Genomic DNA, 70,846 nt, shown 5'->3' with positions numbered 1-70,846 from the left:
TCCAGGCAACACTTCTGTGCACATCCAGTTGACTGCATCAATGAAAAGTGCCTGTTTTGGAGCAGCGAGGGCAAGAGAGCTTGGCTGCTGGAGGGTATGAGGTACACTATGCTTTCCAGAACCCATCTGTGGTTTGTTTACTTGGGTAGGTGTCACCAGGAGGCTGTCGCCACGCTCTCCCAAGGCTACACGGAGTTTACCTGCATCTTACACAGTGTAGATTTCTGTAGTAAGACCTGTGCTGCCTCACCAGTATTGATACTAATGTCATTACTTAAAGATGTAGATGTAACTCAGACTTGAAGCAATACATTCAACTCTGTCATTGAATGCATTTTCTCAAGACAATTCTCAGAACAACTATTGGTGTTGGCTACTGCGTGGGAAAAGTAAGTGCCTAGACCTTCATTGAAGCATTAAATTTATTAAAATGTGGGGTTTTTGAATATTCTTCTGTCCAAGTTGTGTTTCCTTATTCCTTAAGACTTGTGTCTTCCGGGCATTGGTTCAGCCCACGTCAGAATAGTTCTGCCAGGTGTGGAAGTGGGTACGTGACTACTGCAGCAACATGCAAACACTTTCCAGCAGTCTTTGCTCAAGAACAGAGCCTCAAGCAGATATTAATAACTGAATCACTCTGCTAAATAAATTGTGAGCACCTGAGTCATGCTTCATTTTAATGTTCTTAAGAAAGAATTATCTTCAAGAAAACCGATAAAAATTACTGAGCCAAAACAATTTTTCAGCTATACAACATAGGTTAAACACTTCTTTCCTGAAATGCCTAGTGGTAGGACTTGAGATATATTGGCATATTCTGCTTAATTCCACAACTGGAGTATGGTAGTAATGATTGCACTGGAGATTTTTCTCTAGAAAACTCTCCAAATAAATCAACTAAATATGTTTCTTTCATTGCCATTGGACAAAATACTACAGGATCTTGGAAATCCTGCTGTGCTTTCCACATTATTCTTTGTTTAACTGCAAATATGATGGGTTTGCCTTTTCTTGACATCCTTTTTCTACCAATAGCAGACACTGTTATCATTAATTAACAAGATGGAGTCTCCTATGAGTTGCTTAAGAGCAGAACACACTCCTGTCTATGTTTGCCATTCACTGTGCTAATCATTCAGTAGCTAACATGAGACTGGTCTTGGCACTATCTTTTTCACTAAAAGCAAAAATACAGAATTATTTGTACAGCTGCACCAAACTGTGGAATGCCTCTTGTGGAAGGATTTATCTCACTGTTATAAAAGTCTTTTTATGGTCAATGGAGAAATAGAGGAAGCTCTTTAAGAGTAGATTCAGACCATCCTAAAGGAGCTATTTTGGGCAGTTAGATAACCTTGAGGGTAATGGGAGCGACGCTACTCTCAAATTGGATCCCTGACTTTGCACAGACAGAAGTAGTTTAAGTGAACCCCATCCTCAATATGCTGTCGGTTTAGTACTAACAGAGGGCATGACTGCCATGATTTTTTTGAGTTCTCTAAATGCAGTTTGTCTGTGTTTACAAAGACCTTCCTTCATGTCTTTCCTCCTTCATGTTCTACTAGTGGTGGAGGGATCTTCTAATCCCTTTGCCTATAAATTATCTCCTCTCCAAGGTCAACTGTGCATCCATATAATCTTACTAATATATTTTTAAGAAAGATTTAGGGCAGACAGCACGAGTCAAGTTATATAAGAAGTTACCATTGTTGTGCAACTCCTCTTGCTCTCCATCTGTCTTTGGGTGCACAGATTGTGTTTAAGTTTTCCCTATTAGTTGTTACCAATGAAATCACAAGTACTGGTTTGAGTGTTCTGCTCTGATGGATGTGAATACTTCAGTCTGAAAGTTATAAGGTAGTTTTTCTCAAAGATGACTACTTTAATTTTCTTTTAGTTAGAGCTGTGTTTCTGTCTTTGTATGTGTGTGTGATTATTCATCTATGCTATGATTCTTTCATAGTAAGATGAAATGGAATATATCACATAATATGCCAGAGACTTTATCTGAATGAATCTGAAGTTCAAATGAGTACTTGAAAGGAAAGCAGATTTAATCTCACAAAACAGAGACTGGTAATAAGTAAAGTGGGGAGAAAATGTAAGAGTTAATGAATAAAGAGGAAGGAAGCGAGATTTTGATCTCAGCCCAGGATAGAGTTGTCTTTCTGCGCTGTGAGCACATATTGTCAGGTCATGTCTAATTTTTCACCCACCAATACCCATAAGCCCTCCTTGGCAAGGTTACACTCAACCCCTTAATTTCCCACCCAATATTAATACCAGAGGTTGCCCTGACCCAAGTGCAGCTAAGAGGCTGTGAGACAGAAGCATCTGATTTTCTTATTTTCTTCTTTCATCACAGTTACCCATCTCTATGCCTGTGTTTACATTCACTGAATTGCTCTATGGATGAAGTAGGTTCTTGCGTTATCAGCACGGATGTGTAACATCTACAGACATCACACCATAAGTTTAACATCTAGGTCGCTTGATTTCTGTGCACTCAGCTGAGCGTTAGCTACTCTTTTATATACTGTGTTTTAAGAAAAGATATTAGAATCATAGGATCATAGAGTAGTTTGTGTTGGAAGGGACCTTAAAGATCATCCAGTTCCAACCCCACTGGCATGGACAGGGACACCTCCCACTAGATCAGGCTGCCCAAGGCCACATCCAACCTGGCCTTCAACACCTCCAAGGATGGGGCAGCCACAACTTCCCTGGGAAACCTGTTCTAGTGCCTCACCGCTTTCACAGTGAAGAAATTCTTCTTTATATCTAGTCTAAATCTGCCCCTCTCCAGTTTATACCCATTGCCCCTAGTCCTATCACTACAAGCCTTAGTAAACAGTCCCTCCCGAGCTTTCTTAGAGGCCCAGGGAGGGACTGCAATATTAAAAACATTTAAAAATAAAAATATGAAAGATATCTTTTCCCGTAAAATATGAAATGTGCTTTACAGGCAGTACATAGTTGGTAGGACTTCATGTCTTAATTCTAGTAGTATTAAAAAAAAATAAAGTGTGTAAAACCAGAATTCAAAACTTGCCAAGTTCAGAAGAAAAAGTAACTTCAAATATTTTCAGTGCTCCTGGCACTCAAAAATCTCTGAATTTAATGTGGCTTAAAAAAATGTGGCAAATAAGCTCTTTCCCTTTATTTGTCAGCTTTGCGCAGGAAACAGTTTTCGAAATAGATGAAGTAATATGCGGTGTAGAAGTTTGAAAGAGCTAAAATATAATCCAGGAAATTTTGAGCATATTTGACTAGTACATTTTCTAAAGGAAAGAGAATCTTTCTTGATGGAGGAAAGAAAAACACAAAGTTTCTAAACATTTTATGTTTGAGAAGTAATGAAAAATTCTCTCTTAACAACTTAATTATCTTGTATGTTTACTTTCAACTCATATTCAGTGACTAGTTCGTATGTTCATATTACATGGAGTTCCTCAAATGTGTAGCAATTTATTTCATTATCTGCCCAACTATGATTTTTATTATAATTATGTTTGAGCAATTATTGGAATACTAAAATGTAGAGATTTTTCACTTTTCCAGCTGTGAAATTCCTGTTAACACCAAACAGAATTCAGACTAGATTCTCACTCACTTTAAACAAAATTATCAACCTTTAATGTCAATTCAGCTTTCCTTAATTTTAAAAACACAGTAACATGTGAATATATTGTTCAGCCGGGAGAAAAGAGGGTTCCAAGGAGACCTTATAGAGACCTTCCAGTACCTAAAAGGGCTAAAATAAAGCTGGTGAGGGACTATTTACAAACAGTTATAGTGATAGGATGAAGGGGAATGGGTATAAACTGGAGAGGGGCAGATTTAGACAAGACATAAGGAAGAATTTCTTCACAATGAGAGTAGTGAGACACTGGAACAGGTTGCCCAGGGAAGCTGTGGCTGCCCCATCCCTGAAGGTGTTCAAGGCCAGGTTGGATGGCACCTTGGGCAGCCTGATTGATGTGTCCCTGTCCATGGCAGTGGGGTTGGAACTGGATGATCTTTAAGGTGCCTTCCAACCCAAATTATTCTATGATTCTAGAATTGTCAATTTTTCCTCAAAGCAGAAAAGAAGTCCTCTCTTTGCAGGACTCAGGAACAAACAATACACAATATCCATTTTCAGGAGAAATAAACCATTAAAAGAATTTCTAGATATTTTATTAGAAGTTGGGTTTGGATGCTTTGGCATGAATGTCTGAAGTAAACGGTTTCTTCCTCAACTTTACATTTTTCCAGAATATAAAGGAAGACACATCTGTTTCTGGCAAGACTTTGGCCAAAGAAAGAATTTTCTCAGATTAAAAGTAGAAGAAAATCAAACTTTTAAAAGATTCTGCTCTCCTTCCACTGTTCACAGTAAGGACAGAAGAGATGCATTGACTACATTTATCTGTCTTGTAAATTCATGATCTATGGAAAAATCAGTCATTATGGATTACACAGCTGCCTATCACTTCATTCCTCAAACTCCATGGCAACCCACAGCACTGTCTACTGTTTGCATTCACCTAAACTACTCATGGCTCTGGGAACACTTTACTGGGTCTTTAGCATGTGAAGAACTAACCTGAGGGATCTTGGACAGAAAAGACTGTGATGAAGTCTTACAAAACTACAGTGAAGCAATATCCCGATGAGCCTGCCTTGTGCTTTCTTAATTACTTAGAGGCCATTAGATAATCATTTCCAACCAGGTCATGTGAGTCCAATTCCTTGGGAACATTGTGAGTGTGAAAAAATAATCTAATTTAGCATCTGGAACCTCACTCCTGTCCTTGCTTATGACTGTACATCCACGTTGGGTCTTACGCCATCCTCAGCACTGCCAGATGGAGAAACTGCTTTCACCAGTCCTTCCCTCTACTCTACAACAGAGCTAATGTTTCTCTGGCATGCCTCACTCAAATCATTTGAATTTGATTAAACAATTAAAGTTATACAGGTTTAGTAGTCCACCTAATCTTGGGTGAAGTAATGTGAACTCATTCTACTATCTCAGCTAGATGTACTGAGAGGACAGTAACCTCTGGGCAGACAGCTGGTGGTGAGCTGGAGGAAGTTACTGCCGGAAAGTGACGTATTCACAAGGTATTTTCATTTTCTTGTTTTGGTCTGAGCCTACATTCTTGAGATCACAGGTGGTGCACAGTTAAGTACAAGAATCATATACTCAAAGCAATTTTTACATCAATTAAATAGATTATGAATTCAATATTTGCATCGTAATATTTTGTAATATTTGTATTGAGTAAGCTGTCTTTTGCTTACTCAAGAAACATTGGAATTATGTTCCAAGGCAGTTTAATGTGTTAACTGTAGTATTTGATTATTTGACCTGGTATTCAAAGTAAGCATTTTCTTGCATATTCAGATGTAAAAGAGATGTGAAAAGCTCAGCATTGCCACAAATGCACAATAACAGTATCTACATGTAGTGAGCACCTTTAAAGAAGTGGTTTGAATGTACCCTTGGCAAGTTTGCAGATGACACTAAGCTAGGAGGAAGTGTCAATCTGCTGGAGGATAGGGAGGCTCTTCAAAGGGATCTGAACAGGCTGGACCGATGGGCTAATACCAACAGGATGAGGTTCTACAAGGCCAAATGCTGGGTCCTGCACTTGCACAACAACTCCACGCAGCGCTACAGGCTTAGGGAAGAGTGGCAGGAAAGCTACCTGGAGGAAAAGGACCTGGGGCTGTTGGTTGACAACCAGTTGACTATAAGTCAGTAGTGGCCCAGGTGGCCAAGAAAGCCAATGGCATCTTGGCTTGTATCAGAAACAGCATGGCCAGCAGGTCCAGGGAGGTGATTCTGCCCCTGTACTCAGCTCTGGTGAGGCTGTACCTTAAATACTGTGTTCAGTTTTGGGCCCCTCGCTACAAGAAGGATATTCAGATCCTGAAGCGCATCCACAGAAGGGCAACAAAGGTAATGAAGGGGCTAGGGAACAAGTCTTACGAGGAGCAGCTGAGGGAACTAGGGAGATTTAGCCTGGAGAAAAGGAGGCTGAGAGCAGGCCTTATTGCTCTCTACAACTACCTGAAAGGAGGTTGTAGAGATGAGAATGTTGGTCTCTTCTCCCAAGTGGCAGGTGATAGGACAAGGGGAATGGCCTCACGCTGCACCAGGGGAGATTCAGACTGGATATTAGGAAAAAAATTTCACTGAAAGAGTCATCGGGCACTGGCGGAGGCTGCCTAGGGAGGTGGTTGAGTCCCCATCCCTGGAGGTATTTAAAAGATGGGTAGATGACATACTTAAGGATATGGTTTAGTGACAGACAGATATGGTTGGACTCTATGAGCTCAGAGGTCTTTTCCAACCTGGTGATTCTATGATTCTATGAAAAATTGGGTTTAAATAAAATCAATATTTTCCTTCTGTTAGACCTACAACAAACCTTCAATTCTTTTGTCTGCCCTGCTTATGTCTGGCAATTGTGCTATAGTCTGTGGCTTAAAGTCCACAAAGCATCTCTAAGACCATGTAATTGCTAATATAACCAAAAAGCTGATAAATTATACCCTTAACTGCCTGCAGTAGCATCTAAAGATTTCTCATCAATTTGTTCAAAGACCTCTTCCCTCTATGTGAAAACTTTGTGGGTGCAGGGTTGCTTGAAGCAGACAGGGCTCTAAGATAGCTATTGGCATTTCTGAGCAGGGGAATGGCCCTGTAGAAGATATAACCTGCTCATGATTTTTGTAACACCTGAAAGACAAGAAGCCACTTGATTCAGAAGTATGGACCATTTGAAAAATAGGTATTTTTGTCAGTCGTGGAGGCACCAGAAATGTTGAACCAAATCATGGTGTCTTCCACTGTCTTTTGTGTTTCTCTATCACCTTCAGCTCTCTTTGGTGAAGAGCTGTCTCTGAAGGTGGGCCAGTGTATGACGCAGGTACGATGAGGACCACATAAAAAACTGAGTGTCCATCACATGCATATGAATAACTCCCAAATGTCTCTAATGCTTCCAATGGCCACATCTATTTGTTTTTACAGGGTGAGAGTTGAAATGCTGTACATTTTCTGACAGAAATTCTTCAAAGTAAATAAATAATTGATTGCACAAATGATGTCAATCTACAGCTAAAGATGACAATTAATGAAGGTGAAAATCGTGTTTGGTATTTGTGGTCTACTGAAAGCTATGTAAGGATCATTGTAGACCACTATAAAAAATAGTGATCGTATCCAGATCAAAAAAAAAAGGAGGAAAGATATGAAGATCATAGAACATTGAATAATCTGGCCTGGAAGGGACCTTAAAGGTTGCCCAGTTCCAACGCCGCTTCCACGGGCAGGGACACCTCCCACTAGATCAGGCTGCCCAGGGCCCTGTCCAGCCTGGCCTTGAACACCTCCAGGGGTGGGGATCTCAAAGAATTCCAACGTTATTGGCATATGAGTCTCCTTCAAAAAAACGGATCCCTACCAGCACAGTCACACAGAGCTAACAACTGTGCCAATCACTGTTTAAGTTCATGGTCAATATTTAAAATGATTTTTCTAGTCTCTATACCTGACTAAATAAATATGTTGCATCTATCATAAACAATTAGTATTCAGAAGACTTTTTGCTTAAGCAGAAAGCACAAATGTAAGCACAAATATAAGATAGTAGATATTGTGTGAGATTCCAACATGAACCAAAAACCAAGACTGCCAGTAGCTGATTGCCTATGTTTTCCAATTACAGTAATTGCATATGACAGCAGGATGACAGGCAATTTCCTAGAGTACTTCCTTGTTCTCCCTGCTCATGTCCAAAATAATCAGAGAGCTCAGGCTTCTTAAGGAGATACCTTGAGTTTCAGGTAATTATAGCATCTTGGCTAAATATATTAGCTGGGGCTTCAATGTTGAAACAGGTCCAGAGGAGGGCTACAAAGATGATCAGAGGGCTGGAGCACCTCCCATATGAGGACAGGCTGAGAGAGTTGGGGTTGTTCAGACTGGACAAGAGAAGGCTCTGAGGAGACTTGAGAGTGACTTTCCAGTACCTGAAGGGGGCTACGAGAAAGCTGTGGAGGGACTGTATACAAAGGCATGTAGTGCTAGGACTAGGGGCAATGGGTATAAACTGGAGAGGGGCAGATTTAGGCTAGACATAGGGAGGGATTCCTTCAGTATGAGTGTAGTGAGGCACTGGCACAGGTTTCCCATGGAAGTTGTGGCCGCCCCATCCCTGGAGGTGTTGAAGGCCAGGTTGGATGTGGCCTTGGGCAGCCTGATCCAGTGGGAGATGTCCCTGCCCATGGCAGGGGTGTTGAAACTGGGTGAACTTTAAGGTCCCTTCCAACCCAAGCTATTCTATGATTCTATATCAAATCACCAAAACCATAAGCTTTTTCCAGTCCACACCAAAGGATAGTTTTGAGACTTTTTGAATGACAAAGCTCTGTATCTCTTCCTAATACTGAGTCCAAAGCATTGCAAGTTCACATGACACTAACATATAACATGTTAATAGTATGGCTTATGGCAAGTCACTACAAGAAACTGCAGTAAATGACCATGAACTTAACTACCAACCCAGAGATCTGGAAGATTGTTGATATAATTTATAACAGAATACAAATCAATCACAGGGGTTTAGATCCTTTGCCGTTAAAATCTGTACATGGGAAGAAAGAGGGAGACAGCATTTCACCTACAATTTTCTTTCAGAAAGAAAGGTAGGATCATGCCCACATTTCAGTTTCCTCGACAGTTTGGTGTGTTGGGATAGTGACATGGTGTGGATCTAGTCAGGGCCAGGATGATAAATAGGAATCAGTGAATTCATTTTGTCTCATAACCACAGTGCTTCCTGCTTCATTCATTGCTCAGGGCTATGCCTAAATTCAGAGTGTGGCCCCAATAAACTGCCACTTGTGAAATTAGGAGTCATCTATAAGGTGCCAAAATTTAAAAATTTTGAATTCCAGTTTAATTCCTGAAATTTCTCAGAATTATCTGGCATCTTTTTCAATGACAGATGACCACTGGACTGCAATTGTTTTATGACCATGAAAGAAGCTATGAATTCAGAACATTGCAGAGAGGAAATGACACTGAAGTTATGAAACTTGTTTATATACTAAATACAAACGTCGAAGTGACTTCAGCTTTGTTGTTGTTGATGATACTCAAGGAGAAGACACAGACATCAAAAAACTATCTGAATTCCTGTTTAATTAAAATCAGCCATTGAGGCTATCTCTACATCCTATCTCTCAGTTTCCAACGAAACTTGGACAAAACGCTCAGATAAGTACAAATATTACTAACATAATTATTAGCAGCAGGACTATATCATAAATCTAGGATGAAGAGATCTCACTGAAGAATGGAAATACATGGATATACAGGCAAAATTGTGGAATTCTAATCTATACCTCTTTCAGGCACAATTTCAATACCATCAAAATACTGACTCGCAGAGATAAATTGAAAGTATTTCATTTTCACGAATCATTCTCTACTTTCCCTGAGTTTTCTAATAGCAGACTTACTTTTTTTGCATGTGTCAAACTCCTACTTGCCTACCTCCCCCAACCACTTCTTTGCTATTAAGGTCTTGTGTCTTTTTCTGTTCAGTTAGTGTTCCTCAAGTCCCAGAACCTTCTTGTATGAATTTATCTTACAATATCATACAAGCAGAAAAAAACAGCAACTTCTTCCACGTCTGGATATGTCCGAGAACTTCATACCCCATCCGGCTTCATTGACACAGGCAGGTCAGAGGAGAGAGAGTTTAGAATGACTACAAGTGAAGAGGAGGTAGGAAAGAAGAAATCTGCAGATCCTTCTATAAATTTAAGAGGTGATATCATAGTGTGTGTATGTTTAGTTACTTCAAGATTCCTTTGCCCTAATTCGTAGTTGTTTATATAGTTAATGACAATTGTTTGTATGACTGTTAAGTATCCTTCCACTTCATCTTTCCAGAAGTCAAAACTGCCGAACAGAACTGGCATGACATTTCTGGATGGAATTTCAACCATCTAAACCCAAGTTATGACAGAATTCCTGGCTATAATTTTGACAAATCTGCCAAAAAGCCTGGCACTTCGGCTCGACCAGATGCGATAATATGAATTACACCGTCAGACCACAAACAGTTCTTTGGTGGAGGTCGATTAGCCTAGGTATTGGCAGGCTTTCAGTGAAATGCTTTGCTCTGCTGCAGAGGACTTCCTGGGAAAGTACCCACTCTTGTCCCTTAGTGTGGTGATTAAGGCACTCGCCAGTGATATGGGATGTATGAGTCTTAGTGCCGATGAGCTGGGGGAAGAAATGAGCAGTATTCCTTAATCTCTTCTGGCTGCTTTGCTGCTGTATAAGAGGACAAGAGTCACTACTGTGATCTGCGTAGTCTCTGATCCAGCGCAAGAGCAACTCTGGGGCATTTGGGGCACAGAGGGGAGCAGCCTCCCAAGGCGATAGGAAGATCAGCACCTTGCTGGGACTGACTATGGGGTCAAGGCACCAGCCTGCTCAATCTTGTCAAGATTTAGGTGTTTCCAGGCACCGCTGAAGCAGAACTCATGAACCAGTAGACCTATAGGTAAGGCAGAAGTGGCGTGTGAGGTAATCTCTTCAGTTCAGTTGACCTCACTTAAATCAGAGCTATGTCTTTGCTGACAAATCTCCACCACGTCCATTGACAATGTACTTTTCAAGCACTTTAAATATCTGACTAAAGCCATGACACAGTTCCTGTTTGCATCCTGTAATGCCTAAACCCAGGACTGAGTAACCATATGAGAACCTAAAAGATGCTGATATCTTTGGGGTCAGCACAAAGTGGCAAGATGTCCCTTGGATTCACATGCAAGGAAAAAGCACAGACTCTCATACTTCTCAGAGCTGTGCTGGCTACCTCAGCTGTGAATTTTCCCCATTCTTGTTGCCAAATGCATTCACAAGGCAAGATCCAACTCTGACATCAGCATGCATCGGCCACTTCATAAATGTCAGCTTGAGTATGCAGGCAACAGAAACTGGAAAGGGAAGCCTTCTACAGCTATGAAGGAGCTGTAACATCCCTATCAGCAGCCATGCAAAAGTCAGTGAGAAATAATAGCTTTCTAAATATTAAGAAAAGGCTGAAATGTTTGCCAGCTGGTTGTGCTGCATCTCACTGCTCTCAGTGCTTCACTCTAGAGTCCCTGAACCCAGTGAGCAGAATTTTTACAAGACATTTAGTTGAAAGCAAAGAGGATAAGTGCCGTATGGTGCTGCTGCTTTGTACAGAGATACAAACATAGTATTTAAAATGGCCCTGCTAGATACAAACATAGCTTTTAAAATGGTTTTGCTTTGTGTTTGAATTTCTTTGTGGACATGCATATGCCATACACTACGAGTGCAGTTTTGGATGCTGTCCCGTGACCAGTTGAGACACCTTTACCTTACTGCTGCTCAAAGAAAAGGCCCCAGCATTCCAGCCACATATATTCGAGCCTTCCTGTATCCCGGTTCCCAAAAGTGCTGTCCCACTCCTTCCTGCTGGCTCAGGTGCTCTTCTCACCCCTTAGGAAGCCAGTGTGGTTGCAAACCAAAGCAGGAAGGTATCACTGATGAAGTTGAGGTTATTTTTCTGGGCTGCTTTTCCATTGCATCATTGCTTTGAATCAGTTCACTGGGAGCATACTTGATACCAGAAAGGCACAGGGAATCAGGCCAGGAGCAGAAGCCCCCCTTTACAGCAGCAGTGAGCTATTATCAAAGCCCACCTCATCCCACTGCAGCCTTAGACATAAACATCTGTGCCACTTAACTCAGCAGTTCAGAGACCTGGGCTCTGACCTGGGTCATGCATGCAGTGTGTCCCTATTCCAGCCAGCCAGTTCAACTCCAGTTTCCTTTGGAAGGAGGCCATGCCTTTCCCCAGGCCACTTCACAGACTGCAGAGCTCAGCTGCTGTGGTGCTGGGGTTGTTTTTCCGAAGTTTGCAATGTATTTTCTCTCACTGGAGAAGTGGTTTCTTTTCCTTCTTTTTCTCATGTTCAAAAAGAAGTAGATTATTTTTAGCTCGTCTTTCTCCTTTTGAACTTGCATTTGGGTACTAAGTCAACACAGGAGAACTCTGCTTCAAAAGATGGATGTCTCAGAAACAACAGGCAAGAAAGAGGGAACTGAGCGACAGTGGTTCTGCAGCCTCTGCACAAAGTGCAATGCACGACATTCAATAAAGGTTATAGGAACTGAAACACGATTTCCGGCAAATTGGGTAACTTGGAATCAGCAGCTCAAATCCTTGTCATCTTCCATATGACTTTGAAGACATGTATTAAAAAGTTCCTCTGCAGACCCCTGCACATCCAAGGTGCCTTTAATTCCCTAAGGTAATTTCTCCCTTTTCTTCTTTAGCTATGAAAATGCCCTTGGCTTATAGGCTATGCAGACCATGCAGGATGTGTGATTTGGAGTGCTCTACTGAGACCTTTACATTGTAGTGTGGGGGTTGCCAGGGGCGAGTACGGGAGAACAAGGGGATGCAGCCATAAGTCTGTGATTACACGGGCCAGGTAGCAGCACAGGCGATGGTTTGGTAACAACACTGAGGTTCAAGAGAAGAGATAAATGAGTCAATTGCATAATCACCTATGTCACTGAAACTGTCAGGGGCAAAATGGGCTAAAGGAAGGGGCTCATCCCTGGCGTAGAATCATAGCATCGTAGAAACATAGAGTGATTTTGGTTAGAAGGGACCTCATCCAGTTCCAACATCCCTGCCATGGGCAAGAACACCTCCTACTAGATCACGCTGCTCCAGGGTCCATCCAAATTGGCCTCGAACACTTCCAGGGAGGGTTCAGCCACAACTTCCCCAGGCAACCTGATCCAGTGCCTCACCACCCTCATTGTAAAGAATTTCTTCCTAATGTCTAGTCTAAATCTTCCCCTCTCTGATTTAAAGCCATTGCCTCTCATCCTATCACTCAATGCATTTACAAAAAGTCCCTCTCCACCTCTCTTGAAGGCTCCCATCAGGTACTGGAAGACCTGCTGTGGTCCTGCACAGGTGCCACACTGAGAAAACTGAGGGGCATTTGCAGGAGTTCTCTTGTCATGTGCTACAAAAAACTACAAATTTTTGTCCCTCACAAAGATCCAGGTCCCTTTAGCACCTCTAAAAAAAATGAGGTCATTTTTATGCAAGTGACCAATTATACATTAAGACACTTGTAAGTTTAAAATACTGCTCCAGTTTAGGAATGAAGAAAAAAAAATACTGCCCAATAACACAATTGCGAAATCAAGGGCTTTTGGGCAAGGTAAACTGTCGTGTGTTAGCTTGCTTCTAAAACCAAATTTGTTTTCTGTGTTTCTGTGGGAAATCAAAGGATGTTATAAACTGAGTCATGCGGTTATTGACTTTAGCAAGCACAGAACTAATATAAATAGAGAAACACTGGCAAGCCTGGAGCAGAAGAAGAGATTGAGAGGTCTTCTACAGGGGCTGATAGGACAAGGAGACAGAGATGAAGAAAAAGCTCATTGCTTTCCTTGGGTTAGTGTATGTTGCATGTTCTTGTGCTTTCCCGTTGGTACCAGAAAAAGAAAAGGAAGACATGCAGTTTGCTAAGGTAAGGACTACAGAAAGAACTTAATAAATAATTTATCGAGAAAATGAACATAGTAGTGTATCATTGATGTAGAATATTCTGTTATTTCTCTGCTTATGTTCTGAGTTGTTGCTTTTCCTTCCCCATCAGAAATATCTGGAAAATTTTTATGATTTTAAAGAAGAGAAAAGTTCTCTCTTTAAATCAAAGAATCTCAACCACATGACTGAAAAAATCCGAGAAATGCAGTCATTCTTTGGGCTGGAGGTGACTGGCGAGCTGAATCGTAAAACACTGGACATGATGAAGCAGCCCAGATGTGGAATACCAGATGTCCGTTCATATAGCACCTTCCCGCAGAGCCCTAGGTGGAAGAAAGAAGATGTGACATATCGGTAACATATGTTAAAACATGTTTCTCTGTACACCACTGGGAAGCTTTGTTAATGTTAGGCAGAAGTAATGTCAACAGGTTCTTTACTATTTGTTCCTATATTTACCCATATAAAAGCCCAATTCAAGATGAAAGGGCCACAACTGTGAGGAATATTCACATCCTTTTCTTTAGGCTCCTAAACAGTGATGAGAACAACAAAATAAGAGTTGACATTAGTTAGTTAACAGCCTGCTAGAATATACTCAGTGGATAAAAGAGGTACAACTGAGAGTACATAAGCTAGGTTTTCTGAGAGATTGAAAGAAAACTGTGAAATCTTTCTCTGTTATGTAAGCAAACAATTTGAAAATAAGCAAATCGAGACATATAAATAATAATAATCAGTGATTAAACTATTTGACCTTGCTACTATGTGCCGCAGCCACACGTGATCTGATTGCTTTTAATTCCATCTTCCTTATTTCACAGGATTTTGAACTACACTCCAGACATGCTACAAGCTGATGTAGAGGAAGCAATTGCAAAAGCCTTCCAGCTCTGGAGCAGTGTTACGCCGTTGAGATTCACCAGGCTCTACAGCGGTCAAGCAGATATAATGATCTCCTTTGCATCTGGATGTAAGGGGACTCCCTTTCTTGAGATTGATAGGTATTTACCACTTTCTCAAACTGAGATGATGAAAAGCATCACTTTTTTTCCTCCTTTTTTTTTTAGTTCATGGTGACTTCTATTCCTTTGATGGTCCAGGAGGAACTCTAGCTCATGCCTACCCACCTGGCAATGGCATAGGAGGAGATGCTCACTTTGATGAAGATGAAAACTGGACCAAATTTACTACCTATAGTGGTAGGTAACCTTAAATATTGGGTTGCTTGCTTTTCATTAGACATCATTGCCATGAAGACACCATGAAGTTGTGGATCCCATGGCAGTAGTTCCAGTATTTACTGAGATGTAAAACGTCAGAGAATTTAGTAAAATTACTCTGCATATTTTGACCAGGGCTGAAGTTGTGACAGTTCCCTGAAGTTAATGCACAGGCTGCAGTTGCAGGTCCAGTGAAGGAAATGAGATTAGTATGAAACAGCAATATTGGGTAATCATTACATTGTAGGGCAGGGATTTTTCACCCTCAGGTAATAACCTTAAAAGTTGTAATACTGAGCTGACAATTTTTTTTTTTTTGATTTAAAATTAAGGAAATCTTTAACTTCTGCAAAAGCAAAAAAAACTTGAGTTTGTTAGTAAATATTATGTAATTAAATATACTAGTGAGCTGTTCTGATTTCCAGCAATGTTCAGGATGATGGTAGATGTTACTGGTCTTTGTGAATTAGTTACCAGGTGAATTCCATATCATTTATGATTCTCAAAATCTCATCAGATGACTAAAACATTCTCACTCAGTTTTCAGGCATTATTAACACTAAAGAACCTTTAGTTCTTTGTTGACAGGAAAATCTCTGCAACATCTGCAAAACCTGTCCCCAGACTGATTTCCCCACAGGACATAAATGCTGACAATTCCAATCTCTTTTCTCCTCCAGGATGCCAGAGAACATCTTACTTTGGACATAGTTAGATTTTGCTCTTTCTTAAGACCATGAACAATACATCATGCATGAAAGGACGGCATACATATCCCTATCATGCAAGAAAATGTATCTAGTCTTTGTTCTTGATTTTTTTTTAGGATACAACTTATTTCTCGTTGCTGCTCATGAGTTGGGCCACTCCCTGGGTCTTGGTCATTCCAATGTCTTTGGTGCTTTGATGTACCCCATCTATATGGCGCAGGATACAAGGAACTACAGGCTTCCTCAGGATGATATTGATGGCATTCAGGCCCTCTATGGTAAGCAAAAAGTTTTGTTTCCTTCTTACCGGGGGAGGTTCACATTAGACATCAGGAAAAATTCCTTTACCACAAGGGTTCTCAGGTACAGAAAGAGCTGCCCAGGGAGGTGGTTGAGTCCCCATCCCTGGAGATATTTAAAAGACAGGTAGGTTAAGTGCTTAGGGATAAGATTTAGCAGTGTATAGCTATGGCTGTGCTTGATGATCTCAAAGGTCTTTTCCAACCTAGTGATTCTACGATTCTATGATTTTTTGGAGGATGGTGGATAAGCATTTTTCATGAATTTTACCCAATAGCTAAAATATACTAAACTTCCTATCTCAAGTAGGATATTATGGTTCAATTTCCTGATATTATTTTGGGGCAAAACTCTTTGTATCTTTGTTGCTAAGAGACCATGTCTGCAAAACGAAGTCTGTGGGCTGTATCCATGCCAGTAAGACAGAAGGTCCAGGAGATTTTCTTCAAAGATTTCAGAGGAACAGCCCATGTCTGTAGCATTAAACTCTCTTACCTTCCACAAAAGGGTGGTCACATATACAACTGCCCTATGGAAATGGTGTTTCCTGTACATTCACTCCTAAGCACAAACAGTTTAAGAGTCCAATGGCTTGTCAAGGAAAAACAATGCTAGAGATCATTTTAAGATTCAGCATCACAGATAACCAAGTTAAATCACCCAGGAACTGTCTATGGCATTAATTTACTAGTTGAGTTTTAACCTTGAGAAACCTATGCATTTAGCTTGAAATGGTACATACTGAAGCTCTTCAACATGAAATGCTCTAATTCGCCTTCCAATTCCATTTACCTCTTCCCCAAAGGATCCCCCAGGGAATCTCCTGCATTTCCAACAAAAGGTCTTCCCCCACAAGAGCCAACTAAAATGACACCTGCAGAATCACCAACTGAAATGCCACCCCGGAAAGAACCAACAGAAATGACACCCTCCAAAACACCCAGAAGACCAAAGGACTGCGACCCTGATTTGACTTTTGATGCTATAACCACTCTCCGTGGGGAAACACTGTTCTTCAAAGACAGGTAAGTGCTTTCATTTCCAGCAACACATTTTTGTGAGGATCACAAAGGCAAAGCATAAAGTTCAGTTCAAGGAATTTATCTTCCTTTGGTTAGAAAGGGAGATATTTCTTTCTGAATGTATTAAGGCAATTTTGCAAAATTTTACTAGCCCAGAGGGCGGGGCTGGGTGAGTAACACAATTTACTGACAGGTGAGTAAAATGTTTTAAGCCATCACCGACCATCACCCACACCTGTTAAAATTGTGCAAAGCTGAATAATCCCAGTGTCACTCCTCAGCCTGCAGCTGCTTTGCGTGCAGCACCATCCTAGTCACATCATCCCACATGTGAGATGAGAGAGTTGGGGCTGTTCAGTCTGGAGAAGAGAAGGCTCTGAGGAGACCTTTTAATGACTTTCCAGTACCTGAAGGGGCTAAAAGAAAGCTGGGAAGGGACTGTTCACAGAGGCTTGTAGTGATAGGACTAGGAACAATGGCTTTAAATTGGAAGGGGCAGATTTAGACTAGACATAAGGAGGAAATTCTTCACAATGAGGGCAGTGAGGTACTAGAACAGGTTGCCCAGAGAAGTTGTGGCTGCCCCATCCCTGGAGGTGTTCAAGACCAGGTTGGATGAGACCTTGGGCAGCCTGATCTAGCGGTATGTGCCCATGCCCATGGCAGCGGTGTTTGAACTAGATGATTTTTAAGGCCCCTTCCAACCCAAACTATTCTATGATTCTATGTAGATAATATCTGTGGTGACTTTTGGTGACATTCCAACCTAGGAGTCTGCACTGGACACTGCCCAGTAGTGTCTGCAGGGAGCCCTTGCTGTTACAGGTGTCCACTTTTTAGGCCTGCTCTGACACTGGGCACAGTAGTGGGCTGTTGGCTGGGCACATCCACCCTGATGAGGAAGAATAGCATGCCAGGCCTAGAGTTTCACCCATTTCTTGGGTTGGTAATTATGTTTTGATTGAACAAGTTTCCCTTGATAATGGGGGCCTGATATTTCTTCTAAAATACATAATGAAGAATTGTAGCTTAAAAAATTCATAATTTTCAGGGGAGGGAGGAGCAGTCCCTTTTTAAATTATGTTTTAATATATTTCTCAGAAATATTTAATGAACGTTTGTAACCAAATTGAAATTAACAGTGCAGCTGTGCCTACTTGCACAGAACATGATGAAGAAAAATCAGGTTAGGGTCCCAGAGAAGAATCACAGAATCACAGAATCACAAGGTCGGAAAGGACCCATTGGATCATCGAGTCCAACCATTCCTAACACTCCCTAAACCATGTCCCTAAGCACTTCATCCACCCGTTCCTTAAACACCTCCAGGGAAGGTGACTCGACCACCTCCCTGGGCAGCCTGTTCCAGTACCCAATGACTCTTACTGTGAAGAATTTTTTTCTGATATCCAAGAAGTCTACAGGGCCACCAGGTGCCTCTGCCTGAGCTGAGAATTTGGACCAAATTACCTTCAGAGGCCGCTTCCAACCTCAGCTTTTCTGTGATCTCAGAGCAATCTATAGTAAAGAGCAAATATCCATGAAAGAGCAGGGTAAAGTGAAGCCCTTCATCCCAAGAAGGGTGATATCTTTCCCTCATAAGGATAATCAACACCCAGAGGGTAGGATTTGAAGTACCTTTCTGTGCTACTGATCTCCTAGTGAAATATGAACAATGAAACTCTGCTGTTTTCATTTCTATCAGCTATGTCTGGCGCAAAAGCCCATATTTCTCAGACATTGAGCATGACACCATCTCCTCGTTCTGGCCATCACTGGCAGCTGGCTTTGATGCTGCTTATGAGGTTGACAAGAAGGATCAAGTGTTATTTTTTAAAGGTAATTCTCTTAAATTTCCCTCAGTCCTTTTTACGAATGAATAAAGTTGTAACAGTAGTAGTGTTAATGTCATGTAATAATTAAGAAAGTAATAATAATACTAAAACTAATACAATATTTTCTTAATAATCAAATCCATTTTCATTGTGAAAATGCTGTTCTTGTCTCTAACTAATGCTGCTTCACAATAACCCTGTAAAATACAGTGCTCTTCTTTTGACAGTGAGAGCTGTTCACAAGTGAGGAAACATTAATTGCCTCACCAGTCTCATGTTGAAGAATTTCTTCCTTATGTCTTGTCTAAAACTGGAAAGGGGCAGATTTAGACTAGACATAGGGAAGAATTTCTTCATGATGAGAGTGGTGAGACACTGGTACAGGTTGCCCAGGGGAGTCGTGTCTGCCCCGTTCCGGGAATTGTTGAAGACCAGGTTCGATGGGGCCTTGGGCAGCCTGATCCAGTGGGATGTGTCCTTGCCCACAGCAGTGGGTTGGAACTAGATGATCTTTAAGATCCCTTCCAACCCAAACTATTCTATGATTCTATGATTAAGTCATAAAAATACATTTTTAAATGTGCCAAATACACCTAGAAAATAGGTTGAGTTTTAAATATCAAGCTAATAATCTAACATAAAAAGTGGAAAATCCAACAAATCTGAAACATTCGATCTTATGTGTGCCCTAAAGGGTTAAGTTCTCAGCTAGCTATCTGTTCTGCTTGGTGGCATTTTCTTCACAGAAAGCTCTGGGGCTTTGATGTAAAGGATCTCAGCCTCCTCAAGAATCCCTACTTACTTTTCCTGATTTTCCTTCAGACAACCAGTATTGGGCTGTCAGTGGCTACAGTATAGAGTCAGGATTCCCCAAACCTATTCAGAACCTGGGCTTCCCCACCAACATCAGGAAAATTGATGCAGCTGTTCATGATCAAAAGACCAAGACAACCTACTTCTTTGTAGGCAACGTGTACTGGAGGTAAGGCTCATTCCTCTTTTGCAGAGAAGATAACCAGAATAGCTTTTAAAATGTCAAGATCTATTAGAATTTGTACAGTAAGTTTATGACCTCTTGTTGCCAGCCTTCTCAGCCAGTATAAAGCTGAATTTCAGAGGTAATTACTCATGTCTTTTTATAGAACAAAGTGTAACACCTGATATAAACTTCCATTTACTGTTACCAGTCTGTGATTAACAGACACAAGTGAATCAGCTGTATTTACCCATTAGGAAGCAGTATTACATGAAATCACTATAAAAGTTTGATATGAGTAGATTTTGTCACCATGTCATGCATTCGCTCAATAGGTATTATGGGAATGAAGCGGTCTCCGAAAATTATAAATGACAAATCTATTGAGAAAACTATGAAAGGGACTTAAATTGTTCACTTTTTAAGAAACAGTTCAGCTGAGCAGTAGTGTTAGCCCTAATAATTAAGCTGTAATATTGTCTTGAAAGACTATTTTTACGCCAGAAGTTTACATTCCACTCATAGTGTCACTTCATAGACTGGATACTGTAAAATTAAAATAGTCTGTTTGAATGATGATTTAAGTTTATTACTTAATATAAGCCAAATCCAGCCTTGTTGTCAGTCTCAGAGAGTGGAAGTGAACTCTTTAGTTTTACATTGTGAAAACAGCCTTGCACAGACCACTAAAAATATGAATATTCACACAGCCAGGATTTATATAGTTCTATGAGATCACAGATGCTCACAGTGACTGAATTTTCAGCCGAGAGTAAGCTTATTTAGAAAAATTTCACCCGGTTTTAATATTGAACAGCCACAGGCTTATTTTTTGTTTTCATGCAATTTCTTTATTTAGTTTCAATGAAAATACCCAGTCAATGGAAAGAGGATATCCAAGAAAAATAGCAGCTGATTTTCCAGGAATTGGCCACCCGATTGATGCTGCCCTTCACAAAAATGGTAAATAAATTAAAATTTAATTAAGAGGAAAGCAAAAGACACCAACCAAAGCAAAAAAAGTATATGTTTCAAATAAATATGTATATATATGAAATGCTCTGATTTTTTTTTAATCACCCAAGAAAATAACTGGTATATATCGATACATGTACAGAAACAAAATAATGATTTGCCAATATTTTCTCCTTCCAATTCCAGGACTTTTCTACTTTTTTCATGGCTCAAACCAGTATGAAGTTGATATCAAGAGCAAGAAACTCATCCGTGTAATGAAAAGCAACAGCTGGCTTAATTGCTAGAAATATTAAGCAATTGTGCTGAGCTTTATTTGTATCACAAATGTTTTTTTCATGTTCCTTGGTTATAAACAGTGTCATTCAGCTTTTACCCTGCATCTAAGTCTGAAATGATGGCCTTTGATAATTCTAATTTAAAACTTTAAAACTCAATGTACAGTTTTAATTTATTTTGTTTTCCAACTATTTATTAATCAAGTTGTTTTTGAGAAATAAAGTATTTTGCTTGAGTACTGCATTTGCGTGTTCTGGTTCATTCTGCTGCAGACAGAGCATCTGATATAACCACACACAAGCCTGAACGGTGCCAGGACCCCACCGTCATGTTTAGCAGGGTTCAGTGTCCCTAAGGGGAAGTTAAAGAGAGGCAGAAGTGGGTGAGCAGTTTTGACAGGCAATAAGAAATTACCTGAGGAACAGAGGAGGGAAATAAAGACACTCAAGAACAATGCAGGAGATGCAGAAGAAGTAGGAGACCTTATTGCTCTCTACAACTACTTGAAAGGAAGTTGTAGAGAGGATGATGCTGGCCTCTTCTCCCAAGTGTCAGGTGATAGGACTAGGGAGAATGGCTTCAAGCTGCGTCAGGGGAGGTTCAGATTGGATATCAGGGAAACATTTTTCACCAAAAGGGTCAACGGGTACTGGCAGAGGCTGCCCAGGGAGGTGGTTGAGTCCCCGTCCCTGGAGGTGTTTAAAAGATGGGTATATGAGGTGCTCAGGGACATGGTTTAGTGGCAGATAGGAATGGTTGGACTCGATGATCTCAGAGGTCTTTTCAAACCTGGTGATTCTTTGATTCTATACAACAATATAGGAAGGGCTGTGGAGAGACTGGTGGCTGTGGCCTCACCTGCCATGATCCTACGGCATGGGGACAGAGGGGTCAGGGCAGCGATAGGTGCCTACTGATAGGTGGGGAACATGGCAATGGGCTGAGAGGACCCATGCTCCAGTGCCAGTGTGGCTGGTCTTGGTGGGTAGGGTCATTGATACAGCAGGACATGAGCCATCAGAGAGGAGGGTAAGTGTCTGATTTTGAAGATGGAGACAGAATGCCACAAGGTGGGAGGTGATGTAGATATGGTCGTAGGACTCCTGGAAGGCAGTGGATTACCTCTGCTGAGTTGTGACCACGTGCCATGGTAATGGAGTCAAGGCTGGTTGTCCAGCTAGAGATGCCGGACAAGAAACCACTGACAAGAATCAATTCCCAGAGCAAAAAAGCCGAAGTGAAAAGAAAAAAATACCAGGATTTTCATATAACTACCACAGACTAATCCTCCAGAAGTAAAGTGGTGAGACACAGACAAAAACACACTTCCTCCACCCACCTTGTTTAGGTACCCCTAACAGGGCAAAATCTCAGTGACTAAAGTACTTCTTGGGCTACAAGAAAGCTTGGCTGAAGTCAGTCCTCTCCTTGAAGGTATTTAACCCTGTCTTTCACAGCACTGCTATGATGATGTGATTGCATAAATAGGTTGATGACTCCTTCCTATTTTTCATTTTCTGGCAGAATTGGCAAAGGCGGCAAGAAGGGACGGGAATGGCTGAAGACAGTCTTCCAGTTACCACAGGTCAAGTCCCATCAGGCAGAGGTTAGATTTGCTCCCAGTCTTCTGCACAGGGCAGGTCACTCAGACATCTGGTCAAAAGACTTACTAACAGCTGTCACTTCATCCATCAAGGCCTGAGGAAGCTATGCGTCTCCCACCGCGCTAACAGATAAGACAGGGGACAGGCAACCAAACTGCCATGTCTTTGCAAACCTCTTCTTTTCCACATTCTGCTTCTCATAGATGCTTTGCACCATGCTAGATACACACTGAACACCACTAAAGCAAGGCCTAAAACCAGCCTAGGTGAGAAATTAAGCCTTGAATCCCAGCAGGGCTTAAAAATCATGTCAGGACTGAACGACTCAAGGTTACCACAAAGGCAGTGGTGAAGTCATGGACTGACAAGTGGATGAGCTCACCTGGCAGTAGTCCAGGCAGGACAGAGATACAGGAAAACCGATGTTGCCCCAACATCTCCCAATATCTTTCTCAATAGCTTGTGCTGTGTACACAGCTGGTCTAGAAAAACTTCAGTCCAAAACCTTTAGGTGCCTCCAGGGTTAGGCAGGGCGCTTGTGAGTACTGCTTGTACATAAAGGGTAGAGTTAATTCTCTTTGATTTTAAAAGTGCCTACACGCTTTGATAATCTAACTAGATATAGGCTTGTATGTGAAGGCTACCTTCAGAAATCAGGTCTTTAGGCTCTGGTTGTTGGCTGAAACTTGAAAATGGTTAAGGAGGAACCAAAAAGACCATTTCAGCAAAAGTGAAGCAGAACACCGATGATGTTTATGATGATTCACCTTGGCAATTGCATTAACTTATTTCTTACATAAGGTTGGTACCGTTCTTTAGTTATGACCTCAAGGAAGCAGCTAAATTAAAATACTCCCTCCATCTCCAGGTATTAATTAGCTTAAACTACTGGTTTGGGAAAAATTAATGATATCTATTGGGCTATGAAGAAGAATCTAGAAAGTGTCCTGTATTTCACTCTAACGTGGACCATAAATTGAAGACAACATGGCATGGATTTCAACTGGACAAGGGGATGGGTGAGATGTATTAGCATCAGATACAGATTTTTCAGCTCTGTTTATCCTTTGTTAATGTCTTAAACCTTAACAACGAAAGAACATTACTTCCCGTTTGGGAAAAGCAATGAAGTTCCTGGCAAATGGTACGATAACACATAATTCAGGCGGGTTTGGAAATAGTCATGTTGGAGCTGCCTGTCTACACTTAGTGAGCAAGAGAAGATTTCTTGTAACCATGATTTTGTTATAACTCATAAATGATTTCTGGAATTAGAGGCCTCTTGGATACCAGCAGGGAAAATTTGTCTACAAACATAATTGCAAGTACTCATCCTGCATGAATATGAACTTTCCCTGGAGTCTGAGACCAGGCATGTAAAAGGAAGCACACAAAAAAATCCAGTTTCATCTGAAATTCTTAACTGCACAACTTTTGTCCCAGACTCGATCTCTTGCACATGAAAACTCAGGCAAAAAATGCCTTAACGGTTTCACTGGCAGTTTAATACAGCCCTTATGGAGTGCTAGATGTGTGAGCTTCTAACGGTATATACTAACATTATTCCTAGATATTTAGGAAGAAATTCTTCATGCTGAGGGTGGCGAGGCACTGGCACAGGTTGCACAGGGAAGCTGTGGCTGTCCCATCCCTGGAAGTGTCGAAGGCCAGGTTGGATGGATGGAGCCCTGAACAGCCTAGTCTACTATGAGGTGTCCCTGCCCATGGCAGGGGTGTTGGAACTGGATGGGCTTTCAGATACCTTCCACCCCAAACCACTCCATGATTCTATGTTTCTATGACTCTAACACAAAAATGTGAGGAGCACAAGAAGGAAAAAGATTCTGGGGAGTGTGTGCTTTCCTGGCACTTCAGTCATATATGCTGAGACACCTGTAAACGCTGCAGCAAAGCAACAGGCTCCAGATCTGAATGTCTGACTGTTCAGTCAAAAACACTCACTCTGAACCTGGAAGACTGCTTTAGTCCCACTAGCAGCAGCTGTCGTGGCTTTTTGGGAAGGAGAACAAGTGTGTTACACAGAAGTCTTTGGAGATGTGACAAGGATCTTCTGGATTTCCTCTTTCCAGCCTGATTTTCAAGGCAGTTGCTAGGGCTGCAGAGGAAATTTGGAAGTATGCGTCTAACGCTGCTCTCTGTGCCTGGGATTTAAGATCTTCCTGGACAGTTTTTGCATGAAAAGCAAGACTCCATTCCCAGATTCAAAGAGTACTGCCACAGGTAAGACGAAAATGAAGAATTAAGCTGCCAGGAGGATATGAGTACTCAGTGCTGGAGAGCAAGGGCGACTTGTGTGCAAGCTGACTGGGACAAGAGGGGTGCTGTCAGTGAATCAGCATTACTGTGCTGGAGACAGATGACTGTTATATAAGAGCCAGAAGGAGGTCACACACTCATCTTCATCAGCAATATGATATTTTTGTGGCTAGGTTTGTGCAGCCGGGTCTGAGGATTTGCAGCAGAGCCAGGAAGGATTTGCTGAAGGCGCTGAGTTAAGCATCATTCATCAGCAGCACTGGCTGAACCTGAAGTTTTGCAGCACAGAAGCTTCCTGGATGTAGACCTGCTCTCCAAGGTTTTGGTCAGGGGTCCTACACTGCTGCCAGAGTCCAACCTAGCCAGAACTCTGAGAGTGCACTAGGCAGCAGAGTGAGGCAGTTTCAAGCTCCATGTAATTAAGTCTTCGCCCTTTGCAGAACAAACCAACATAATTATGACTCATTGAGGCTCTATGAGATTGTTTTTTTCACTTTTCTCTATACCACAATATGTATTAGGTTTTGAATATATAAACCCTACAGTTGCAATAACCTTGCCAAAAAAAAGGAGCAAATTTTAACACTTCTTGCCAGAATTACGTATCTTTCTCTGTTAGAGCTAACAGGGGCTGGGGCTACAGGAATGCGTGCAAGACAGAAGATTGACGTTGGAAGAGGGAAAGATAAGAGCAAACTTAAGAGACTATCCAGGTGCTTTTAAAGGTTGAAAGAAGGAGAACAGAGCAATTTTCACACTCCTTTAAATCAAAGCAAGAGATTGTCATTATATTGTCACCTCAAATGACAGCATCAGAGATCTCTATACTTACGGCATTTTCTTCATAAAGAATGTTCTCAGTGACTGAAAAAATGGTTGAGGAGGTGATTGATCTCTTGAGGGCAATGATGAATAGTATCAAGGAAAGTGTGAAGGAGATTGATGGCTATAGACTGGAGAGGGCAGACTTAGACTAGACATAAGGAGTGATTTCTTCACAATGAGAGTGGTGAGGTACTGGCACGGGTTGCCCAGGGAAGCTGTGGCTGCCCCATCCCTGGGGGTGTTCAAGGCCAGGTTGGATGGGACCTTGGGCAATCTGATCTAGTGGGAGGTGTCCCTGCCCATGGCAGGGGGGTTGGAACTGGATAATCTTTAAGGTCCCTTCCAACCCAATGCTATGATTCTGTGGTTCTATGATTCTATGATTGACAGAATAGCAAAAGGATGTATTTAAGAAGGCTGTTAATGAGAAAACTGTATAAATTTCACCAATAGCTTCCTAGGTGATTTTGATGGCTTCCAATTGCCCTTTCATTATAAAGCTAAGTGAGGGAAATTTCTTGAGTCCTACAGTCTGGAAAGTTAGTTCTTTCCTCTAGAGCCGTAGAGGTACTGTATACATAGAGACACTGTGTGAGAAGGGAAAAATGTTGGAAATCTGTGGTGGGGCTCTATGCAGCAGAAGCTATTTCTGCAGAGACGTATTGTGGGTGTCTAAGCTGCAAAAGAGAACTCCGCATCCATTTTTTAGGTTCATCTCATCCACTCAACTAGAGGCACCTAAAATAACTATGTGAACACAATCATGATCAAAAGCTCCCTCAGGGGATTTCTTCCCCTTGACTCAACTGTCTCAGTTCTGAGGGATTCCCTGAGTGTGTCCATCTCATTCCAGGACCAGAAAGAAGACTTCTGCCCTAATGTGAATACCTCACTTAGGTGTCTGCTCTCAGGGTAGGAATTCACCCTGACCAGACAACACTTGCAGAACCCCACCAGCCTTTGCCAGGATCTGGCCTTGTTTCAGCTGCCCAGTTCTAACAGCGCCCTATTTCCTGCTGCAGATGACACTTTATTAAGTTCCAAAAGTATATGTTCTTGTATGGACAGCTACAAAAAACACCCTGTAAATTTTTATTCTACTTGTAGGCTACAGTCATTCAACCTTCTGCGAATGTTTTTCCCTTTAGGTACTTCAATTACCTATTTGAAATCAATAAGCTCTCTGAATCGCGAACATTAAAGAGTTATGCTTTGAGAGTTTTTCAAGAGCAGCTAAAAGGTTAATGAGCTTATTAAGAAGAACTGCATGTCTATTATCTCCTCATCAATCATATTTCCATGTTGCAAGGGTGGAGCCGGATGAGAGGCAGCACTAGTACTTTTTATGATAGAATCATTTTTTCGCGTGTGTTCTGGAACTACCTGGAAATTGTGAGAATCAGTGAATCAGGGATTGGAAACTTTATAAACAAAGCTACTACATAAAGATGAAGCAAGCGTGTGGCAGACTATAAAGAAGAATTCTCTAACAGCAAGTGAAAATGAGAATGGAGAACCTCCCATTTCTCCTCTTATTATGTGCAGCACTTTCTCATGCTTTTCCTGCAGATAGGAGGCAGAAGAAAGAAGGCATGCAGCTTATCCAGGTAAGGAATGCAAGCTTCTGGGAAGGAGATCTTTAGCAACTATAGAGTATCCATTGCAGTCTCTGGAGCTAGAACACAGCAGCTGAGGAGCTAGTTCTGCAAATTCCAGTAGAATGAATAACACAGTTGTGTATTTCTCAAAATAGAGGGGGGGGGCTGCATTCTGTACCATGATGACAAAGGCTTCTTTAACCGTGACTCATCCTTGTTTTATTTTTTTTGTAGGGAAGAATTAAAACTAAGGATGCATTCACTTAAGTGTTGTTTCTACAGATAATTAAACATCTGAGTCAGTCTATGTTTGATTTGAAGTCAGATGGAAATGTGGCTGTTTATGTGATTTTTGGTATTATGAGACATAACTCTTTATAAAATAAGGATATTATTTTGTCTGGATTATTACAAAAAAATGTAGGAAAATGAGATACTACTGCTGAAATTTTGTATTCAGTCACATGTTTCAAAAAGTTTGTGCACTGCCTGATCTAAAGGACTCTGGGCAACCCTAGAGCACAGGGTAAGTGGAAGGTATATTACCAGAAAATAATAAAATTTTAGACAAATATTAATTCTGAAAATATTCTGAGTAAAATGTAAAACAATTACAGTGATAATATAATAAAAAAATCTGTCGTTAAGAGAGGAATGTTCATATAGGCTTTAACAAACTCTATTACCTATATTTCCAAGGAACAGAAAGTAAAGTAATAAGGGTAAATGTCTGAGGTGGTATTAGTATATTTTTTTACGAGTGTCAAAAGTAGGTATAATTGACTGTCCTAAAATGCCTCTTCTTTTTCATTAGAAGTACCTGGAAAATTACTATGGCTTTAAGAAAGATGGAGAATCTTTCATTTGGAAAAGTAATAGCTCAATGACCAAGAAAATAAAAGAAATGCAGGAATTCTTTGGTCTGGAGGTGACAGGGAAACTGGATTCTGGCACTTTGCACCTAGTACAGAAACGTCGCTGTGGATTCCCTGACATTGCTGGGTTCTCCACCTTTGCGGGAGAGCCAAAATGGGCAAAACAAGTTCTGACATACAGGTAATTATAGTGGAATTCTTAATGTAAAGATACTGTGCTTTGCACAGTATCAGTTTTAAAAACACGACTCCTTCTCTAACTTATATTTTAAAGGATATTAAACTACACACCAGACCCACGTCCAGCAGATGTCAATGCAGCAATCAAGAAAGCCTTAAATGTTTGGAGCAGTGTGACCCCACTTAAATTCATCAAGAAGGACAGAGGTGATGCAGACATAATGATCTCCTTTGCAGCCGGAGGTAAAACTCTATGTAGCCATTATGAATTACTGACAACTCACTGCCAGAAATGCTAAAATGATTTCTTCTCTTGGGTAGCATGTGCAAAGTTCAGTGAAAGGTTGCATAAGCAGACAGAAAAACACGGTTCCTGCTCAAGATGCTATGGCTAGAGTTCTTGGCTACCTTTAGGGGAGAGTTTAGAGGCAGAAGAAGAGAAGGAAGGAGAAAATAAATGTAATGAATAACGAGATGTAATGAAATAAATGTCATTCACTGTATCTACAACCAGTATATTATGCCCAATGTGTGCACAAACAAGAGGATTAGGGCTTGCGGGATATACCCAGGCTCAGAGCGTTATGGAGTGGTTAGCACTAATTATACTCCTGGGATTAGTCATGTGCTTTGTGTGAGCTAAATAAGTTCTTGACAGACACACAACTTATATTTTTGGCATTGCCTTCAGGGCAGACTTACCGCAGCCTTCTCCCTTGCATTAACAGTCATGCACACATGCACTCTCCTTGTCGGTTCCTTTGTTTCCACCCAAACAACTCCACTCAAAGCAGAATGAGCAGGCAGCACATGTAACCACTATGTCCTTAAATCCCTTTCTGGAGACAACATTCAACAGCTTACAGTCTTCCCAGGATCTTGCTTCTGCCATCAATACTTAAATTACCAGCCAGATTCAGGTAACCACCTGGTGGCTGCTGACACAGAGTTTATGAGAAGTTTATCTTATGAGCCAAAAGGAAACATTTTTCAACCTAAACCACGTCCTCCTCTTCCCTTGCAGCAGCAGTGTGCAAGTGTTTCCCCATTTCTAGAGGAAACCAAGGTTTAACTCCTGATGCATCAATTGCTAAGTTTTTCCTGTGAAAAATAGAGCTTTCAGCAAATCTGTGACTTGAAAGTTTATGAAATTAATACAACAGAGATCTCTGTGCATGGCTGAGATCTGTTAACTCCATAACCCCTAGTCAGCTGTGTATGGGACTTGCTTTCCTCAGGTCACAATGACTTCATCCCCTTTGATGGCCCAGGAGGGTCTGTTGCTCATGCCTATGCACCCGGCAAGGACTTCGGTGGAGATGCTCACTTTGATGAGGATGAAACCTGGACCAAAAGCACAGAGGGTAGGAAATTAAGTTCTCCAAGTCCTTCCTGAAGTGGGACTTACATGAAATCAAGGGTTCAGTCTGTCACCTCTCTTCCTTAAGAAGGGATTGAAAACGGAGCTGATTTGAAGGAGCATTGGGCAGCTGGTTTTCATAGCTATAAAAAGCCTTTAAGCCCTCTTGTTTAAAAGTTAAGACCCAAGATGAACTTCTGCCATAGACTGGGGGGCAGCTGAGGGACCTGACAGGACTCCTTCTCCCCACTCCTCCAACTTGCTTGTCTCTCCCTGTACTCTTATATTACCTGCGCTGATCCAGTGTCCTTCTCCCACATTGATTGCTGGACCTACAGACTATTTCCTTGTACTCTACTCTAATTATTTCATTATCTTTCTTTCTGACCAGAATTTCATCTCCAGCTGAATTTCTCGTAGCAGCTTCGCTTACTTAGGCAAGCAGTTCTGAAAGCTTCTGACTTACCTTATGTCCTTCATGTTTTCAGGATGAGTGAAAAGACAGTTCTCCTATTAAATGTTTTTTTGTTGTTGTTGTTTTCAGATACAAATCTGTTTTATGTTGCTGCCCATGAGTTTGGCCATTCACTGGGGCTTTTCCATTCCAAAGATCCCAATGCTCTGATGTACCCAATTTATAGGAAATTTGACCCTTCAGTATTCCTTCTTCATCAGGATGATATTAATGGCATTCAGCATCTCTATGGTAATTGACAATTATTAATCAAGTAGTTCTTATAATTTCAAAGACTTTGGAATACCTTTCAGTGACATTTTTGTTTACTGGATATACCTGAATTAGTTATCACTTTAATTCCTTCCATAAACTGATTCTTTTAGGACCATCTTCTAACACCCACAATGACCAAAGTGAATCTGCTGAGATAAAAGACACAACTGAGGCAGAAGAGCCTGCACTACCAAACACTTGTAGCCCTGATTTAACTTTTGATGCTGTCACCAGTTTTCGTGGAGAACTATTGTTCTTCAAAGACAAGTAAGTCAGCTTTCTGAAAGTCAAGTGTCTGGTTATGGTTTTAAATTTTGTCCCACAGCATGGAGAAATGACTTCACTCAGAATATCAGCCGTTCTAGGTAGGAAGGTGAGACAGGGGATCAGGATGCAAGGTGAGAGGCAAAAGCAAAGAAGGTGGTAGAGAAGAGAGGTGAATAGAAGGAGGGTGATTAGCTTTGAAAAAGGGAATGCTATGAACAGGGTGGGGAACGATGACTCCTCTTAGAACACAGACTGTTTTTACTCTAGGCTGTAAATAAGTTCCAAGTGTTTGGCATATGGAGAGTTCATCTTTGGAAAAGGTCCCACCAGCCCTGGGACAGTCGATATCTTCATTGCTGTCCTCTTTTTGACACAGCTTAGGGTTTTCCAGTACTGATACAATATCTGCTTGAAAAACTCCTGCAGTGGTCCTTTAGTATAATAAAAAAAAAGGGAAAGATGCCTGATTCAGTGCTGATCTCAGATATCCAGGGCATGACAACCCAAAGACTTGAGGAGAAGGGATGAAAGAGCTGATTCCCCTCCTTTTATGTGGTAGGGCTGCTATTCTCCTGCTTCAGATTCTCTGCAAAATCAACATTAAAGTGAGTTTTGACCTCAGATTTTGCAGTCTTCAAATCCAGGTTATTTTGCATGATCCTCATACACACTGACCATTTCTCTAAGCTGATGTTGATAACCCCAGGGTGGAGTTTCATTCCCAAAACCTTACCCCATACCAGTCATGTGCGTCAGGACTCTCTAAGCTCTCCGGTGTAAGAGAAAATAAAAACTGTTTGGGCAAAACAGTGTCTGGCTTATTTTTCATGCCTGCAATCAAGGTCAGAGGAATCCCACCATGGAAATAACTTTCTTTCTGTGGACATCACAGGGAGCTGAGGGTGACCAACTCAGGGCACATGGCTGAGTTTAGTTCAATAAATCCTGTCCTGGTTGCCATGATGTGGTTTCGTGCATTACCGTGTGAATGTCTGATTTTATACAAAATCTGTTCCATATTTATGTAAGGCGTTTTTGGCGCAAGCATCCTGCAGTCAGAACAGCTGATCTTCATTTAATATCTTCGTTCTGGCCACGGCTGCCATCTGGTGTTGATGCTGCATATGAAATTCCTGAAAAAGATGAAACTGTGATTTTTAAAGGTAAAACGTTGTCTTTTTCTTTTACTGTGTTATCTTTCCAATTAGCCCTGAGTATTTGTGTCTGGCTTAAAAAAAAAAAAAACACCTTTTTTTTTTTTCTGTAAGGTTCCTCAAGCTTTAATTTAGTCCAATAAACTGGTGTATTTTAATCTACTGAATTTAAAAATGATAAGATATTCTTCTTCCTAGCTTGGGGTAAATTAATGTAGAATCATAGAAGCATAGAAGTGTAGAAGAGTAGAAGCATAGAATAGTTTGGGCTGGAAGAGACCTTAAAGATCATCCAGTTCCAACTGCCCTGCTGTGGGCAGGGACACTTCTCACTAGACCAGGCTGCTCAAAGCCCCAATCCAACCTGGCCTTAAACACCTCCAGGGATGGGGAAGCCTCAACTTCCCTGGGAAACATGTACCAGTGCCTCACCACCCTCATCGTGAAGAAATTATTCCTTATATCTAGTCTAAATTTGTCCCTCTCCAGTTTATACCCATTGCCCCTCATCCTATCACTACAGTCCTCTGTAAACAGTCCCTCTCCAGCTTTTTTGTAGCCCCCTTCTAAGTATGAAAGGTACTAAGTATGAAAAAGACTGAAATTTCAGGTTTAACAAAATGTGGTGCAAAGAACTATTCTTGTATCTTTTTTGGTCTCTAGAAACTTTCAAGTAACAGATATTTTCTCTGCATTCTTCCATTAAAAAATTAGTTTTCATGGATGTGTCATTCCCAGAAGATTCTGATAACATGTTTTCATCTACTTTTCTTCATAGGGAATGAATTCTGGGTTGTGAGAGGAGATACCATACTTCCTGGATACCCAAAAAAAATCTACACCCTGGGCTTTTCAAAGGATGTCACCAAAATTGATGCTGCTTTTTATAATGTAAATGAGGAGAAAATATATTACTTCATTGGGGATAATTTTTTGAGGTAATATTTCCTGTGCTGCTTTCCTAAATAGGAGTAAACAGAATCACATGATCAATATCCTGTCATGATTTAGGATGCATTAGTCACACACTTTGGGCAATTTCTTTCGGTGTCACAACTGGCTATAGAGAAATATTTGAGAGGGAGGTGAAACAGTGCTTTTAGCTTTCCTTCTAATTAATTTAATTAGTTGATAGTTCCTTTGGTTATCTATTTATTTTCATTTTACTTCACTGAGAAATAAAAAAATCCTACATCTCCACAAGTCAGCTCAGGAAATTAGTCAAATTCTCACTATTCATGTCAAAAACATTCCTATGTGGTACGAAGGAGTATCCCACTTTTTTTTTCAGTTTCTGAGACATAGTAACAGAAAGTTATAAGTGTTATAGGCTGTAGAGAAATGCCATGTACTACAAAGAATTATCAGCCGTGCATGGTTATTATTTCTTCTTTTCAATCCAATATCTCCTGCTCAGGTTTGTGTTACAGAACATGTATTTCTAACCACTGAAGGAGGTTCTCCTATAACAGGTGCAGTAGGTAACCTGAACTTCTGTAGGCGAATGACACAACTTATCTCTATCCTGCTACCTCAGTGCCCAAGTCATTGTACATACAGAGATCATCCTGGATTATTTATTCAGCCACGTATTTGTAGTTTAAGCAGAAGATAAGACTTCCATGTTTTAGTTCAACCTCTCGTAGCTTGAAGGGCTTCAGCTAAGCATTTTGTCTGATAATTAAATCTCTCACTGAGCAAAGGTGTCAGAAGGAAAGTGCTTTTAGATGCATTCTTATTCCAGCTCTAATAGATAAACAGCATTTAGCTGAAAATGTAACTTAAGAAACATAAAACCACAAAAATGTTACTTAAGTAACTTAAGTAAAATAATTTTAAATAACTTATGAAAAAAAAACCAACCGATAAACATTTTTTCTGATAAACTTTTCTTACAGAGCAGGAACATGAAAGCAATCTTTTTATAATGTTGCAAATATAACCTATGTTTCAGATAAGATTATCTGCGCACCCCTCTTTAGGTACAGTCACTTAAGAAAAGAAGCAGTTTTACGATGATCATTGAAATATTAGGTGTTCTTAGATGTTTCTTGAGCTGATGTGAACAGAAGCTTTTCTTCCAGTGCAGCTAATAGAGTAAAAATTATTTATGGCACATGATGTCTGTCTCAATGCCAACTAAATGATACTGAAATTCTTCAATGAAATTAGTTACCCATTAATAGGTAGAAGGTAATGAGGTGAGTTGAATTAGTCAAGAGTTATTTGCAGTTTTCACTGACACTAGGTTGTTTATCACTTTTCTCAGTTATGATAAAAGAAGTCAGACTATGGGCAGCAAGCTTACATTGATAAGAGACGCATTTCCAGGAATTAATGGGAAGATCGATGCTGCTTTTCAACACGAAAGTGAGTAACTGTTCTTAATGTATTATATATAGATATTAAATGCTCAGGGTCATCGGGCTGAGAGGGCTTGGACAGAGACAAGCACTAAGTGCTGCTCATAGCTTTCAGGATTACCAACAAGACTGTGAAATAGTCATGTAACTCTTACATGCTTCACTTTACATCCCTGAAAAATAATGATGATATGCCTTTAGTTCAGGCTGAAAAGCTGGAAAGGCCGGGTCTAAGGAACAGATCAATTTATCTGCATTTATGTTGATGTGCACCTCACACATGAAGAAAAACACTCAAGACAGTGATGTCTCAACAATGTAAGATCTACCTGCTGTAAGCAAGGCTGTCACAACCTGGCCCTCTGACATAAAGTGGCACAGCTTTGAGAATAATCGATACCAGCTTCTCCTGCATGAGGGACAATGTGATTTAGATAGGGACGTGCTGGAACGGAGGCAAGGTTACATCCACACTGCCAAATGGTACAGCCAGTATCCTGGCTCCTTATCTCCTGATCATCACAACCCACACATGTTAATTGTTTCCCAGCAAATCTATTGGCTTCCTCAAAAGAGTCTTACACATGGAGCTGTTGGAATGGGGAGGGCTACAAGGATGATAGAGGGCTGGAGCACTTCCCATATGAGGACAAGCTGAGAGAGTTGATCTTGTTCAGCCTGGAGAAGAGAAGGCTCCAGGGAGAACTTATAGCAACCTTCCAATACCTGGAGGGGCCTTACAAGAAAGCTGGGGAGGGACTGTTTACAAAGGTTTGTAGTGATAGGAGTAGGGGCAACAGGTATAAACTGGAGAGGGGCAGATTGAGGAGGAATTTCTTCACAATGAGAGTGGTGAGGCACTGGCACAGGTTGCCCAGGGAGGTTGTGGCTGCCCCATCCCTGGGGGTGTTGAAGACCAGGTTGGATGGGGCCTTGGGCAGCCTGATCCAGTGGGAGGTGTCCTTACCCATGGCAAGGAGGTTGGAACTGGATGATCTTTAAGGTCCCTTCCAACCCAAACTATGCTCTCCCAAGTGACAGGGGACAGGATAAGAGGGCATGGCCTCAAGCTCCACAAGGGGAGGTTCAGGCTGGACATCAGGAAAAAAATTTTCACAGAAAGGGTCATTGGGCACTGGCAGAGGCTGCCCAGGGAGGTGGTTGAGTCACCTTCCCTGGAGATGTCTAAGGGACAGGTGGATGAGGTGCTGAGGGGCATGGTTTAGGGATTGTTAGGAATGGTTGGACTCGATCATCCAGTGGGTCCTTTCCAAACTAGTGAGTCTATGATTCTATGATTCTATGATTCTGGGGATCCTTAACTGCAGACCTTACTCTTAGAGGGCAGTGTGGACACAGCTGCCCTCTGAATCTTTCCTTTCTTGAACAGTATCCTCTGGCATTCCAACAGGCTTGCACCCACTCACACCTTTCTGTGCTCTGTGCCACACTCTAGGCTGTGCAACACCTACTCACAGTGACTAGAAATGCATTTCAACACAGTCATTGTGTAACAGCAAATATTTTAAGCTGCAGAAACATACTGGATAAATTTTTGGAGGGGTCACTTCATAGGATTCATTAAGTATATCACACAGCATGTGCATGGCTGGTTTGCTTTGGAAGGCTTTCCCATGGCATTGTGCACAATTTTACAGAGGTTACACATGGGAGCAGATGCTGCTGGCCGTATCAGTGCATCCAAAGTGTTTTTAAGATCTTTCTGGATGTTGTTAGAGCATACTGATCTTTACACCTGCAATATCATAATTCATCTGTTGTTTGGTTTTTTTTTTCCCTTAGACTTCTTTTATTTCTTCCTTGGAAGAAAGCAATTTGAGTTTGACCCTGACAACAAGACAGTTACGAGGCTCCTAAAAACAAACTTCTGGTTTCCATGTTAAGAAAATAAAATCTGTAATAGTACTGGAAAGAATGTAGTGTTGATGGGGTTTTGGGGCGGGGGAGAGGTTTGTTTTGTTTTGGTTTTTACTTTTTCTTTTGTAAATATATCTAATGTCTAGGTGTTTCAGCATTAGTCAATGAATCTCAGCCCCCACACAATCTGTGTTTTTGTAAATAACAGAAGAGTATTTAGCATACTGGTTCATATATATGTATGTAATTAACATCAGGATTTCTAGATTACCAAATAACGCTCCAGTACCTGAAGGGGTCCTACAGGAAAGCTGGAGAGGGGATATTCATAAAGGCTTGTGGTGCCAGGACGAGGGGGAATGGGTATAAACTGGAGAGGGGCACACTTAGACTGGACATAAGGAAGAATTTCTTCACCATGAGACTGGTGAGACACTGGAACAGGTTGCCAAGGGAAGTTGTGTCTCTCCCATCCCTGGAGGTGTTGAAGGCCAGGTTGGATGGGGCCTTGGGCAGCCTGATCTAGATGTCCCCGCCCATGGCAGGGGGGTTGGAACAACATGATCTTTAAGGTCCCTTCCAACCCACACTATTCTATGATTCTATGATAACAATGCAGGTTTACTTTTAGTACAAAATTTTGTCTTGTTTTACTGTTTCCACCATCTTTTTTTCACTCTTCTGCACATCATGCTGCACATCAACCAGCACAGAGCCCTACCACCCAGGAGTCCATGAGGAAGAGCATTTCTGTTCCTAGCACTAGGATAGCTTTCAACCAATTTTAGATATTTCTAACTTAAGCAAGCAGGCTAATCAAAGCTACTGATTGTAATTAAGAAGAGACAAACAGGAGCTTATAAGATCTTATAGAAGGTATCTTTTCTTCCATGCATGTTAAAAAAATCTTGCCTTGTACCCACTGTCTCTCCCTCATCAGATAACTTTCATAAAAACAGGAAAAAAAAAGAAAAACAGAGAGAAGAAAGGTCTTCAGTTAAATTCCTCTTCTCTATGAACCACAGAATCACAGAATGACTGAGGTTGGATGGACCTCTGGAGGTCATCTAGTCTAAACCTCCTGCTCAATAAGGGCCATCAAGAGTGAGTTGCCAAGGCTCTAGATGGCTTTTGGAGATAGTAATTTTGCACTTATACAAAGAGGGAGACCCCATCACCTCATTGGGCAAACTGTGACAATGCTCAATCACCCTCATAGTAAAAAATTATTTCCTGATATTTAGAGGGAAGCTCTCATGTTTCACTTTGTGCTCATTGCCTCTCATCCTGTCAGGACAAGGTATTGTATTTATGCAATGAGGTATTTCAACACATTTTACAGAACCTTTTTTCTGATGTGTTTTTAAAACCTCTGGAAGCAGGTCTACAGAAATGGGGGACTCCAGCGTGGATCTAGACACTGAGCAAATTTTGTCTGAATTCTGTGAAGGTCCAAATATATTATGGTACTCACAGTCTTGCAACACAAACACTGCTGCCACACCCTGCTGTGGAGGTGGAAAAAAAAGACTTTGCTGACCAGGCAGAACTCGAGTGAAAAGGATTGGTTTTAATTACAGCACCTCCAGGAAAGGAAATGAGTAGCTCTGATTGATTGGTCTCTGATATTGCCAAGGTCAGGGAAGCAGGTTCAAGTCTTGTAACTCGAATGTTTATATTGAATTTAGGAGGAAATATTTCAGTGTTGATTGTTTCTTATTACTCACCTCATGCTGTTCTTGTTTTCTAGTTCTTATTTTCTTCATGGCTTTTTGAGTTGTCTCATGTGTGCAAGACTTAAGCAGTCCATAGTCTCAGGTATAACAGTAAAACCCAAAAAGATGCATGAAAAGTTTGACTCATAGAATCATAGAATCATTGAATGGTTTAAAGATCGTCCAATACCAACCCCCCCAGCCATGGGCAGGAACACCTCCCGTTACACCAGGCTGATCAAGGCTCCATCCAACCTGGTCTTCAACACTTCCAGGGATGCGGCAGCCACAGCTTTCCTGAGCAACCTGTGCCAGTGTCTCACCACCCTCACTGTGATGAATTTCTTCCTAATGTCTATGAATCTTCCCACAATTGAAAGCCATTCCCCCTTGCTCTTTTGCTACGTGCCCTTGTAAACAGTCCCTCTTTCATACTTTATAGATGCTTAGTTCCTTAAGGAAGTTTGGGTTGATTTCTTCAGTTGTCCCTTCTGCTGATTTGCCTCTACATTTTCTGTGCCCTCCGTAGCACTGACATTGTGGTTAACTACACTACACCATGTTATTTCAAATGGGATCATCTCTTCTGTCTGTGATCTGTCCAACTTTTTTTTTTTTTTTTATTTTCCCCTTCAGATGGAATTCTAGATGTCAGAGTAGAGCTGGCTTGTCCTACAGCTTTCATGATTTTTTTTTAGTTTTCTGGATCCCAAATAATTGTCTGACTAGTTCTTCCTTGATTTTACTGATTTATAATTAGTTGGGACTCTTTCCTTCTTTATTTCACTGACTGTGCACACGGATGATCATACTAATTTTTCAATATGAAGTCTTGAATCTGTAGACATAGAGCTTAACTGACTTTGGTGCTATCTGTCTTAATATAATTTAGCTGGTTTAGTGATGGATATTGGTATCTTTTTTTTGCTTCACCAGTCTTATTTTGAAAATCTGTGGCACTACAGACAAGTCAGCTTCATCATTTGAGTGAAAGCAGGGTTTCGAACTGAAGATCGTTGACCTGTCTTCAATATCCCATGCTTTTCTGAGATACAGTTTGAGTCCTGGACTCTGGGTTGATATACTGTTTTCTGTGGTACACTCAGTCCAAGCATTTCAGTTATGGTTTTCTCAGTCTTCTATACACACCAGATCTTTCCACGCTGTAGCAAATTTCTAGCATGTTTGCTTGGAAAACTGGGAGAAGACAAGAGACTTTTCACAAGGAATGGGCTTATCTCCTTCCTCTTTCTCCTCTATAATTCGGATCACAAAACAAGACTTAGTTTTCTTCAATGCTTTACTTACAACAGCCTTATTTGTTGTGGTTTCTCTCATCTTACCTTGGAGGACGTTTTGTCTATATTGGAATCTATTGGCTTGCCAAGGACTCCATAGTGTGTTAATCAGACACAACACAGGAGGTCCAACAGGGAAGGCCCAGGAAAAACCAGTTTGGTTTGAATGTTCTTTTTCTTACCATTTACTAGTTTTCTTGGTTTCACACACTCACCCTGCCTGGAAGGCAAATGCCCTTTGATATTGTTCTTGGCATGATTACGTGTGTATTATCACAGTAGGTAGGGCTGTGGTAGTGAACTGAAAAGCCATTGTGTAATGATTTGGACACCCAGAACTAAAAGCTCCTGGGAGTTTACCACTGAAATAAAACAGACAAAGGTAATACACATTCTGCCAGAAAGAAGAAAATGAAAATCAGTCAATCCAACTACTGTTTGCAGGAAGCTGGTCTTAGAGAAATGTTGACTTGGGTTTAAGGAAATGACGGGGGAAAAGGCCCTTTCGCAGTGACAGAAGTAGGAGATTTGTGGGTTCTGAAACACTGAAGGCAACTCAGAACTGCAAGGACATATCTCTCAGCTGCCATTGACATTCCAGAGAGAAAATAGTTAAAAGTTTCCAAGGTGCAGTCTTCATTTCCAGATGAGTCCCTAGCAGCCTCTGAACTGCCATCTGGCTGGTCTCCAACCAGTCCATTCATGTTTGCTCCCTGTCAGCAAGACAATTGCCCTTGCAGGTTCATGAGCGTTAGGTGTCTCAGTGGATGTTTTGTTGTTGGTGTCGTGAATCCGGCTGGGGGTCTGTGCGCCTGTAGTAATTCCAATATGTCACAAATGGTCCTGAGCCCCAGGGCATATGCAGATTTATTTTGCAGATCAATGCAGAAACATGGATCTCTTCTTACCACCTCTTTCAGTGCACGTTTTACATTTGCACAGTTTGTGAGACAACTGCCAGGTTTAGAGCTAAAGGACTTCAAGATGGTAAGGTTGACTTCGCAAGGCATCCCAGAGCCTGTCTGCCATCACGGAAATCCTGCCTGGCATGCAACAAAGCAGATTCCCAGCCCAGGCAAGAGTTCCGCTTCAGAGACAAAGAATGTGATTTGGTTACCTGTGTGTTTAGGAAACAGGTGCTTGGCATGGAAAGTGGCACTCCTTCCTTGCTCCTTTTACTGAAATCATTGATGATGCCATGTTTCAGACTGTGCAAGTCAGCAAGGTGTAACTCCGGCACTGCCCCAGTCTGTGGCTTGTCACGTTGAATTGCTTTTTTACAATAGAATAATCAGGACTGATTCAGCATCTGACATCCTGAGCCCTATCGGGGTGACCTTTGGACTTCAGTGTGGTTTGAACTATACCATTGTGCTCCTATAACTGCCCAGCAGAGCTCCCTGGTTTGTAAACAGAGTGACTGATCGTTCTTTTGGAGCAGAATCAACGGCACTTCTCTAAAGGAAATGCTTATCATTGGGTGATGATAAATCATGGTCTTGTGCAAACGTTAAGACATCTTACTTGGAGGGTTGACTTTGGCTTTTTCATCTCAGTGTTAAAATGTACTTGGCTCATTAACAGAAAATTCCTAATTAATTCTCTAATTTCATGCAAATATCTGGCAACCAGCTGAATATTGCTGCGCAGTGACATGATTCATATCGTTGACACTTCAGTTATGGCATGGAAAGTGACATCCTCCAGTGAAAACAGATTGTTTCAGGATAACATTTTTTGTTGATTTTTTCCTTGGAAATAAATTGGAATCAGATGAAGAGATCAGGATATGCAGAAGAGTACAAAATGGTCATAAAAGTACTTTCTGCAAGAATGATGAATGTCCTTTGTAATGCCACCTGCTACTGAGAAAGCAATTGCAAACATCATTGTGAGAAATTATAATAGTAAACAATTCTTAGAATTATGAAGCATCACTTCCAATTTTTGTAATATTATAAAGAGAACTACCAATCAAAGTTCCCTTTTCTATACTAATTCTGTAGTGAGAGACTTTGATTTAGGGAAATCCCACTGTGATTCACACCGTGAATTTATTTTTTCATTACTTAGTCAGGGGTGTGGGTGGAAGTTTCTCCTTAGGGAGAGGAAGACAAAAGCCACTAGAACATTTTAAAATATTATCAGATATAACTAGCAGAAAAGAGAAAGAGGCTGTAGAGTCAAATGCAAGCCCTTGTTAACTGAGGTACAAAGTAAATGGAAATAATTGAGACAGAAAATTGTTTGTGACTGGCAAACTCCTCTTGGAAAATATTTCCTCTTATGCCTCTGCCTCAACGCCTGTTTCAGTCAATGCTGAAAAGAGGAAATGTGCTGGATAAATCGCTGGCAGTGCTTTAATTTCTATGCAGACTTAATGAGCAAGGAATGGTGAGTAGAATACCTAGAAAAAGGACATTTTGAGGTCTCTTGCCTCAACATAAGCAACAAGGGTGCAGTTTTGCTGAGGAAGAAGTGTGCAAATAAATCTGGATTTTTGCTAATACAGTCTATGCTGCCTGGATATGGAAAAACACCTAATCATAGATTGGTTTGAATTGGGGGGGACCTTAAAGATCACCTAATTTCAACCCCCCTGCCACGGGCAGGGATACCTCCCACTACATCAGGCTGCTCAAGGCCTCATCCAACCTGGCCTTGAACACCTCCAGACATGAGGCAGCCACAGGTTTCCTGGGCAACCTTTGCCAGGGCGTCACCACCCTCATAGTGAAGAAATTCCTCCTTACGTCCAGTCTAAATGTGCCCCCCTCCAGTTTATACCCATTGCCCCTGGTCCTATCACTACAGGTCTTTGTAAACAATCCCTCTCTAGCTTTCTTGTAGCCCCCTACAGGTACTGGAAGGTCGCTCTAAGGTCTCCTCGAAGCCTTCTCTTGTCCAGTCTGAACAACCCCAACTCTCTCAGCCTGTCCTCATATAGGAGGTTGCTCCAGCCTTTGCATCATCTTTGTAGCCCTCCTCTGGACACCTGAAAACTCTGGCCCTTTTTTAACAACCGTGTCAACCGTTTCTTAATTTAGGCACTCAGTTTGTGTTTAACAGTGGCTTAGCAGGTGAGTACCAGACCTGGTGGGGTGTTTTGAGGTGAGCTGAGTGAGTCACTGAAGCTCATAGTCCTGGCAAGAGCTGTCTCTGAAGGACAATTAGGGGTATAGGAGAGCAAAGTTTAACTTTCTCCATTGGTTACATGGAGGTTTTAGGCAAAATTTGGGCAGGACCAATGTGTTAGGAGTTGTCCAAATCTGGTACACTGACAGAGATGAAGCTGCTGCAGGTTCTTGTCCCCACGTCCAGCCAGCAGCAAGGCTGACCATGTATTCCCAGTAAGTACATGCACAGATAAGTACACACATACACACAGAAGTACACATACACACAAGGATGTTGTGAATCTGCCAGAAGCTGAGCTCAGACACCCCATCCAACCAGCAGCTGCCCTAGGATGTTCCCTGCTGCCTCGTGCACACACACGCAGACAGTTCCCTCCACTGAACCCATATCCTCCCCAGTTGCTGGTTTGGGCCTGTAGTCCCTCCAGTAGCCAATCCATAGAATACTCACATTTCCAGTAGCCAGCCCTGCTTTATGGCCACTGTTACACCCAGGTGCCAACCTCTTATGCTGGTCACTTGCTCATCCAACTGGTTCTTCACTAGTGCTGACACACATACCAGATTTACATGCATGAACCCCAGTCTCTCCAGTCCCCACACCAACCCCAGGGGCTGCAAGTGAGACCCACACACTCCCCTCCTGTATACAAGAGAGAGTCCCTGGCCTGGGAAAGTGCTAGAAATGGGGTTTAGTCAGAGGTCAGAACAGACCGTGCCAGTTAGGTGCAGGCGCAACACAACAGTCCCACAAGCAAAGTGTGGGACTATGTAGACTGTGAAAATCTCATGTGTTTTGAGAGGTTTCAGTTTCATTTCGGCATGTTCATGTCTCCTTCTGTTGGATTTTGAGTTTTTTGTTTGAAGGAAAGGGTGAGAAAGAAGAGGTTGGTAATGTGCTAGCTGTCACGCTGTGGGAAGAGCAGACGACTGAAACCTTTCCTTCCCTCGCTCAAAACAGATGTGCTGAAGGACACGCAGTAGGAAACCAATACAGACGGTGAAATGGGGCATGACTTTGTAGCCCAACACTGTGGAAATTCCCAAGACGGAGGGAAGCCACTGCTTCTGCTTCCTCTTCCTGATGCTGTTTAGGGTTTTTTCACTCAATGACTCTTCAAATACAAGAACAGCTCCCACATTCAGTGGTGGAATACAGAACTCTCTAGTCTTGCCACTGGCTGCTTTGGAAAGTTATTTATTAAACGTTTCCTAGACAACAACTAGATATCCCCTCTCACCCTCTGCCTGACTTCATATCCTCTTGGTTACATTAAAATTTGGCCACAGACCCTTTGTAGAGATATGCAAGGCAACAGAATCTCCATGTGAAAGCCGCAACACATGATTTCCTAAAGTTCCAATCTCAGCTACCAGACCCTTCTGATTAATCTGCACCTCTTCTTTGCCTATATGTGTTTAAAAATGCTTATGATGCCTTCAGAAAATAAAATGAAAAAGGATAAAATGGAGTGATAGAAGGATAAAATGAGGAGTAATGACTTTAAATTGTAAGGGGGAAGATCTAGATTAGACATTGGGAAGAAATTCTTCACCCTGAGGCTGGTGAGGCACTGGCACAGGTTGCCCAGGGAAATTGTGGGTGCCCCATCCCTGCAAGGTTCAAGGCGAGGTTGGATGGGGCCTTGGGCAGCCTGGTCTGGTGGGAGGGGTCTGGAAATGGAAGATCTTTAAGGTCCCTTCCAACACAAACCATTCTCTGATTCTATGATTCAATGAAAATACATAAGGAATTAACTACTCCATAGGAAATAAAAGTAATAAGAAAGATACACAGCTATCGAATCAGGAACTATACAAACCAGCCTGTAGAAATAAATGAAGGAGAAATATTTAAAGCAGAAAAACACTAGTGTAAAAACAGAAAAATTAAGCAACATTTCACGATGACGCGAGTTGTAGCAGACCTTGGAAAACTACCAAACAAACAATTCCTTTTGTTTGTGTCTGGAAAAATCAAAATGGGTTAAGAATAATCAACAATTAAGTTCACTTGGACTATGAACTCTCTTGTGAGACCTCATCTGGAGTATTGCGTCCAATTCTGGAATCCTTAACATAAGAAGGATACGGAACAGTTGGAACAGATCTACAAAGATGATCAGAGGGCTGGAGCACCTCACATACAAGGTCAGGCTGAGAGAGTTGGGGTTGTTCAGCCTGGAGAAGAGAAGGCTCCAAGGAGAACTTTTAGTGACCATCCTATACCTGAAAGAGACTTACAAGAAAGCTGGAGAGGGACTGGTTACAAAGGCGTGTAGTGATAGCATGAGGGGCAATAGCTATAAACTGGAGAGGGGTAGATTTAGATTAGACATAAGGAGGAATCTCTTCACCATGACAGTGGTGAGGCACTGGAACAAGTTTCCCAGGGAAGTTGTGGCTGCCCCATCCCTGGAGGTGTTCAAGGCCAGGTTGGATGGGGCCTTGGTCAGCCTGATCTAGTGGGAGGTGTCCCTGTCCATGGCAGAGGGGGTTGGAACTGGATGATTTTTAAGGTCCCTTCCAACCCAAACTCTTCTATGATTCTATCATTCTATCATTCTATGAAACATCTTTTACATGTACAAGAGCTGTACTCTTCAAGAACTACTGTTCTAGTAATTTCAAATAGCAGCATTGGACTATTGGTTTCGCTTTTGAAATGCTGTGTTAACTTTAGTCTATCACTCCAAACAAGCAATGTGACTCTCGTTGGATGGTATAAAGTTATTTGTTTTTCCCAAGAATGATGCCAGCTCTGCTGATCCTAGATGTAATTGGGGAGTGTTACAGTACAATGAATGTAGAATCGTATACTAAGTACACTGGTTTTCCTTATCTTTTGGGAAACAAAGCAAGTACTTCCCATCATAATTAAAATTTTCTTTCTGTATTGTGCTTCTTCAGGGTAAAACTTGCTCATATATCAGAAAAAAATTACAACAGTATATATTTGCTCTTCTCCCTCTCATACTCACATTCACTATTTCTCTTTAAAGTTTTGAAGGAGAATTCTTATGTCCAACAAGGTCAGCAACACCAAAGTCATTGTGAAAGATATCTAACCTGTACTTGGCAGCCTACAGAGGTAGTAAACATGCAGATAGTATAGGCCATCTACTCTGGTGCTTAGCTGTCCCTGGAGTTAGAAATGTTTTCTTCAATTTAGGGGTCCACACTGTAGGTTCTCATGTTTCCTGGGTATTTAAACTTCTCTTATAATTGATAGGGACCTAGCCTATGCATTCAGTGAAGTATAGAGAGCGGTTCATCTTATCCGAAAGTCCATGTCATATCGTCAGTTGAATCACTCCAGAACCCGTTGTCCAAAATGGGAGTTTAAACACCTCAATAACTTGTAGATATCTACACAATAAAACACTTAAAGGTGATTCTACCTCATTACTCATTTGCTGTACTTAAAATACTAGAATCATTAGGCTGGAAGGGACCTTTGAGATCATCAACTCCAACTGTACTTGTCTACTACTAAATCATGTCCCCAGTCACCTTATCATAGAACCATAGAATAACTAGGTTGGAAGGGACCCACTGGGTCATCGAGTCCAACCATTCCTAACACTCCCTAAACCATGCCCCTCAGCACCTTGTCCACCCACCTTCCAAACACCTCCAGGGGTGAGGACTCAACCACCTCCCTGGGCAGCCTCTGCTAGTGCTTGATAACCCTTTTGGTGAAGAAATTTTTCCTAATATCCAATCTAAACTTCCTCTGATGCAGCTTGACACAATTGCCTCTTGTCCTATCACCTATCACTTGGCAGAAGAAACCAACACTCTCCTTTCTACTACCTCCTTTCAGGTAGTTGTAGGGAGCAATAAGATCTCCCCTCAGCCTTCTCTTCTGCAGACTAAACCACCCCAGGTCTCTCAGCAACTTCTCACAAGACTTGTTTCCCAGCCACTTCACCAGTTTTGTTGCTCTTCTCTGGACATGCTCCAGGACCTCAATGACTTTCTTATAGTGAGGGGCCTAAAACTGAACACAGTATTTGAGATGCAGCCTCATCAGTGGAGATTACAGGGGGACAATCACTTCCCTGGTCCTGCTGGCCACATCTTTTTTGATACAAGCCAAGATGCTGTTGGCCTTCTTGGCCACCTGAGCACAGTGTTGACTCATGTTCACCCACCTGGGGCTGGCTGCTATGACACAGGAGACCTACATCCTTCCAGCGCAGCTGGAGATGAGATTGGATTCCTTAAAGTATCTCAAATAGCGCACATGCTCAGGCAGCTGAATCTCAAACCTCATGTCTAAACTTAATCACTGTTGTTTAAGATCATATTGGAGTCTTGGAGAATGGTCACTGCCTCCCTTTTAGGAACAATGTTTTATATTTAACAGAATTTGTCAGGGCTCCCCACAGTCCTCCCTTCATGAAACAGTGAACACAGAGTCACAAAATGATTGCTTCAGTCTTCATTTTCCAGACTCACAAAAATCCCAGTTGAGCTTCATGGAGTTCTTCCAGTCATCTCTCTGCCTGAATCCAAACACGCTATTGCAGCTGAGACCTTGTCCACGCTGGCAAGAGTATAAACACTATTTTACTTCCTATACATATGGTAACCCAGTTTGCACATTCCAGTAACGTGAGTGATTTTTGTTATTATCAGTCAAAAGATGTTGAATCATTTTTAGCACTCAGTTTTTCTAGCATCACAAGGTTGTTTTAGATAGAACTTTTTGTTAGCTGATGACAACCCTCCTGAAGTCATGAGGCTGCTTATTCCTAGATTGTTTGTACTGTCTTTTATTTTGTTAGATATGAAAACATATCTGTCATATATATAGCATAATGCTATTTGTTATAATGCAGTGTGTTATGCTACTGTTATAGATTATTTCCTATTATTTCTTCAGTTTGTCAAGACCTTGTGGCATAAACAGTCTAAATCAGTGATTAAGAAGAAATTATGAAATTTAGCTGCATGTTTTGCCTGAAAAGTATTTCCTTATTTATTAAATACACAACAAAGCTGCTTTATACAGAAGGCTCAGGCAAAATAAGGACAGAATTATTAGTTAAACATATTGTGTCACTACCTGATGATGAAACTGTTATGCATCATTTTTACTAATCAGAGGATGTTATACAGCATGAGTCAGACTGTCACTGATTTACAAACTAGCTATATAAACAGAGCTGAGAATCTTTTCCAATACCTCAAGAGTGAACCTGAGGCAGAGAAACTCAGAGAAGGATGAAGACTCTTTCACTTCTCCTGCTGCTGTGTGTGGCTGTCTCCTCTGCTTTTCCTGTGGCTCCAGAAGCAGAAAATGAAAGAAAAACCCTACAGCTTGTAGAGGTAAATATCTTTTGGTGCGTTTCTAGATGAAACAGAAGGTAGTCTAAGAGATAACTAGAATTGCAATTATTTTCACATAGTATAGCTTGAAATTAAAGATGCATTATTTTGCACAAGTTTCAAAAGAAAGGTTTTCCTATCCATCTTGAAAACATGTGGAAATTATGTGGAACTTATTAACCCAAAAGTCATTTGAATATTGCATAACTTCACTTTTGATGTTGTCTGTAAAGCCAGAATTAAACTACAAAGCATGACTTCTAGGAGCAAGGCTTTTTTCCTGTGCAGAAATAGTCAAACTTGGAAACAGTTTACGTTTAGAATGTGCTTTGAATCTCATGACATGACAGAGCTCATTAACATAAGAGAAGATGCTTTCTTGAACCAGACATATTTCAATGTTTTGCTGAATGGATCTTTTATGGAATACTTAGGAAAAAAGGGACATCTGTAAGAAATACAACACTTGCACAGACACAACACTATTTATTGGAAACAAAATTATTGAAATTTAGTAGGAAGATTTAAGTTCCTCGTACCATATTTCATAACCAAAAATAAATGGCATGACTTGCCAAGTGCTGACTCTCTAGTAGTTGTCACCTGCTTCATTGGGAGTCCTGGCTGTGTGGAGTTTCCGTGACAGTCTCCATTTCCTTGAATGAGACTAATTATAAGTTTCCTCATAAATTTTGCCATTTGTGTAATTGGGCACCATAAATAATGTGATGTTAATTATTAATAACAACTATTCAATTTTAAAGATATTTCTTCATGTATTCCATTAATGAAAAAAGAAATTCAGAAAACTATATGAAATTCTAAGTTATATCTGACTCTTCACGTCAATTTGTGGAGAAGGTAGGCTGTTCTTGCTCCTGGTAAACACAGGGCACGTCAATAGGGGAATAGTTCAGGATTACTTAGAAAATTTAAGTGTGACTGTACTGATATTCCACAACGTTCTTCTTTTTTCAAACTCTGGTTCAGAGTTATTTACAGAATTTCTACGACCTTCAAAAGGATCACCACCCTCATTTAAGAACCACGGGTGAAAATCCCCTTGCTGAAAAGCTCAAGGAAATGCAGGAATTCTTTGGACTAGAAGTGACTGGGAAACCTGATCTTGACACTTTGGAGATTATGAAAAAACCCAGATGTGGTGTACCCGATGCAGGGCAATACGTGTTCACTACCGGGAATCCCAAATGGAAAAGAAATCATCTGACATACAGGTAAGGGTTCCTAATCTGGTTCAAAAAGTTATAAATACAGCATCTCAATTTTTGGGGGGTCTGAAATGAATAGATTATGCCATTAAGTGATTTCTGGAAGAAGACAGGCACTCTAGAAGGCAGTATCTAAAATACACTCATCATTAATTTTCATTCATGAAAGATCTAAGACTTCAAACTTTTGTGCAAGTTATTGATTTTCAGCTAATCTGCTGTCTTCTTAACAATATAAGTGTTATCTTTGCTTAACAATATATGTGTTATACTTATTTTGAAGGATTTTGAACTATACCCCAAAGATGAGACAAGCTGATGTAGAAAAAGCAATTCAAAAAGCTCTCAGCGTCTGGAGCAATGTGACACCACTGAGATTCGAAAAAGTTGACAACAAAGAGGCAGATATAATGATCTCTTTTGCTTACAGAGGTAAGATTGGTATCTTTACATATTAAATAGCCATCTGCAGTCATTGAAAAAATTTAGGATTGTAAGTGATTTTTTTTCCCTCTTCATTTTAGACCACTATGACAACTCTCCTTTTGATGGCCCCAATGGGCAGCTGGCTCATGCTTTCCAGCCTGGTGAAGGTATTGGTGGAGATGTACATCTTGATGAGGAGGAAGCCTGGTCAAAAGATGGAAGAGGTAAGGACTTTGTAACTGGATCCAGTTATACCTCGTTCAATCTTTGTTCATGTGGTGCTTAGTCCATGAACCTGATTACAGGCAAAAAGTGAGCAAAAGTCACAGAAGTCGTCCTTTTAAATTGCTTTGCTCTGGTTTTGTTTGTTTGTTTGTTTTTGCCATTTGTAGGAATCAGTTCATAGATAAGATATTTAGGTCATAGTGGTTTTTAATGGCAACTGAGTAAGTACTTAAAAGTTCTTATTTTGTTCAGATGAAACCTAAAACCTGGAAACAAGAACATTTAGTGCTAAACTTCTTAAGTCAAATCATTTCTTTTCCTTAATCTGGCACTTTAAAGTTTAATGCTAACTAAGCTCTCCAAGTATCACCAAAACTGTCATCTCAGTGTTTGTTTTGAATGTTTTTTTTTCTATTGGGTCGCTGAACCTCCACTCATTGCTGGCATGATCCTTAAGCAGAGTAGTTTATGTGACAGCAGGAGAGGCAGGTTTTGTGTTTAAGACATGGGGACACTAGAGAAAGGAGACCGCATTTAAGGTCAGGAATTCTTTATATATACTCAAATATCTCTTCTGTGACATTATTTTTAGTTGTAATGTTGATAGCATTAACTATGGCCTGTGTTGTACCTGTAGTGTGTTTCGGGAGGATTCCCTTTTAGTCATCTACTCTGAATACTAAAACAGAATTTACTTTGTTTCATATGATTTATATCCTACAGGCTACAATTTGTTCATTGTTGTTGCCCATGAGCTTGGCCATTCACTGGGTCTGTCTCATTCAAATGATCCTGGGGCACTGATGTACCCAACTTACTCCTACACAGACCCCAAAGAATTCCTTCTTCCTCAGGATGACATTGATGGCATTCAAGCTATCTACGGTAAAAAAAATATTTTTCATATTTCTACTTGGGAGGCTGGAAAATATTAATAAGAATATATTTAAAATATGCTTATTCCGCCACAATGAGAATTTTAACTGCTGCTGAACAATGCATAACAAAAGGAAGAAAATTCCTGGAAGTTAATTTCTGCTTCTGAAGTCTATTTTGATAAAAAATCATTTTGCAGAACATAAACACAACCATTTTTACCAATATTAAAAGTCTGCCTTTAGTGACAGACCCTTAGTTTAAAATCATATGCCTTCTCATTCTCTGTAAAGAAGATTCTTGGTGTTGTGAGAGACCTTCTGAACACTCTCTTTATATTTCTCTACACTAACATCTAAAATATTCTTCCTACAGGACAGTCTAGTGCTGCTGTGCAGCCAACAGGACCTGTAACTCCACAAGCTTGTGACCCAAATTTGACATTTGATGCTATCGCTACCCTACGTGGGGAAATAATATTCTTCAAGGGCAGGTAACAATTATGTGCAGTATAAATTCAGTATGCTTTAAAAAAAAATCTGTAATCTATGAGAGAAAACTGTCTTTTTGGAATGTTCTACAAAGAGAAGCACTAGAAAATCACCATGTAGGTACACAAGGAAGACTTTGCAAATCATTAATCCCAAGAGCCCTGATTGACAAGAGTAGTGAAGGAGATGAGGGCTTGTAGGTTGTTCTCCAAATTTTCTGCTGCCGTAGTAAATGCTGCAACAGATTTGTCTCTAAACTCAATTCAACTCATAGCAAAGCAAGGGCATTCGTATATCCCTTGGAACCTCCCAACCTCTCAGCACAGGCTGAGAGAGTTGGGGTTGTTCAGCCTGGAGAAGCAAGAAAAAGCTGGGAGAAGACCTTAGAGCGACCTTCCAGTACGTGAAGGGGACCTACAAGAAAGCTGGGGAGGGACTATTTACAAAGGTTTGTAGTGATAGGACTAGGAGCAATGGGTACAAACCAGATAGGAGCAGATTTAGACTAGACATAAGGAAGAATTTCTTCATCATGAGAGTGGTGAGGAACAGGCACAGGTTGCCCAGGGAAGCTGTGGCTGCCCCATCCCTGGAGGTGTTCAAGGCCAGGTTGGATGGGGACTTGGGCAGCCTGATCTAGTGGCACATGTCCCTCTCCATGGCAGGGGGGATGGAAATGGATGATTTTTAAGGTCCCTTCCAACCCAAACTATTCTATGATTCTATGATTCTATTAATGTGTCCACAGGTCCCACACTGTGACCTTTCTGCTACTCCTCAACACAAAAGTGGGGGCAGAACTGAAAGCACTGTTACATTAGAAAGGTTTCTGTTAGGTGGTTGCTGAAGCCAGCTCTTAGCCTGCTTATCCCACAGAGAAATAGAAGAGCTTATAGTCATCTCACCTGATTTTTAGCAGAAGTGCTGAAGTTAAGAGTGCTGTCACTCTAGATTTCCTTTACATTTAGTGGAAGGGAATATTCACATTCAGGTACCCATCTTTACTCTGTTATTCTCCAGGAGCTATAATATTTACTTTGCATTTATGATAAGACTGGAACTGTTTTATTACACATTTTTTTTTTCAAACCAGATATATGCTGCGCAAACATCCTGCGAGGGCAGAGACAGAGCTCAATTTTATCTCACTGTTCTGGCCAAAATTACCATCAGGAATTCAAGCTGCTTATGAAAATGTTGAGAACGATGAAGTGTTACTTTTTAAAGGTAATGGAATCTGAAATTCTCTTTTTCTGACCAGTTACTCCCTGCTCCTTTGCAAACTATGGAATTATAGAAGTTTTTTTAAGCAAGATCAGTGAAACAACCTTACAAATCTACAAATACTTAAACAGAGGACCATAGTTACACTGCTGTGAGGGATCTTCAGAGGTCATAATCCTGAAAACTTGCCTTCTGTTATAGCTACTCTCTGAAAAAAAAACCCACCAAAAAAGAACAAAAAAGAAATGAAAATAGCTTCCATTCTCCAGGTCTAGTTCTCTTTGGGTAACAATATTTTGCTTTATGCAGAAGGAGTTTTGCTGAATTCAATTGGAAAATATAGGCATCTGTACACTTCTGCTACCAAAATATTTATTAGTATTTTGTGCTATTTTGCACAAAAAAGCAACAAAAAAACTTTGTTTGAAAAGCATACTGTGAGACCAAAATTGTTCACTAAAAAACAAACATTCTTTTACTTTAAAGGACTCAAATATGCTTTAAATATCTCAAATAGCTTCATTGTGTAGATATTACAGTACATGATATACAAGCATATATGATGAATAAGTTTTTTTGCATCTAATATTACCAAAGCATTTTGGTTATACATATGTCCTTTTTAATACTTTAATTTAATGCGCATTGTCTAATTTTCAAAAGATCATATAGCTCTGTAATCAAATAGCATATAGCAGGAATTTAATAAACTCAGTATTTCAATATCTCAATACAATATCAGTGGATTTACTCCTCAACCTCATGTCCTCCCCAAGCAGTCACTCGAAAAATATTTTATATTTATTTGAATAAATTCTGGGGAAAGTACTATTTATACACCTTAGGATTCTAATGTTTCACTCATAAAAGCAAAAGACATTTCCACTGTCTTCATGATGTCGTCCCCAGTGTAAGAATTAGAACCATGTTCTGAAGTAAAACTGAAAGGAATAATACTGATGTCTATATAAACATCAAAAACAAGTGAAATGTGCTTCTGTTTTTCAGAGGATAAATATTGGGTTCTCAGGGGATATGACATTGCGCCTGGATATCCTAAACCAATCTATCGCCTGGGCTTCCCAAAGACGGTTAAAAGAGTTAATGCAGCTTACAATGATGAAACCACTGGAAAAACATACTTCTTTATAGCTGACAGATACTGGAGGTAAGATTTAATGTTCATTTAGAAACATTATATATATATTTTTTTTTTCACTTGTCTCAGAGGACTGCTGTATTACTACAAAATTCAAATGCAATGATGCTTAAATCAGATTCAATCCACAAATTTCAACAGGATTCTCTGGAAGTTAAAAATTTTAAGCATTTGTAAGGAAATGTCAACTTTTCTGTAGGATTATTTTACCATTCATTAGATTCCTTTATAAGGAGTGCAAGTACTTACAACTGAATGAAACTGGTGCCCAGTCAAAGAGGGAAGTTGTGGCTGCCCCGTCCCTGGAAGTGTTGAAGGCCAGGTTGGATGGGGCCTTGGGCAGCCTGATCTGGTGGGAGGTGTCCCTGCCCATGACAGGGGAGTTGGAACTGGATGATCTTTAAGGTCCCTTCCAGCCCAAACTATTCTATGATTCTATGATTTTCTAATAAATTATTCACTTTCTCTCCATATCAATGTGCAATTTTGTCCACTTTTCATTCCTATTTCAAACAAAATTAACTGCTAATAAAAGGAATTGCAACTGAATCTCTGTATGAACAAACAACAATTATTCTCCAGTTGTGCAGTTGGACTTATTAATAACTTAAGTGTAGCTCATGAAAAACTTCATAGAGTAATTTTTTTTAAGTACGTGGTTGACACTAATACAAGTATGTTTCAGGACTGTGCTACCGTATTCTACTCCAAAGACATTTTGCTTTTATACTCAGCTAGAAAGGCACTGCCTCAAAATAGAAACATATTTTATGTGAAAAGTAATGGCCAAGGCTCTCGACAGACCAAAAGACCATTAATACATTCCTTAGCTGCATTCTCGAGGTCCTTGACAGCCTTGTTTAAAACTTTACCAAAGGTGGGAATTTCGAATCTTAAGGCATCCATAGAGCTTTAGTAATTGTAGAGTTGCGTATGTCTACGAATTTGCTTTGGACTTCCAAAATATTGTTTACTGCCTCAGAAATTTTAATAGTGTTTTTTTTTTTTATTTAAGATATGATGAAAACAAAAAATCCATGGACCATGGTTATCCCAGGAAAATAGTCTCCGACTTTGGAAAAATTGGCAGAGTCGATGCAGTTTTCCAGAAAGATGGTAGGTAAAATCTTTTAAGCTGGGTTTACTTGAATATTTGGGCTTCTGTCAATAGAAGCATTTGTTTTCAAACCCCTGCTATTAACCTTAACAGAAATGAAAAATAGCAAATATAGACAAACTGTTTATGTTGGGATTTTTTTTTCAAAATGCTGGAAATTCATCACTTCTGAAATATAATCGGATTAAATTTTATTTCTAGGCTATGTCTACTTCTTCCACAGAACAACTCAGTTCCAGTATGATCCTCGGGCCAAACAGATTGTCAGACAAATGAAGAGTATCAGCTGGTTTAATTGCTAATTGCAATGTGTTTCCATATACCTAGTGAAAGCTTTTATGTGCTGCATTTTTCAGCATTTCATGACTATCAGATCAGAATGGATCTTCCAAATTCTGTGGAAGCATAGTCTTAGCAATTATTTATTGTAAAACAAAGACATTTATATAATTTTTCACAATTTCCTGTTACATTAAAGTTTCCTAATAAATTACTTTTGTCATATCATCGTGTCCTTGATGTCTTATTTGCACTAATACTCAAGAGCCATGTCTATCCTGCACCAAAAGAAGTGTGGCCAGCAGCTCGAGAAAGGGGATTCTGCCCCTCTGTTCCTCTCTTGTGAGACCTCATCTGGAGTACTCTGCCGATTTTAGAATCCTCAACAGCAGAAGGATATGGAACTGTTGGAATGGGTCCAGTGGAGGTCTACAAAGATGATCAGAGCATTGGAGGACCTCCCATATGAGGGCAGGCTGAGAGAGTTGGGCTTGTTCAGACTGGACAAGAGAAGGCTCCGAGGAGATCTTCTAGCTACTTTCCAATACCTGAAAGGGGCCTCCAAGAAAGCTGGGGAAGGACGGTTCACAAGGGCTTGTAGTGATAGGACTAGGGGCAATGGGTAGAAACTGGAGAGGGGCAGATTTGGGCTAGACATAAGGAGGAATTTCTTCATGATGAGGGTGGTGAGGCACTGGCACAGGTTGCTTGGGGAAGTTGTGGCTGCTCCATCCCTGGAGGTGTTCAAGGCCAGGTTGGATGGGGCCTTGGGCAGCCTGATCTAGTGGGAGGTGTCCCTGCCCATGGCAGAGGGGTTGGAACTGGATGGTCTTTTACGTCCCTTCCAACCCAAACTATACTATGATTCTACGATTCTATGATTCTATGGTTTCTATGATTCTATTCAAACCCTAAAAAATGTATTCTGAGATGAAACATCCGAATTTCTTCCCAAAGTCAGGGAAAGGAGCAGCCAGCTGCCTCTGAACAACAGCACTCCATCCAAACCCTGTTGAATATCCTATGGATAATCCGGGCAGTTGAGGCTCCTTAGCATCAGTCTACAAATCACAGTTTCACTTCCTGTTTCTCTTTCCCTGACTTCCACTCTTAGCCTCTCGTCCAGGGTGTCTGTCTAGGAACTGTTTTTAAGCCTAGAAATGTGGATTAGAAGGGATCTCTGAGATCACTGAAACCAGTCCTTCGCTGTCACAGGTAGCCATGTCATAAAAGGGATAAAAAAACCTTCTTTGCTCAAGGTTCTTTCAAGTGCTCACTACTCCAGTAGTTAGCAAGTTCATTCTAATTTTAGTGGGTTAAAGGATGAGGAAATTTGCTTAAAAATCAAAAAATTCTTATACAAAAATATTTCTGATACAAAAATTTCATTAAAAAAGACAGTTGATTTTAAGTTTAGCTGCAAATTTTTCAAATATTCTCAATTAAAATGGTATTTTAAGGATCCTCCTTCGTGTGGTCATATAAAAAGTTCCCTAGATGCCATCTGACTACATTGATTAGATTTATGTTGATCTACTGCAAGCTTAGACATTTAACTCACGTGCAGACACCCACATCATGAACACTTACGAAAGAAGAAGCCCTGCTGGTATTGTGTTAACATCACCATGGTGCAGCAGGATTATTTATTCTTACGATGATCTGTGTAGCATCACTTGGTACTACTGATATGATGAGGGCAGGCAGTGACATTTCTGGGTTAAAGCGCAGGTCACGTTACTGCAGTCTGGATAAAACCAATTCTAGGATGAAAAAAGAAATCACAAGGTAGACCAGCATCCACCAACTCTAACCAATATCCAATATAAACATTAGGAAACCATAACCAGCAGCTACTTATACAGCTTCTTCTTTTCCCAGACCTCAAGGCTAGCTATAGGCATATTTGTGAAACATTGCTTACGACAAAACATGCTCGAGTCTCTCTCCCATAAGCAGTGGGAAATGGCTGCTATGTTGCGCAGGTGGTCAGGTTGCAAAACTCTGAAAGTGCTTTGAGTGATGCAATTGTCAGCTGAAACTAGAAATGTAGTCTAAATTCGGTTTGTAAGCATCTCTATGTTCAATAAAGACAGAGGGAGCACACATAGAGGCCAGTTCATCCTGTTCTAAGCTGGTTGAATGATTCTCCAGAGATATGTATTTCTCCATTTTCTATAGAAGAACTAATAAGTGTATAAACTTAGGTGCAACAAATCTTAACCTAGCCGTTCTCGTTGTCTCTATCCTTCCACTGTCACATAGCAAATAGCTGTTGGGAAGTGATGGCCAGCCACAGTGGGAAGTAAAGATAACCACTTCTCCCCATTCATATTAAATCTGGTCATAGTGCTGCCTTGATTTTTTACCAAATTAAATTCATATCAGCCAGAACATGCTTTCCACAAAAGGTGTCTTAATGACATTGGAAAGTATGCTTGGTACAAAAGCACCAAACAGGGGTTTGTCTTTTGTGACCTACGCCATGTACATAGTTAGATGATATCACCGTGGTCATTCCTTCTATTGGGAATTGGAACTAGATGATCTTTAAGGTCTCTTCCAACCTGAACTATTCTACGATTTTATGATTCTGGCTTTAAAACTCTTGAGACAAAAGAATATACCCATTTCAAAGCATAACACGGATCTCAAAAAAAATATTTTCTACTTCTGGATAAACACACATGTCATTTCCAGTATCAATTCAGTCAAGATCCCCATCTCAGAAATTTTTTTGTCACAGTTTATACCTCAGTTACAGAACTGAATGAAATTCAGGCCTCGTGGGTCTTCCACCTTACAGTACAGTGATAATAAAAAGAATTCAGCGAAGGGTTGTTGGGGTTGTTTGTTGATTTTGCTTTTGATTTTATTTTGTAATGGTAACTGGGAAATGTTATTCACAAACAAGTTTAACTAACAAGGCTACATTGTGAAATTTGGGCTAAAAAATTCGTCATCAACGCCTCTAGCTGGAGAAAAGTTGGCTGCAAGTGACAGCAAAAAAGCCTAAAACACGAAAGCAAGGATTTCCTGAAAAAGCTGCAGTCCAACATGAGGATATTTCTTACATCTGTCTTGTAAATATTGAACACATGCTGTCAGAGCTCCTCTGAGATGCTGAACACCTTCAGTTCCCATTGCTTCTAGTGGAAGAGGAAGGCCAGACAGGGTGAAATCCCATGATTTGTCATATCTTGTGTGACTCTTGAAACTTCCTTTATTCTGAATTACTTAAGACAGGAAATAATCATGTGTCCTGTGGCTAATGTGGTTAAACTGAAGAAACCTTTTGTGATGGATGGCAGATAGATAAATGATAGATAGATAGATAGATAGATAGATAGATAGATAGATAGATAGATAGATAGAGTAAATGCAGACATGCATGGGTATGAACTGGAAGGGGGGCACATTTAGACTGGACGTAAGGAGGAATTTCTTCACTATGAGGGTGGTGACGCCCTGGCAAAGGTTGCCCAGGGAACCTGTGGCTGCCTCATCTCTGGAGGTGTTCAAGCCCTGGTTGGATGGGGCCTTGAGCAGTCTGATCTGGTGGGACATGTCCCTGCCCATCGCAGGGGGATTGGAACTAGATGATCTTTAAGGTCCCTTCCAACTCAAACTATTCTATGATTCTATGGTTCTTCACATCATTTAAGCTGGATTTGTAGAGTAAAATCTTTTTTATTTATGCATATCCTGGATTCCATTGGTATAATTTAAAGGAAACACACCTTGACAGAGAGTTGCACGGGAGAGGTAGGGAGTGATTTGGGATTTTCATCCCTTTTCCAAAACACTCAATTTCACTTTATGCTTAAATTTAAATAGAAAACTTTCTGCTTACAGTAATTTCTCCCAAAGTTTTTTTTAGATGGGATTCATATCTAGCGCACAAGTCCCATTTTCCAAGCTAAGAATGGTTAAGAGTCCCTGTACACTTGGTGGCCTCTTTTACACAGCTGGGCTGGGAAAATTTAAGAGTCTTTGTGTTCGTCTGCCATTCCATCTGGAAATAAACTGCTCAAGCTCACTAAAATTCAGTGTAAAATAGCTAAAATTGAGTGCTACTTTTGAAAGGGTAGCCAAGCATCTTAGGAGCATTCAAATACTAACTGAATTCAGATGTCTGTGAAATCAGATGGATTCAATTATGTTTTATTGTGTCAGCCAACAGCGTGTTATAGGATTTATGGAGGTAATCAGAGCATGATAAACTCTGAGTCAGTCTACAATTGGCTCTACAAAGCACCCCATAACTGTGCGAATGAGGATGCTAGAGAGGATGCACAAGAAGCAGAAAGCAGACTGCTCTCCTACAAGGACAGGGACGAGAGTAAGAATGAAGGATCTTTCATTTCTGCTTTTAACGTGTGCAGCTGTTTCTAATGCTCTTCCCGTCCATCCAGAGAAATACAGCAATGAAGAAGATGAGAAGCTTGTACAGGTAACTACATTTTCCATATACGAGACCTGTTAAGCATTTCCCTTTGAGATCTAATCTCTGTATTCCAGCTACGTGGTAGTTTGCTGTCTTTCTCAGGCAGTGCTCTTACTTATAACTCTGCTGCCCAAACTCTACTAGAGCAGAATAAATCTGATCAAACTGGAAATGTCATGTAAATCTAAAGTAGGATAAATCTGATCAAACTGGAAATGTCATGTAAATTTAAAGTAGGATAAATCTGACAAAACTGGAAATGTCACGTAAACAAGAGTCAGGGATGATGTAGTCTGGTTTTGTTTAGCTACAAACCTCAGGAAAATATGTTGTGTTCTAGAATCACAGGCAGATGGGTTTGCCAGCAAAGTACACGAACAGTCCTAAGGTATTCATTTAAGAAACAGATCAAAATGTGAGATAAGTTTGTTTTATATTTTCACTAGGACTATTTAAATCAATTCTATACCGTTGAACTAGATCCAAATCAGCTTGGATGGAAAATAAATGATGACTCCACAGCTGAAAAGCTTCAGAAAATGCAAAAATTTTTTGGGTTGAAAGTGACTGGAAAACCAGATCCTGAGACATTGGAAATGATGAAGAAACCCAGGTGTGGAGTTCCCGATGTGGGTCTTTATGGTGTTACACTGCCAGGATGGAAAAAAAAAAAGCTGACATACAGGTAATGTTTTGATAACTACTTTTTGAGTTTGAATTTTGGTTTTGTGGAAATTCACCTTTGTTATATTTAAATATAACTTCTATAGCAACTGCTTCCAGCTGGGAATGCATAAATGTTTCTTTTTCCCCAGCTGTTGGCTATGTGTATTCCTGAGAGGAATTTCTGAGAGCCAAGCTGGGTATTTTACATTTTCTGAGTCAGCCATAGTATTTTGCCTGTCTTGTATCACTCCTGACAAATACTCTGTGAGCCAAACAGAAATATCAGTTGCACCCTGTACAAGCCCACTTATCTTCAAAATTTGCTAAGACTGACAGTATAGTAGTCACAGAAACCTAAGGAGACAATTTCCTTCATGCTTAAGAGACGACCTCGCTAAGGGCCGTTTTGAGAGAAACTGATACTATGTACAGGATTATTATTATGAAAAAGACACTTTGGATAGTTATCACATTCCTTAAACTCTCTTGGTCCAAGATGAATCTTGGGAGCTATTTAATTACAAGGTAAATTTCTTCTTATACATCTCTGTTCGTATTCTTAACAGAAATTTCTTCTGCAAATAATAAGTATTATTAATTGAACTCTCATAACTGTAGAATCGTGAACTACACACCAGATATGAGAAAAGAGGATGTGGATAAAGCAATCCAGAAGGCACTGAAAGTGTGGAGCACTGTGACCCCACTGATTTTCACTCGCATTCATGAGGGAATAGCAGATATAATGATTGCTTTTGGGACCAAAGGTAATATGCAAGCTGCATACCAATGGTAAGACTAAGCTAAAGATTTCCCAATAGTCACGAAATAACATCAATGTTGTTCCAACATCTTATTATTTAGCTCATGGACATTGCCCTCGTTATTTTGATGGTCCCCTTGGTGTCCTCGCTCATGCCTTTCCACCTGGCAATGGTTTTGGTGGTGATGCACACTTCGATGAGGATGAAGATTGGACCACAGGCTCAGCTGGTAGGTTAAAAAGCGTTTCTGAAGCATAATGCAGATGGGTAAACTCCTCTCTGATTTTATTTATGTGAGGGAATAGACTGAGATGAAACACAGCATTAAACACAAACAGTTTGAGGATATTAAGCACCATCCTCCAAATGGAATACTTACAATGACACTGAGGTGAAATCTGCCTCATTTACTCTAGTTTTTATTTAACACTAGTAAAGATACCAACAGGACAACCCTTTTCAGATTCAAATGCTACAGACATTGGCCACTCTTACCTGGGAAATGGCAGGGCCCACACCCATCAGGGTTTCACAGCCCTTGGTAAAAGCTTTCTGACTTTTCCTCTCCTGGTGTACATGCTGGCACCAAGCCTGGAACTAGTTCCAAGAACTTAAAGAACTTCTAGTTAAACAACTAGAAGTTCTTTAAGGAACTAAAGGATGCCTCCAAGTCATTGCTGTTATCCTCACTGGGGACTTCAATCCAGATATCAACAGGGAATACCACAGAGCTGGTACAAAGAGGTCCAGAAAATTCCTAAATTCTCTGGCTGATAAATTCATGGTTCAGATGCTGAGGGAATCAACTAGGAAAGATGCATTCTTTGATTTGTGGCTTATTAACAGAGAGAGTCTTGTGTGTGAAGTGGCGACCAGAATCTGCCTGGGCCACTGAGACCCTGAAGCAGTCATTTAACATCAGTTGGTAACAGGAGGAAAACTGACAGCAAGCCCTCAACTCTGGATACGAGGAAAACAGACTTCAGGTTGGTCAGGAGACTGCTTAGTAAGGTCACCTGGGGGAAAAGCTTTTGAAAGTGCTAGGGTCTATTGGTGCTAGTTGCTTTTTAAGTACGACCTCCTAAGAGCACAGAAACAGGCAATTCCGAAATGCTGGAAGTCAAGTAGGAGAGGCAGAAGGCCAACCTGGCTGAGCAGGGAACTTCTACTGGAACTGAGGCATAGAAAGAAGGGGTATGGCCAGCAGAAACAAGGACAGGTGACATGGGAGGACTATAGGGATGCTGTTCGCTCCTGTAATGCAGAACTCTGATTAATCAAAGGGTACTTAAAGATCTGGCTGGTGTCATAGCAAGACTTTTCTCAATGATTTTTCAGTGCTCTTGGGAGTCTGGAGAGGTACCAGTTGGCTGGAAGGTGGCAAATGTTGTCCCAGTCTTCAAGAAGGGCAGTAGGGACAACCCTAGTAACTAAAAGCCTGTTAGTCTCACTTCAGTGCCTGGTAAGATTATGAAGAAGAATATTCTGGAAGCTATTGAGAAGCACTTAAAAGACAACGCAGTCATTGGTCCCAGCCAGCATGGGTTTATAAGGGGAAGGTCTTGCCTGACAAATTAATTTTCTTTCTATGACAAGGTTACCCATAGAGCTGACCAAGGGAAACCAGCTGATGTCATCTTTCTGGATTTCAGCAAGGCCTTTGATCCTGTCTCTCACAATATCCTCCTAAACAAAATGTCCACCGTACAGTTGGATAAACACATAATGTAACAGATGAACAGTTGACTGATGGGTTAGGCTCAATGGGTCATAGTGAATGCGGTTACATCAGGCTGGTGACCGGTCACTAGCGGGGTTTCACAGGGATCCATCCTAGGACCAGTACTCTTTAATACCTTCATAAATGACTTGGAGGCAGGACTCAAAGGTTTATTAGCCAAGTTTGCTGATGACACAAAATTGGGAGACCTGTTGACTCTCTTGAAGGCAAAGAGGCCCTGCAGAGGGGTCTGAACAAATTGGAGAGCTGGGTAATTGTCAATTGCATGAAGTTTAACAAGGGCAAGTGTCAGGTTTTGCACATGGGACACAGCAGCCCTGGATGCACAAACTGGAGAGCAGCTCTGCAGAAAGGGATCTGGGGGTTCTGGTCCATGGCAAGTTGACCATAAGCCAAAGGTGTGCCCTGGCAGCCAAGAGGGCCAACCATGTCCTGGGGTTCATCAAGCAGAGCATTGCTAGGGGGTCAGGGGAGTTGACTGCCCCACTCTACTTCACACTGGTGTGGCCCCATCTCAAGTATTGTGTTCAGGTTTGGGTTCTGCAGAATAAAAAGGATATCAAGCTACTGAGAGTGTCCAGAGGGCCACAAAGTTGGTGAAGGGTCTAGAGGGGAAGTCGTATCAGAAGCAGCTGAAGTCACTTGGTCTGTTCAGCCTGGAAAAGTGGAGACTGAAGGAGGACCTCATAGCAGTCTACAACTTCCTCACAAGGGAAGGAGGAGGAGCAGGTGCTGACATCTCTCTGGTGATCAATAATAGGACCCAAGGGCATGGCAGGAAGATGCACCGGGGCAGGTTTTAGCTGGGTATTTGGAAAAGGCTCTTTGCTGAGAGGGTGGTGGAGCACTGGAACAGCTCCCCAGGGAAGCAGTCATGGTGCCAAGCCTGACAATGTTCTAGAAGCATTTGGACAATGCCCTCAGACATATGGTGTAAATTTTGGGGTTGTCCTATGCAGAGATAAGAGGTGGACGTAATGATGTTTGTGGGTCCATTCCAACTCAGGTTGTTCATTCTATGATCCTATATTTCTACCACACGCTGCAGAAGAAGCATACCATATTTTGCAGCAGCCCTCAGAGGAAATACCCCACCACCTAAAAAACATTACAGCCACCAGTGATAAGGAAGAATCTTCACTTCTAGTACAAAGATATGTCCAACACAGACTTTACTCTGTGTCCAAGCTATCATGGGCTTACAAATGAAAGTGTTCTCCAAGCTATTTCAGCTGCCTGCCAGCAGCCAGGAGGCAGAACATGCTGTTCAGGCTGCTCACGGGCTGAGATGTACCATGTAGATGTGACTACAGACGTGTCACCAGGCCAGAGGAGAGAGGAACATTGAGTGCTTGATCATCTAGCTGGTACCCATCTGCTCCCCCTTAGTCCCCAGGCTGACCATGCAGCACTTACTGCCTCTGACAGATCTGTCAGTACGTGGGCACGTGACCCTGTTGTACTTTAGACCCTTTTACTCATTCGGTTTTTGGGATGGAACAAAACAGAGGATAACTGCAGTAGGATAATTGAGGTCAAACTGCAGGAAAAGCATTGAGCTAACAAACGGAAGATGCTGTAAGAGCACTGCACTAAGAGAAGAGATGTGTATTTACTGCGATGATTAAAAAATAAGGATGGAGGGGGACATTTCATGCTGATAAAATGCTATGTTTCCCCCATAGTGGGAATGAATGTGTCAACCCCAGTTTTACTGGTGTTCCTCAACAGCACAGCTCTGGTGGCTAGGCATTGCAGAACTAGTTGGAAAGCTCAGAGAGCTCATGAGCAGAGAGGACGGGACTTACGGGTGGAAAAATTGAGGCTTTGTTTACTATTTTGAGAAATGGAAATCTTGGCTTCAGCCAGGCTTTCTTGGGCAATCGATGACCAGACTTCTGCTCTGCCACAGGCTTGTGATCTTCACTGATTTGCTGGTTTTTGGTCTGCAGGGCAGATGAACGTTCTTCCCTAATTCAGAAAGGCAATTAAGCACATTGAAGCAATTAAATGAACGTTGAAGGAAATCTCATTTTTATCTGTTTGCTGTGTTAACGTATTTCACTGGGAATAAGTAGGCATAAATACACTATTTAAAAAAAAATATTTTATTTCTAAAGGCTATAAAGAAAATGTACATTTTAAAGTCCTAATGATAAAAAGGTAACTCATTTTGCTAACATATTTTTCCTTGTCTATTCATGAACTCACCTTTCTTTCTCAGGTTTGTGGGAGGGAGGTGACACACAGAGTGACACTTCGGTAACTCAAGTGAGAACAGAGTGTATTGTTTTATCCTTGCCCTGGAGAGCTATTAGTTTGATCTGACTCACTATCTAATCTGTTCTAACTCAGCCAGGAAACCCTGCCAGGACATTCCTCAGAGCTGCACCCATGCTCACCTCCAGACATCTACTCATGCCACACACATATTTCAGTAGCTAAGAGAAAGAACAGCAGCAAAAAGGGCCAAAAGACACTATCTTCTACAACCTTATCATATACAAAATATAAGTTTACATATATGCATATCAGAATGAATTTCAATATATTATACGAAAACCTGAGCAACAGTCCTGCTGTGCTCACAGTGTATCAGCCATTCGCAGACCAGAATTACACTGACCTCTTCTTTCTATCTGTTTTTTAAGGATTCAACTTGTTCCTCGTTGCTGCTCATGAGTTTGGTCATGCTCTGGGTCTCTCCCACTCTAATGACCAGAGGGCTTTGATGTTCCCCAATTACGCTTATGTCAGTCCCAGTGAATTTCCCCTTTCTCCAGATGATATAAATGGCATTCAATCCATTTATGGTGAGTAAAATCCATAGCTTAAAAAGAGAAGTAAGCAGGAAAGAAATAACCTCTTTCACAAAGTTTCACCATAAAAGTCGTCGTATGCTCGGAATACTAAAAATGCATTTATACGTGAAAACCTTAATATTTCTACAAATTTGTTGTATCATTTGTAAAATATACCCCTTAGGATCTCGACCAAATGCCCCAGATAAAAGGCCAGTGACTCCTACCTCACCTAGAACCTGTGACTCCAAGATTTCTTTTGATGCTGTAACTACACTCCGACGAGAAGTCATTTTTCTAAAGGGCAGGTAAATATCCATACGACGTTTGTCTCTGTGAGGTTTATTTTATCATGATTTCTAGAAAGACAGAATAGTTTGCTTGTTTGCATGGTTATGATTATAGGATTTATAATGAGACAGATAGATTTCAGTTCATGGAAAAAAAATCATTGGCAGATATGAGTTATATTACTATTATTCAGTATCCTCTGAAAAAAAAATGGTATCTTCTGAAAAAACGTGTTTCATTTTTTTCCAGAAAACATTTTAATCCCAATAAAGCTTTATTCCTACACCTGGGTCAGGGCAGTCGGAGGTCTCAATACAGGATGGGGGATGAAGTGATTGAGAGTGGCCTTGCAGAGAAGGTCTTGGGGTTGATGAGAAACTTGACATGAGCCGGCAATGCGTGCTCACAGCCCAGAAGGCCAACAGTATCCTGGGATGCATCAAAAGAGGCGTGGCCAGCAGGTCGAGGGAGGGGATTCTGCCACTCTATTCCTCTCTTGTGAGACCTCATCTGGAGTACTGTATTCAGTTCTGGAATCCTCAGCATAAGAGGGGCAGATTTAGACTAGACATAAGGAGGAATTTTTTCACCATGAGAGTAGTGAGGCACTGGCCCAGGTTTCCCATGGAAGTTGTGGCTGCCCCCTCCCTGGAGGTGTTCAGGGCCAAGCTGGATGGGGCCTTGGGCAGCCTGATCTAGTGGGACGTGTCCCTGCCCATCACAGGGTTGGAACAAGACGATCTTTACAGTACCTTCCAACCCTAACTATTCTATGATTCCCATGTATAGATGGTCACACTAAGCAGTGATATTAATAAATGCTGTGACCACTTCCTAATAAATTAGTATTTTCTACTATATAGTTGGACCAATCTCCCCTGCAGTCACCTGCTCAAGCCCACAGTCATCTGGGTATACAGAGAATAAGTTACAATCAGGCTCATCTGGAACCCTGTAACTCTCTTATTAAGCAGTACAGGAAAAAACAGAGTGTTTCAGATACTGGCAACTGATACCATTTATCAATCAATACCAATGACAAGGGTAAATCCAGAAAGAAAACAGGATATAAACAAGCCTCATTTCCCACCAAGGGGAGTGTTTTCCTTTGTGACACATCAACGCAAGCAGCTCCACTCACAAAAAAGAACTTGTAAGTCACAGCATTGTTCACATTCTTGTGCATGTGTAGAAATGTCTGCGGTTTTATTATTTACTACAAAATTGCTTTATATTCAAATTAGACACTTATGGCGAGTTTATCCTGATAACTCAGAAGTTGAACTTGAATTAATTTCTACCTTCTGGCCAACACTGCCATCTGGTATTCAAGCAGCGTATGAGAACATGAAAGATCAGATCCTATTTTTCAAAGGTGAAGTATGAGATTCTCTTTAAGTTTTCTTTACCTTTCATTTTGTGGGCAGATGGGAGGAGGGAAGGGGAGCTATATGTGCATAAACTACATTTCTAATAAAAAAACAACTTAAGAGATTTCATCAGATTTTCATAGAATCTACACATTTTTTCTGTTAGCGTCTCAAAATCACTGGTGAAACTAATTATTGAAATTGTTTTTACAGGCAATAAATTCTGGGTTATCAGTGGATATCGAGTATTGCTCGGTTATCCAAAGAATATCAGCACACTGGGCTTCCCAAAAGGTGTCAAGAAAATTGATGCAGCAGTTTGTAATAAAAATACAGGGAAGACAGACTTTTTTGTAGGTGACAAGTATTGGAGGTAAGAAAATTTCAAAAATATTTTCTTATGTTGACTCTGATATAATCTGAATACTGCTGACTGACGAGAAGCTGCTGATTAATGAGAAGCTTGACATTATCTGGCAATGTGCACTCATAGACCAGAAGGCCAACCGTGTCCTGGGCTACATCGAAAGAAGCGTGGCCAGCAGGTCAAGGGAGGGGATTCTGCACCTCTATTTCTTTCTTGTGGGACCTCATCTGGAGTATTGTTTGCAGTTCTGGAATCCTCAACAGAAGAAGGATATGGAGCTGTTGGAATGGGTCCAGAGGAGGGCCACAAAGATTATCAGAGGGCTGGAGAACCTCCCATATGAGGACAGGCTGAGAGAGTTGGGGTTGTTCAGACTGGGCAAGAGAAGGCTCTGAGAAGACCTTATAGCAACCTTCCAATACCTGAAGGGGGCCTCCAAGAAAGCTGTTGAGGGACGGTTTACAAAGGCTTGTAGTGATAGGACCAGGGGCAATGGGTGTAAACTGGAGAGGGGCAGATTTAGGCTAGACAGAAGGAGGAATTTCTTCATGATGAGGGTGGTGAGGCACTGGCACAGGTTGCCCACAGAAGTTGTGGCTGTCCCATCCCTGGAGTTGTTCAAGGCCGGGTTGGATGGGGCCTTGGGCAGCCTGATCTAGAGGGAGGTGTCCTTTCCCATGGCAGGGGGATTGGAACTAGATAATCTCTAAGGTCCCTTCCAACCCAAACTATTCTATGATTCTATGATTCTATGATTCTATGATTCCATGATTTGATGAATTAAAATTGTCCACATGATAGAAAGAAGACTTTTATCCAAGTACACGTGAATAGATAACTATATTAATTCTACTTTTCAAGGAAATGTTTCTTTAATTCCTGTACAAGCAGAAGAATAAAGCTTTGACTTTCGAGAGCTTAAAGGCATCCTAAACAGGCATTGAACATATGGACCCATTTTGGCACATTATGCCTGGAAGATGAACAAATTTCAGCATGTAGAGAATTTTCACAAGTACAATAGACAAAAGTATCTCTCTAAGATAAAGATACAAAAGCTAATCTAATTCAGCAGAAAGCTGGTTGGGACTGCTTGGGAGGGATTTCTCTGATTTCTGAAAAGTCCTGGGTTATTTGATCTCTTTTGGAGAGATAGAAGTGATGGCTCCTTTTTCTTTCCTTGGCTGGTTAACACTGGATTCGCAAAATGCTTCTTATAAATTCTAAGCTTCCATGAATGATTCCTGATACCCAAATACCAGACAAGCAGAAGCAAAATATTGGCTTTGGGAAGCTGATAGATTCCTCCAATGTGCAAGGACAGACACTGCAGGCCTTCTGCAGGCAAACAGGAGCATGCGTGGGTCAAGCAGACTTTACCGTGAGTGAGACATACAGTTCCTCAGTGAGACATACAGTGTCAGCTGGATTCTCAGCTGCATGTAATTTCCCGTCCTTTGGTTTTGATAGTTTTGGAAAGAGTATTTACAATATCTTGTATTGCTATGTTACTGCCTTGGTCACAAGACAAAGGCATGTAAGAAAACCACAGCATGAATTTCTTATCTAGTAACTCATCCTCTCAGTCTTATGTCCCTCTGAGAAGTATTTCTCGTATCCAAGGAGAACTAAAACAAAGGCTTGTTTGTTTGCTTTTCTCCTGAGAGAGTTCCTCAAATCTTCAAGAATCTTTTAGGTCCTCCTTTCACCTCCCAGATTCAGCCCTATCTTATAAAAATTGGCCTGGCTCAATTAAGAACAACTCAATTGTATTGAAAATAATTCAGCTTCCTTTTCTTCATCTAAATCTGTCTGCTAGTAGAGGACTATGCACTTTATTATGCCAAAGTCTAAGAGGAATTTCAAATTCCTGCAATAAATATGCGCAGATGCTATAGTAGGAATCAACCCGGCCAGTTTGCATATGCTGCCTGTCACACTGTTGTCATTAGAGGAGGAAAATCCCATCCCTGCTGTCACAAAGGTGGGTATCCCTTCAATTTGTCTCACTCCAGATGCTTCTTTGGAGCTGTGCCTGCCTTTATCAGCAAACAAGTAGCCACCTCATGGGAAGTGCGGTGGCCAATGTCCTGCAGACATATATACGAGTAGATAACTCTACTATGGGTATCGCCAGTGAAATCAATCAAACTACAGATGGTGGACACCTTCCAGCAGCCGCTTAATTCTTAGCAGACTTGATGTCTAAATTCTAAAATCACATGTCTCCCTTGATATGATTTAGGTACGATGAAAACAGCCAGTCCATGGAGATGGGTTATCCTAGACGGACAGCTAATGATTTTCCAGGAATTAGCCAGAAGGTTGATGCTGTTTTCCAACACAAAGGTAAATGAAATGGGCTTTGAAGTAAAGTTGGGTTAGTTGTAAAGAACATAAGCTCTGGAGTTAGGATGAATGTCATTATTGCTGTATTCTGAAAAAGATAGAACTGAAGACGTGCTCTCCTGTATGTAAAAAGACGGTGCTACCTGCTTTGTGAGAATGAAGCTATTATCTTTTGTGTCCATAACATAATACTTTGCTTTTTTATTTCTAGGATTATTCTACTTCTTCCATGGATCAAAGCAGTGGGAGTTTGACCCTACTGCTAAAAAAGTTCTCCGCGAAATAAAGAGTAACAGCTGGTTTAACTGTTAATATCATTACACCTTCTTCTATATAGCAAATGTAAAAAAAAATCATTCTAGATTTCTCAGAGACTGTTCACATATACACTACTGTGCAGAACAGGCAATAGGAAAAGTTTTCATGTATGTTTTCTATTTAGATAAATTAGCATGTCAACTCTAATTGTATTTCCAAAAGCTAGAACAAAAATGCAATTTATCCCTGATTAAAAGCAAAATGTCCAACATAATTTATTATTTTATACTCTAGCTGGGCATTCAAATATTTTTGCAATAAATGTTTTCAAACTGATGTCAACTATTCTCTCTTTCATCTGCTGAAAATGTTCTATATGCTAATATCCTTCCAACATACGATGTTTGTATTTTACTGCTTTTCTCTCCAAATATCTTCAAGAGTCAGGCTTTTCAATAATCACTTGTTTTTCTGCCCTCTCTCCTGTCTTTTTCTTCTGCTCTTCTTTGACTTTTGCAAGTTTGTCCCTTTTACACCATATCATTATTTCACCATCAAAACCATATTCCTGCCTCAGTATATAAACTCATTATGTCACTCTGAGCTTCTTTCCAGCATAACAGTTAGGATTTCATCAGTGGCCATTTTTTTGTGAATCCGTGAATGACATCCTTCATAAATCAGCCCTATAGAAGGAACAGATTCATCTACTGCCTTGCGGAGCACAACTCTACTAGTACAAAGCATGTGCTTCAAGCGCACATGTATCTTAAGATTTATGACGTGTTACCATCACACATGGAGCAAACTCCTCACAAAATCAGGCAAAACCTCTAAAGTCACAGTCATATCCTCTCCATGTATTTCCATTAGATTTAATTCTGGAAACAGGTCCAGTACACTCTGCCAAATCGAAGAATCCTGGGATCATAGAATCATAGAATCATAGAACCATAGAATGGTTTGGGTTGGAAGGGACCTTAAAGATCATCTAGTCCCAACCTCCCTGCCATGGTCAGGGACACCTCCCACTAGATCAGGATACCTAAGGCCCCATCCAAGGGGCCTTGAACACCTGCAGGGATGGGGCACCCACAACTTCCATGAGCAACCTGTTCCATGGCCTCACCAGTCTCATGGTGAAGAAATTCTTCCTTATGTCTAGTCTAAATCTGTCCCTCTCCTGTTTATACCCATTGCCCCTCGTCCTATCACTACAAGGC

General features: G+C 40.9%; 4 protein-coding genes across 9 annotated transcripts; all 4 read left to right on the top strand.

The window, feature by feature from the left end:
* The first annotated feature begins 13,462 nt into the window (after positions 1 to 13,462).
* LOC104064703 (stromelysin-1-like) lies at positions 13,463 to 21,147 on the top strand. The gene is made up of 10 exons (XM_054074825.1): positions 13,463 to 13,605; positions 13,735 to 13,979; positions 14,450 to 14,598; positions 14,696 to 14,827; positions 15,675 to 15,836; positions 16,664 to 16,883; positions 18,586 to 18,719; positions 19,538 to 19,697; positions 20,551 to 20,654; positions 20,853 to 21,147. Exons 1-10 carry the CDS (start codon positions 13,501 to 13,503, stop codon positions 20,951 to 20,953), a joined length of 1,512 nt encoding a protein of 503 aa, XP_053930800.1. The 5' UTR covers positions 13,463 to 13,500; the 3' UTR covers positions 20,954 to 21,147.
* Positions 21,148 to 26,972: 5,825 nt separating this feature from the next.
* On the top strand, positions 26,973 to 47,200 carry LOC104055008 (stromelysin-1). 6 transcript variants are annotated; one of them, XM_054081368.1, is made up of 11 exons: positions 26,973 to 27,258; positions 27,484 to 27,775; positions 28,064 to 28,305; positions 28,399 to 28,547; positions 29,543 to 29,668; positions 30,209 to 30,370; positions 30,505 to 30,661; positions 31,691 to 31,824; positions 32,594 to 32,753; positions 34,085 to 34,185; positions 39,935 to 41,567. In XM_054081368.1, the coding sequence occupies exons 3-11, from the start codon at positions 28,133 to 28,135 to the stop codon at positions 40,249 to 40,251; spliced, it is 1,479 nt and encodes a 492-aa protein (XP_053937343.1). In that variant the 5' UTR covers positions 26,973 to 27,258; positions 27,484 to 27,775; positions 28,064 to 28,132; the 3' UTR covers positions 40,252 to 41,567. The 6 variants fall into 6 exon arrangements, with proteins under 6 accessions (XP_053937343.1, XP_053937338.1, XP_053937359.1 ...); XM_054081363.1 differs by lacking the exons at positions 27,484 to 27,775; positions 39,935 to 41,567 and adding an exon at positions 46,665 to 47,200; XM_054081384.1 differs by lacking the exons at positions 27,484 to 27,775; positions 39,935 to 41,567 and adding an exon at positions 46,651 to 46,816.
* Positions 47,201 to 47,347: 147 nt separating this feature from the next.
* LOC104055002 (interstitial collagenase) lies at positions 47,348 to 54,785 on the top strand. The gene is made up of 10 exons (XM_009556084.2): positions 47,348 to 47,543; positions 48,534 to 48,778; positions 49,056 to 49,204; positions 49,297 to 49,422; positions 50,147 to 50,308; positions 50,675 to 50,792; positions 51,884 to 52,017; positions 53,023 to 53,182; positions 54,189 to 54,289; positions 54,492 to 54,785. The coding sequence occupies exons 1-10, from the start codon at positions 47,439 to 47,441 to the stop codon at positions 54,590 to 54,592; spliced, it is 1,401 nt and encodes a 466-aa protein (XP_009554379.2). The 5' UTR covers positions 47,348 to 47,438; the 3' UTR covers positions 54,593 to 54,785.
* A 4,004-nt stretch (positions 54,786 to 58,789) lies between these two features.
* On the top strand, positions 58,790 to 70,576 carry LOC104054991 (matrix metalloproteinase-27). The gene is made up of 10 exons (XM_009556073.2): positions 58,790 to 59,022; positions 59,463 to 59,701; positions 60,301 to 60,449; positions 60,547 to 60,675; positions 64,839 to 65,000; positions 65,173 to 65,296; positions 66,524 to 66,654; positions 66,863 to 67,022; positions 69,262 to 69,365; positions 69,577 to 70,576. The coding sequence occupies exons 1-10, from the start codon at positions 58,843 to 58,845 to the stop codon at positions 69,675 to 69,677; spliced, it is 1,479 nt and encodes a 492-aa protein (XP_009554368.2). The 5' UTR covers positions 58,790 to 58,842; the 3' UTR covers positions 69,678 to 70,576.
* The last annotated feature ends 270 nt before the right edge of the window (positions 70,577 to 70,846 follow it).

Source organism: Cuculus canorus, chromosome 1, assembly GCF_017976375.1.
Source record: "Cuculus canorus isolate bCucCan1 chromosome 1, bCucCan1.pri, whole genome shotgun sequence".
Taxonomy (NCBI): domain Eukaryota; kingdom Metazoa; phylum Chordata; class Aves; order Cuculiformes; family Cuculidae; genus Cuculus; species Cuculus canorus.
The sequence above is the reverse complement of the archived record's forward strand: the minus strand, read 5'-3'. Positions and strand labels throughout refer to the sequence as shown.

Coding starts and splice junctions, on each gene's coding strand:
- LOC104064703 (XM_054074825.1), top strand. CDS start 13,501: ATGAAGAAAAAGCTCATTGCTTTCCTTGGGTTAGTGTATGTTGCATGT. Junction 13,980..14,449: donor AAAGAAGATGTGACATATCG/GTAACATATGTT, acceptor CTTATTTCACAG/GATTTTGAACTACACTCCAG. Junction 20,655..20,852: donor TGCTGCCCTTCACAAAAATG/GTAAATAAATTA, acceptor TTCCAATTCCAG/GACTTTTCTACTTTTTTCAT.
- LOC104055008 (XM_054081357.1), top strand. CDS start 27,154: ATGAGAATGGAGAACCTCCCATTTCTCCTCTTATTATGTGCAGCACTT. Junction 28,306..28,398: donor AAACAAGTTCTGACATACAG/GTAATTATAGTG, acceptor TATATTTTAAAG/GATATTAAACTACACACCAG. Junction 28,548..29,542: donor GATCTCCTTTGCAGCCGGAG/GTAAAACTCTAT, acceptor TGCTTTCCTCAG/GTCACAATGACTTCATCCCC.
- LOC104055002 (XM_009556084.2), top strand. CDS start 47,439: ATGAAGACTCTTTCACTTCTCCTGCTGCTGTGTGTGGCTGTCTCCTCT. Junction 48,779..49,055: donor AGAAATCATCTGACATACAG/GTAAGGGTTCCT, acceptor CTTATTTTGAAG/GATTTTGAACTATACCCCAA. Junction 50,793..51,883: donor ATAATATTCTTCAAGGGCAG/GTAACAATTATG, acceptor TTTTCAAACCAG/ATATATGCTGCGCAAACATC.
- LOC104054991 (XM_009556073.2), top strand. CDS start 58,843: ATGAGGATGCTAGAGAGGATGCACAAGAAGCAGAAAGCAGACTGCTCT. Junction 59,702..60,300: donor AAAAAAAAGCTGACATACAG/GTAATGTTTTGA, acceptor TCATAACTGTAG/AATCGTGAACTACACACCAG. Junction 66,655..66,862: donor TCAGATCCTATTTTTCAAAG/GTGAAGTATGAG, acceptor TTGTTTTTACAG/GCAATAAATTCTGGGTTATC.